The 64,687-nt window shown below is 37.3% G+C and overlaps 1 protein-coding gene across 10 annotated transcripts; it reads left to right on the forward strand.

Annotated features, from left to right (window-relative positions):
- Positions 1-23,151: 23,151 nt before the first annotated feature.
- On the forward strand, positions 23,152-60,620 carry CTXN3 (cortexin 3). 10 transcript variants are annotated; one of them, XM_079143442.1, is made up of 4 exons: positions 23,152-23,237; positions 24,428-24,779; positions 28,479-28,600; positions 32,430-33,629. In XM_079143442.1, exon 4 carries the CDS (start codon positions 32,530-32,532, stop codon positions 32,773-32,775), a length of 246 nt encoding a protein of 81 aa, XP_078999568.1. In that variant the 5' UTR covers positions 23,152-23,237; positions 24,428-24,779; positions 28,479-28,600; positions 32,430-32,529; the 3' UTR covers positions 32,776-33,629. The 10 variants fall into 10 exon arrangements, 8 of the variants coding, with proteins under 8 accessions (XP_078999568.1, XP_078999567.1, XP_078999572.1 ...); XM_079143441.1 differs by lacking the exon at positions 23,152-23,237 and adding an exon at positions 23,261-23,731; XM_079143443.1 differs by lacking the exon at positions 23,152-23,237 and adding an exon at positions 25,421-25,566 and having other exon boundaries at positions 23,761-24,779.
- Positions 60,621-64,687: the final 4,067 nt, after the last annotated feature.

Below are 64,687 nucleotides of genomic sequence, written 5' to 3' on the forward strand. Positions count from 1 at the left end.
ACCTGATCTGAAATTGTACTACAGAGTTACAGTAGCAAAACAGCATGGTGTTGCCATTAAAACAGACACCAGGACCCGGGGAACAGAATGAAAAACAGAGACAAACCCATATGGATACAGTCATCTGATACTTGATGAAGGTGCCATAATACATACATTTTTAAAAAAAATGGTGCTGGAGAAACTGGATATTCATACATAGGCAAATGAAACTAGATTCCTATCTCTCACCTTGCACAAAAGTCAAATCAAAGCAGTTCAAAGATTTAGGAATTAGACCAGAAACGTTGCAACTGCTAGAAGAAAATATGGAGTCAACCTCCAACATAGTGGTGCAGATACTGATTTCCTTAACAAGACCCCTAAAGTTGAAAAAATAAAACCAAGATTCAAGAAGTAGGATGGCATCAAATGAAAAAACTTCTGCATAGCAAAGGAAACAAGAAGGTGAAGAGAGAGCCTAGAGAACAGGAGAGCCTGCCCCCTCCGATAGGGGATTAATATTCAGAATATGTGAAGAACTCAAAAAGCTTAACACCAAAAAAAAAAAAAAAAAGCAGATAACCAAATCAATAAATGGGGAAAAGAACTAAACAGACGTTTAACAAAAGAAGAAAATCAAACATGAAAAAATGAAAAAAATGTTCAACATTCCTGGTAATCAGGGAAATACAAACCAAAGCTACACTAAGATTTTCATCTCATTGCATTTAGAATGGCAGTCATCCTGAATACAAGTAATAGTATGGATATGGGGGAACCGGCATACTCATACATTGTTTGTGGAACTGAAAATTAGTACAACTACTACAAAAAGCAGTACGGAGATTCCTTAAAAGACTAGGAATAGAATTACCACATGACCCCGTTATCCTACTCCTTGGTATTTATCCAAAAGAACTAAAACCAACATACTATAGTAATAGAGTCACATTAATGTTTATAGCAGCACAATTTAGAATAGCAAATTATGGAACCAGCCCAGGTTTCCATCAACAGATGAACATATTAAACATATTTAAAAAATGTGATTTATGTACACAATGGAGTATTACTCAGCCATAAAGAAGTGTGAAATTACAGCATTTGCTGGTAATTGGATGGAAATGGTGAACATCATGCTAAGTGAAATAAACCAGACTCAGAAAATCAAGGGTCAGATGTTTTGGATCATATGTGGAAGCCAGAAATGAAAGGAAAAAATTGTGTGTGGGGGGGTGGATTTCATAAGGATAAGGAAAAATCACTGGAGTACAAGGAGAAGACTGAGGGAGAGGGAGGAGCGTTTGGAAAGGAAAGGAAATGGAGAATAAATTTCATAAAATTATGCTGTATCATGTATAAATATACCATAGTGAATTCCATCATTATATCTACAAATTATCATTTAAAAAAATAAATTGAAGGAAGACCAGTAGAGCTGAAGAAGGGGAACAGGGAGATGGAGAAGGGAAGGGAAAGAGGAGGCACCAGGGAAAGAAATGGAGTGAATTGAATTCTATTGTATGTATGATGGTGTCCAAATGAACCCAACTATTATGTATAAGTATAATGTAGTAATAAAAGCATTAAAAAGGATTATGCTAACATACTAACAACAGATGCAGAATTTATGCTTGTTGAATCCTGAGTGTTTGGATGTCCCAGTAAACTAACGTTGCTCATGTAGGAGATGCTGAGATTCTCCTCTGGGGAATCTGAGGAGCCTAAGGGAAAGGACCCACACTCACGGATACCCATAGCACACTATGAGAAGTTCAAAGTCAACCAGCCTCACACACATGTTCAGAGCTTCCAACCAGGAAAAACCTTCAAGATGCAAGAGAAAAACCAGAACAGACAAGAAAAAAATCAACTTGGCAGAAAAAGAAATGATCACAGAAGAAATCTCCCAAAGCCTAGTGTGAATATTTCAGAGAGTTAAGGGAGATGCCGCATCCCTGAGCTGAGAACAAAAGGTAGCAAAAAAGACAATTAGAAAACAAAAAAATGATGAAATGGATCAAAAAGACAGAAAATAAGTCAGAGAAGTAACTTAGGAAATAGTCCAGAAAATCTAAGATATAATAATTGAAGTCAAAAAGAACAGGAACAGAGAAAATAGAGGATAAGAAATCATCAAGAAAATAATTGCAGACATTTCCCCGAGAGTGAGGGTCATGAATTTCTAGATTGAAAGGGCCCACAGAACACCTAAACAATGAATAAAAATAGTCTGGTGTATAGCACCTCATCATAAAATTTTAAAACCAGGCACAAAGGGAAGATTCTCAAAGCTTCCAGATGGAAGAACAAGTCACGTACAAAGAATTAAAAATCAAATTAACTCTAAGCGAGAGGAATGGAGAGTTCTTTTAAAACTTAGAAAAAAAATATTTCCCATGTAAAATTCAATACGGAGCAAAACTATCAATCAAATGAGAGGATAGAAGGCAGGTATTATTAAACACACAGGATGTTCTTTCCCAGAACACTACTGGAAGATGTGACCCACCAAACTGAGGGACCAAATCAAGGAGGAGAAACACATGGGACACAGGAAAGAGGCAGTTCAACACAGGGGAGAGGCAAAAGAATCCTGGGATAATAGTGAAGAGGGATTCCCAAAGACAGTTCTGCACAGACTGACAGGGAAAATAGTCCACAGCGTATGCCAGAAAATTTGTGGCCAAGGAGAGGGTGTGCTCCTTTCTCTGTTGCCTGCGTTCCCCACGGTGAAGAAGAGGTTTTGTGAAGTCAGTGAAACCATTGCTTTGTTTTTTTTTTTTTTTGGTGCTGGGGATTGAACCCAGGGCCTTGTGCTTGCAAGGCAAGCACTCTACCAACTGAGCTATCTCCCCAGCCCCCATTGCTTTGTTGATGAGATCCACATGATGGTGTATGACTGAGGATGAGTGAGGAGATATTTAAAAAGGGAGATATTTAAAAAGTGAGGCTGTATGAAAGACTGGTGTCTGTCTTTCAATCCAAATCTTGGTAAGATCCTCTGGTTCACAGAGGAAATATTGAAGAAAAGAACTCGACTCTGCCTGAGTAAGAGTAAACCTCCTGCATATACAATCATTCAGACTCTAACTGATATTTCTATTACTGGGGGTCAGGTGTCCTCCTGGCAATGTGTTAGCTACCACTTTTCTTTAAGAGGTCACAATAATTATGCATCATGGAAGTGGGGAGTGCATCAGAAGCACTATATATATGTGTGTGTGTATACATATATATATATATATATAAAAGTATATGTGTATATATATATAAAAGTATATGTGTATATATGTAATATATCTAACATGTGTAAATATGTACATTATACTATGTATATTAATATATATTATGTATATTATAATAAATATATAATAAATAATATACATAATAAATACAATGTATATTATACTACATATATTAATACACATTATGCATATTACATGTATATACAATATAAATTATGTATATTATATACATAATGTGAATTCATATATTAACTGTGGTCAGTTGTTTAGAACATGTATTTAGAACAATACCCAGTATGGAGGATTGTCTCTGAGGATGTCATTGTTGAGATATTACTTTTTTCTTCCTCAGCACATCAGAAGGACATCTGTTGGTCCCACCAGGGACAGTGACTCTTAGTAAGTAGAACATGGCCCTACCCCATCCAGCAGGGGCATATTTTCTTCTCAGTTTTGATGTATTTTGATACATAGTCTCCCTCAAGACAATTTGAGTACTATGGTCAAAGGTAGACTTTACAATTTATTAAAGTTTTCCATTCTTAGTTTTTGTATTGGGATTTGACAGATAAAATAATGATAACTAATGGAAATTATTGAAATGAAAATAATTTCCTTTACTTCTGTTTACAAAAGTTACTAATGAAGTTCAAAGTCATTTTTCGTTTGACTAGAGAAAAATTGTTTTGTTTACTTTCACATGGCTGGGAAAGATCAGAAATATTTCATTTTATCTGAATTAATTGCTTTTGTAGAGAACTTGTATTTCCCCTATGACAAAGTAATTCCTGTTTTATCTTTATGTTCCAAATCCTAATATCAGATTTGATAGATCTATTTCTTAGCTGGTATCTTTTGTGGTTTATCTTTAAGAAAATATTGTTGTGGACAATTCTGCAGTCTCTTTGGTTTGTCTTGAAAACATTATCTCCTAATCCTTTTATTTACTTGGAAATAAACAATTTGAACAAGACTTTTATAATGCTATCAGGCAAGAACGTTTATGAGCATTTGAATTAAAATATATATACCTAACTTTGATTTTAAAGGCATAAGAGTTGTTGATTCAATCTGCTTTATATTCATCCAGCAAAATTCCTGCTTTATATGCATCTCAGTAATTTTAGTATCATTCTGTATTCCTATAGTTTCTGAATATTAACTTTTAAATCATATGTTGTGAATGAAATTAAAAGTAACACAGTTGGTTATGTAATTAGTACTCATAAACTTGAGGTGCACAAAATAAATGCAATGTTCTGTAGTGTTCAGTTCTGAAGTCAGAATATAATGGTTTCTGTTTTCCAGAAGAAAAAGAAGGAGGAGGAAGAGGAGAAGGAAGAGGAAGAGGAGGAGAAGGAGAAGAAGGAGGAGGAGGAGGAGAAACTCAGGTACTTGGGAGGCTGAGGCAGGAGGATTGGGACCAGGAGTTCGGGACCAGGAGTTTGAGACCAGCCTGGGCAACATAACTAGACCCCATCTCAGAACAAAAGCAAACCAAGAAAGCTCACAAAAACTCAGGTATGCAAAGTTGGTAAGGGGATTTCAGGTTTCTGTTTGCCCTTCTGTTGGAAAATTCTAAGTTAGCCATGGAGGGAAAGGAAGTGCTGAGACTGAATATCCCCATCAATTATAAGATAAGACAGTTTGAATTATATATGTATAATATATAATTAATTTATGTATTAGTATACTTTATATTTAAATTATTTGAACCTATGACATATTTCTAAATATGTTTGGAAATTTTCTGTTATCTGTATGTGTATATCACACACACACAGCCGTTCATTCTGTCCATTCTAACATTTTAACCATTATCAAAGACACTCAGGTAAACTATGTTCTTGGAGTACAGGGGTCTGGAAGAAAACTGTGTGAGCCTCCTGTGAATAATATTTTCACTTTCCCTTTGCAGGGCTGTGAAGTCCACAGATGAGTGTTCCAGTATTCCCACTTCTCATTCACACCTGAACATGCACACCCACTCACCCCAGAGGTGTTTCTCATGGCATCGCTCTGGGCCCTTTACCCCTTTCAACACCCCCTCTCCTCAGGCTTGGCATCGGTGGGAATCCACAGCCCACCTCAGCTCATTGAGTATTAATTTGCACAAACATGAGCACATCATTGTGGTTTTCTGTACTTGATTGTGAGTGCCAATGAAGACAGAGGGACAAAAGGACAACAAAACCCTGAGTAACTCCAGCACATTGCAAGCAGGCAGTCAGTCAGCTGCAGTGAAAGTGCCTCCAGGCACTGCCACCTCAGCGTCTAAGCTAAGCCTGGCATGCCCAGTGAGGACAAGCAATCCCTCCACCCGCACCCCACACTCAGCCCCTGAGGCTTCCTTCTCACATTTTACATAAGCAGGAGAAAGAGGACACTATGAACACTACCTTGCCTTTCTGGGACTTTCAAACATCAAAACCAGGGCGAGAGAGAGTCTGCAAGCAATCATGCCTGTGGGGCCAGAGAATTCCCCTTCCCATCTGTGGAATCCAAACCCTTTGGAAATAACACAGCTTTTTGCCAAATGACAGTTTATCTTCTTGATGTGTGTAAATCACTCATACTCCACATGAAAGGAATTTTTTCTATTTCCACCTAAAAAGGCTATAGACTTAGTTGTTACTACTACAAGAATATGTGTGCTGCAATAAAGAATTGTGTACCCAGTCCTTCAGTCCTGTTACCATATTGAGAATAATAGAACAAACTGCTTTACAAGGCTCTGTAAGAATCTGGGTCCTTGTACCCTGGGCAAACATAAGCCACATCTGAATAAGGGATATCCATATTCTGATGTTATGCAGGTCCCAGGGCCCTTGAAGGTGCATAGTGTCTGCAGGTCCCTGGCGCACTGCCTGCCTAGGCTGGTGAGGAAATTAGGAGTGAATGTGGCACATTAAATCTTGAACACTTTTTTTTTTTTTTGATATCCATGAACTTGTTTGTTAATCCCCAAATGTGTCCATTGACAGTAACAAGCTCAAAGGGGAAAAAGTACCCTGAGAAAAAGGCACAAAACAGATTTCTATTTGCTGGCAGATTTCAACATTGCACATTGCCATGTAGAAGACTCAAATTTTCTTCTATGCTCTGCAAATCATTTTGCCTCCTTATCTACAGAGAGGGAGAGAGGGAAGGGAAGGAGAGAGAGAGAAAAAGAGAGAGAGAGAGATGCTTACATGACCTTCCAGTTTTAGTACCTTTAACTGTAAAGTAACTACCAAAATAATTGCTTTCTAAATGAATTTGAAAATAAATGAGACATTGTAAGCAATCAATAATGAATTTTGGCAGAAACTCTCTCTAATCAGAAAAGTCAGTGAATATAATTTAAGATGTGAGGAGCCATCCCCTTTAAATATTATAGATATATTTATAAAATATGGTAATGATATCATTTTTTCTAAAGACATTTCTAAATCCCTCCTTAAAGCCAAAATCTACATAGATAGATGTTTATGCCATGTGGTGGGGAGATGAATTCTTATTACTTGCATCCAGGGAAAACTAAATACATTTATGAATTAGGATTCATTTAAATGTCTATTTTTACTGCTAATCTTTTGTTTATGTAATAAAATATTCTGCCTTCATTAAAATTTTGAATGCTCATAGGAATTTAATAGCAGTGACCTAAGTTCAGTTAATACTCTGAAATATTAATACCTATAATAAAAGCAAATGGCTTTACTAACCTAAAAACCATTTACTCTTCTGACCACAGGAATATGCACTGGACACTGACTTATGAATTTGCTAACTGCTTTTCCCTCATATGGTCATTATCCACTGCTCTTTAAGCTGCAACATATATTTAAGAAACATTTCCTTATGCCCTTATTAGCAACCACATGGAGAAACATACTCACTGAGTGTGGGTGAAATATGAGCTACTTGAAATACAAATGCTTTTTTTTCTTTCTCATTGCAACTAATGACCTAATTAAGGTTGAGCTGTTAACATAAGAAAATTATTAAAAATTAGAAAACTAGAAGTGTATTAGAAGTATAAGTGGGTTGAAATTCACAAATTAAGTAATTATGAACTTAATTAAGCATATGGTTGATGTAATGAAATTCAGACATAGAATTATTTAAATAAACTCCATATGGATTAGAGATTTCCCATTATTTATAATCATTATGTTAATGTCTTTTATAATCATAATTTTAAAATTTTGCCACCTCTACTATTTGCCATGAACATCTTCCATTTATAATCTGCATGTACAGTGATTGTTCTCTAGGTTATATATTAAATATAAACTATATATTCTCTCCACTGTTTAGGCCAGCTTTGGTTGGGGTGGGTGGGATGCTTTGATGGTTGTATTTGAGAGTCCCAATGAAGCTCTAAGGTTGGAAAATATCTCCCTCTTTGCCCTGAAATTTCAGCTGATTATAGATTCATTCCTGAAGTTTCAATTCTCTTTAACATGATCCTGGTTTAAGTACAGTATTCCAGAGAAAGTGGTATGTTGTCATTAACCTCAGTGTACTTATCTCAATTCTTTCCTAAGCGAGTTAAGAGAAGAATCCTGAGGAATAGTGTATAAATCAGTATGTTTTGATGCAGAGAAATATAGAAGGCTTTTTTGGAAGTTAGCACATGAATTGACAATACAAAGGGTCAGCTCTGAGGACAATGTCTAGGGACGACTCTGGAACAAAAAATAAGTTAAATTCAATCCCTACAATACACTAAATATAGATAGACATATTAAGCATTGAATAGTTCTGTTGAATTAACATTTCATATTAGATCATGAAAGATCATGATCATCTCTATCTGTAGCAGGTATATACTTACTCTATTAAGAAAACTAAATCATCAGATCACATATTTTGAGCAGGCAGAACCCCCCACCCCCACCCCACTTTTTTAGAGCAGGGACGACTTTACGGTAGGTGTGCTCCTAAAGGAGCTGTTTGTTTGCAGAGAGGAAATAAAAAAGGAGAGCTCCCTTTCCAAGGTGGTAGAACATGAGCTTATGTTGTGCCAAACAAAAAACTGGAGGAACAAAGCCTCTTGCTCTTGAATGACAATCAAACATACAAAATGTATTCCCCCTTCTATTTGTAAACTAGAGAAATGTTCCAGAACCAAACTTTTTCATTTACTCTTTATGAGTCATCTCACATCTTAGCTTTCCGATAGCTCTTGTCCCTCATGCTTTTGTTAATCACCAGTGCAGAGGGGGAAAAGTTCTACACAATTTTTATGAACTCCTCTAAATTTTCAAAGTTCTTTCCTCAGCTATTGTATTGTAGACTGGCAAAATCATCAGTGAGTTTTCTAACAAATGGATCTAGAAAATGAACTGCTTCTCAAGATGTAAGTTAGACTCAAGATACTATCTGGTGTGGAAGGCTCTTAGATATTGGTACAGAAGATTGAGTGTGTGGGGAGAGTGTTTTTGGTTAAATGCCTATCTGAAATGACTTAAGCATTGCTCTGATAAATGCTGAGAAGTGTTGGATAGTACCCAGAGATTATCCCAACCTGGTGATTCCAAGATTTTTACCACTGGAATGAAAATAATATGGGTTCTATATCTATATCTATATCTATATCTATATCTATATCTATATCTATATATCTATATCTATATCTACCTGTCTCTATCTATCTACCTCTCTCTATATATATCTATATATCTATATATATCTCTATCTATCCATCTACTTATCTGTATATATAAGGTGTTGCTCAAGTTCTGAAGATCTTGAGACTTGTGGATTGACGTTCATTTGTATTAATAGTTTCTTGCTGCTGCATTGTGATTCTGTAAAAACATGCAAAACTGAAAGTGAACTGATTGAGTTTATGTCTTATTTTAGCTTTTTCAGAGATTCACTGTTCATTTGGAAAGAAAATGCCCACAATACTCATGACACTAACAAATAGGAAAGTTTCTGAACTGGCACTGGGCCGGTCTCTCCCCTGGGCACCACAAATTATCAGCAGAGTTCAGTGTGGGTGAAGTTATTCAGCTAGGACTCAGCAGCACCATGCAACTAGGAAGTAATTCTTCATCTCAGGGTGTTTCCTAGGTTCAGAAAGATGTAGTTTTATTTGAATTACTCTGAAAATGCACTTCAACACTAAGGCTAGCATCAAAATGCATAAAAAGCACACGATCTCTTTCTCTCTATTTGGATTCATTTTCTTTCTGTTTGCCATGTGGAATGATAAGGACAAAGCAGTTGGTTCCATTAACAATCATGGCTCATATCCCATCTTTTCCGTTCTGATGCTAATCACAGCAAAGCCCCAGCAGCCTCTTGAAGCACTGCTGAGCAATCTATGTTCAATTGTGACCCGAATTTTAAAAGTAAAAAATAAAGGCAAAATTTCTAAATAGCTTATCAAGAAATGTCTTCACAGATAGTGTAGTCCAATTTCAGCAGCTCTTGAGAACATGACATTTCAGTTGTTTACTTTCCTATTTTTCTTCCTTTCTCCTTCCTTGTATTGACTTGTAAATTCCTGTGATCCTACAATCCTGTGAGCCCAAGGATTCATTTAAATTACTGATATTAGAAGCATCTAATTATCATTCCTTTATATGAGGAAAATGTGCTTGCTATCCTCAAAGAACTAACCCCTGAATTAAAACAAGAATAAAGTAATTATGAGTCCCATTCAGGCCACCTATTTTGATATAGACTGTGAGCTATGGATGGTTTTGCATTATTAAATGGTTGGAGAAAAAAATAAAAAGAAGAAAATTGTATTTCATAAAACATGAAAATCATATGAAACTCAAATTTCAGTATCCAAAAAATCAAGTGTTATTGGAACACAGACATGCTCATTGTTTATGCATGATTTATGGCTGCTTTCATGCTACTTCAGGGATGAGTTGAAATGCCAAGGACACCTGGCCTGCAAAGCCCTTAACAGGAAAAGTTTGCTGCATTAGAACAGTAAGTTTTAAAATGGGGAGACAGTGTTGCCCTGATTAACTGCCTGGGGCAGTTACATTTTCTACAACCAATTATTAGTGCTCAATAATTGGAAGACATCTCATATTTGAGGAGTTCTTTTCCATTAGTGGCATTTAAGCATCACAACTGAGGCAAGCTAAGGTGACTCTGCAATTACAGTGAGTCAGAGGAAATGACTTTTCCCACAGTGAAGCAGGCTTAAGAAGAAAACGGAATCCACTGGAGAGAAAAAAGTTATTTTATATCTAACGTCTTCTCCTAAGTTTCAAAAAATATATCAGCACAAATAGAATAGAATTTTCCACTGTCCCTAGCAGGGGCCTGGCAGGTCTGGGGCTTAAAAGTCTGGGTCCAGGGTTCCTTTCCATGAAAGGGCAGTGGGTGGGAAGGAAACACTTCCCCAAGACCCCTCTACGAGGTGGACTTCCGGGCTCAGTCCCTTCTCTCTGCCTGCTTAGCCTTTTGGGATTCAGTACTGTTTTATCTTTGAGGTTGAGGAGATTTTTCAACTGTTCATTCCAATCATGTTTTCATTTATCAGGTCTAGATCATTATTTAGTGAGGGTACACAATTCAGGATGGGTATTTTCCATGGTCCACTCCATAGTAATGTTCCTGAGTGTCCCATCTGCTGGTTAATGTCTGAAAAGGAGGAACACAGGGGAAAAGGAAGGAAGAGAGAATTTACCTTCTCTAAGAGCCATACTCAACAGTTATAAATGAGTTCCCTGGAACTGAAAAAATAGTTAACAATATACACACACATATAGCACATGGGGAGGGCTAGCACCCTCATGATCATTTAGCATCTGAGGACGTTGACGTTCAGAAAGATTAGTGGATTAGTCAAGTTTACAGAGTTTAGGAACAGTGGAATTGGAATGTAGAACATTTAGTGGAAATCTTGGGCTATTATGTTGCAGTTACTCTATTGTAGAATATAAGAAAAATTACAACTCTACATCTAGAGGCTTTTTAGTTTTTGACTTGGTTTAAATATATTAACTTGGTTGCACCACATCCCTGTAAGGAAATTACTGATACCTACTGTGTGGTCTGTGTTACTCAGTATGAGGTTCCTGGAAGTTCTTGACACCCTGCATCTGACAACTTCAACACTTGAGCTAACGCTTTCTGGAAAGTCCCATATTTTCTTCAAAAGCAGAGTGATGACTTTTTTTGAAGTAAGACAAAGGTAGATGGCTCTGAGAAGAGAGAAGACAAAGTTTTCCCAGGTGGGGTCCTCCAGTCAACTCAGTGCAGACTTGACCAAATGCATGGTGTAAGGAGAAATGCCAGCAAAAGAAACCAGACCCAGATGAGATTCCAGCTGAGTTCTGCAATGTTTACAATCCAATTGGACAGTGTCACATAGGTCCAAATATTTATGGAGGGCCTTCTACATGCCACAGTCTATTTTGGACTTTGGGCTGGTATAAGGGGTTACATATAATTAGAGAGACAGGATGTTACGTTGTGTAAAAAGTTACTCATTGAACAAAATTGTTCCCCTTGTAAAGAATCTAAATTTGGGTGATTCTGCTGAGTCACAGATGGCAATAGTTTAATACTGACTTCTCCATTGTTGGGAAACGGTAGCTTCTAGCTCAGGAATTAAAACAAGGAACTTTCTATCCATATCAAGAAACAGCTAGAGATTAAACTTTTCTCTAGAGATTAAACTTGTCTCTAGAGTTCAGCTGCCTTTGTTTAAATCCTCCATTCACTACTTTCATCTGTGTAATATTGAACAAATTATGTAACTAGGTTTTGCCTCAGTTTCTATAGCTACAAAATTATGAAAACAATATCTAATATATTTGTGAGGATTAAATAAATCATTACATGTAAAATACCTTAAAGGTATTTGTCACAGAAGTGAAAATTCAATAAAAATGACTAACATACAGGATCCAAAATAGAGCTATTTCTTTAGGGTTCCAATTTAATTTGAGCATAGGAAGTAGGTTTTTAAATTATATTTGCACTAGGACTTGCTAGATTTACACAGAAATGAAATATTATAATTTACTTTATCATGGGAAGATGGGCTATGGTCACTGGTGCAATCAGGAGGAAAAAAAAAAAAGTAATGATTATATAATAGCTTTTACTTGTAAAATAGCACGCATGGGTACTTCTATGTACCAGGACCTATTCTAAGCACTTTTATATAAATTTAACTCATTTAATCCTTACAACAACCCTAGGGGATCAGTAAGAACTATTATTATCACAATTTAACATATGCAAGAATGCAGACACAGAAGTTAGATAAGAAAACAATGCGATCATTGGAATTGCTTTATGTTTTATGTTGATGGTGATTGGAAATGCCTGGCCTTCCATTAGATCTCATTCTTTCATATGCTTACAATCTATTCATTTAATTTTTAAGCAAAGTTCCTTCTATGAATTATTCATATTATGATTTTGCTGATTGTGTATTCCATAGAGGGTCATTTTGAGACAGGGCCACACTGGTGGAGGGATGGTAGATGGATGGTTGCTGGAGGTCATTAAGACGGATCAGTGAACTAGCCAGCATAAATGACAATTGCTGACAATAGAAATACTTTTGAAATTATGATCAAAAGTATGAAAAAATACAAAATGTTCAAGATACTTGAACACAAGATACCAGTCAATCAATTTATGGTGAAACTTGAATGGCAAAACCTCACCTAGCAAAATTCCATAAGAAAGTTTCCTCTGGAGGCATTGAAGAAAGCAGCATGATTTATAATTATGCCCCAAAATGACTCTTTATTTAGGTCTTCATAGTGTAGACTCCTGCTTGAAACTCCTTGAATTTATTTTCATTTTACAAGCAGCAACCTTTGAAAGGAAAATAACCAGTGCTATTACCAGCCACTATGGTTGAATTGAACCAATTACTCAAATCATGGTGGATTTGAATTAATTTTCTTTGTGTTTATGAAAACATGCCTGTAGAATTGCATTTTGCTTTCCTATCACTTTTCAGTAAGAAGAAAGCTCAAGTATTTTAGAATGACAGCGTAATTCCCTGTGATTGGTTTACAGGCAACTTTGAACTATTTTGATACTCAAGTGGATTGTGGAAACTATTTCTGGATAGTTGATATTTTCAATTTAAAAGATAAGATTATGTGTGGAACTTGTTACTGTGTTTCATCCACAATGGACCTGATTCTTCTGTCCCCAGACAAGGCTGAGCACACATGCTGGCGCTGAGGAGAAGTTCCTGCATAAGAAAAAGATGCCTCACAGATTGATTGCCACCACACTGCAGAGCCTTTGCCCCTCCAATTTCAACAGCTGACTCTGTGGGTGAAAATTTGAGGAAAATAATAATGTAGAGTTACTCCCATTTCCCTCTCTCTTTGAGAGAAGCAGACTATACTGCAAAATATCTTCCTGAAAAATGTCCAAGAGAACTAAAACATCAGTCTTCTAATTTTCCTCCTAAAGTGACGCGGGAACCATCCTGGCTTGACAAGGTGGAGTGTTCTTGAAGGGTTTGAATTCCCTCCAATTATCCTGAAGGACATGGTAAGTGCTTTGGAAAGCTTATCCCAGCATGGGAGGAGAGAAGCGAAGTTTTCTTGTTGGCATTTGATAGGTATAGAATCATAGAATTTTAGGTCTATTGGGGGCCTTCTAAGTTTAACAGTTGGAGCAAGTGAGACCCCAAAAGCTTTGTCCCATAGCGGGTGTATAAATGTGGATCTCTAGGATCCTTGCACCTCTTTGCCTCCCATAGATCATGACCAAGAAGGCCCAGCAGTATTCAAGTAATTCTCAATCGTCTTAGCAGTGGGTTTCAGTGCTCTGAATGAGATATGCCAAAATTGTATAAGATTTCTTCCAAACTATGGCTAGTGTGCATTCTAGTCTTAATGTAGCCAGACACTCAGAAATCTCATATCTGAAATAAGGGAACTCATATCCTTCAAGTAGTGAGACATTGATTGCCTTCTTTATTGATGCCTCCCACAGTGCAACATTACTGAGATGGAGTGTGGAGCTCTCTTTTCATTCCATGCTAATTAGGCACCGTTCTGAGAAATCATTTTATGATAGAAAACATGAAAATGGAAGATATTTATGGGAATATGTCTTTCTATCAAGTTGTACTGATTTTTGTAGATTATAGGTCAGAACCTATTCCCCCAGCCAATCTCTGACCCAATGTTATGTTCGGCCCAGAAGCATCTAGATACCTCTAATGCAGCACGCTAACCCCAGATGAATGTAATCATCTAAATGTAAGGAGTTGGGAGGAAGAGGTGCCAAGGAGATCCAGCTACCTGCTTGGGCAAGTGATCTTGCCTCATGTTTCATTTCAAGACCCATATTGACCTCAGAACCTTTAAATCCATGCAGGAACACGGAACAGGCTAGTCCTGTTCAAGAACATTGACTTTAGATATGGGGTTTTGTTTGCTCCTTTTTCTTTTGGTTTTTGGAACAGAGAGCTTTTCCTCTCTGCCCTCAGGAAAGCATTAGGCTTATGTTCTCAGAGGCGAATGAAGCAGCAAAAACCATAAACAATGTTCACGCCTTGTGGAGTCTCCAGTAGTTTAAATTAACACACTTATTAGAAACGTTCCTTCCCTTTTAAAATTCCAATTCTACATGCATCCAGTAGAAGGGTTGATGAAGGTCACTGAGGTTATGAGAAAGATTTCAGATGCACTATCCAATCAGATAAAAGCAGTGAAACAATAAAAAATGGCATGAGAGAAGAAGGAAGACAAATGAAAATAATCGCTGATTAACAAACCAGCTATTCTTGAGTCATTGGCACATTAAGTCAGAACTCTGAAAAAGAGGCACATAAAAAATTCTTCTAAGGAGCTTAGACGGAGGAGACCGAATGGTTACCTCACTGTGGAGGGCCAGCTTACTCCCTGCCTCCCACATTTCATCTCACCCAGGCCACATTTTCTTTCTGCCTATCTTCTAGAACAAGACTTTTCTGCAGACCTGAGAAGTTATTCTCGAACCTCAGGTTTGATGCAATCTACCATCTTTCCCAGTTTACACTCACCTTCTTTGCTCATTAAGGCTCTGAATACTGCTGTTCTTCCAGAGGCCCTTATCAAACTTTATTTTGATAACCTGTCATTTTTATTTATTTTTGGCCTTTAGAAAAGTGGGGAAAAATGTTTTAAATGTAATCTTTGTGTTCCTGAGCAAATCACTTGCCCTCTCCAAACCTTGGCTATGTGGTCATAAAATTAGAATAATAGTATCATGTTTCCTGGGATGTTATGGCTCCTGTAGGGTACTGAGTTGATAATTGAACCATTAGGGCTGGAGCCAGGGAGTGGGAGTGCATCTGGAAATGTCCAACTGTGCCCTTGCCCAGTAGGAAAGATGTAGGTTCTGGGGCTGCACCAGAAGGGAAACGTGCTGATAGTTGCATTGTGTTGAACCAGAAGAGGGGAATGATATAATCCAAAAGAGGACACAGTAGGACAGAGACCAGAAAAACCAAGTAAACCCAGACATCAGAAGCCACAGTCAGGCTAGAAATGAAGGGGAGGCTGGGAGGCTTATGCAGGAGGTACAGCCAAGAATAGGTGGAAATGGAGCAAGGAGGAAGTACTGGTGTAGGAGGATGTTCCAGGATGCTGAGATGGTGGGGGGAAGCTATGCTAAAGAAAGGCTGTCTTGTGAGTATTGTCTATGGATAGTTACTGTGTGGAGGGTAAAATTCAGGTTAAATGCAGTGCCAGAGTGTGTCACTGGCCAACAGTATCCCTTGTTTCTTCCTAGGAAAGAATCATACTTTTCTCTATTCAACTCAGGTGGGATCCCTAGATTTGCTTTGTCTGATGCAATCTGATCCTCTTGATAAAGTCTTTAAGAGCCAGTATATGCTTTACATGTTATGGTTTCTGTCCTACCTCTATACCTGATAGAGTCTGGCCTCTCTCTGGGTCTTGGAATGAGGAAAATGATGACATGGGAGCAGAGTCCCCAAATGACCTTTAACGAACGCTTAGCAAGAAATAAACTTTTGTTATTTTCAAGTCACTGAAAAAATTTTTTAAAAAAATCCCTGCATTATCTAGCCTCTCTTGTCTGACATAAGTGAAATTACTAGTTGGAGGCTAGTAATTAATGGTTATGCTTTGTTAGACTTATTTTACTATGACAGGCAAGTATGGCAATGATGTTACCAGAGAAAACAACTGGGGGAAAATCCAATTACAATGTTTATTTAGGACAATTTGTAACAGAGAGTGAAGTCTGTGGGTAAATTTGTTACTTCTCCAAGAATCATAACCAGTCAAGTGAAAAATAAATTAATAGGAGACCCAGGCACTTTGATTCTCATGCATCTTATAGCCTGCCCAGAAGTCAGAACTAATACCTCTCTCTCTCTCTCTCTCTCTCTCTCTCTCTCTCTCTCTACACACACACACACACACACACACACACACACACACACACACACACACACACAACTTTTACTGGGTATAAACATGTAAAAGGTTCCAATTCTTACCATTATGAAAATTAAAAGTCTGAGAAGACCAAAGGTACAAAGTTGAGTTTTGTTATTGTGATTATGGGATTATTATTATTATTATTATTGTTAATACTGTTGTTTTTGTGGTGTTAGGTATTGGAAAGTTATAAAAAACAGCTGTTGTTTATTGGAGTTGCAAAAATATGTTCCATTCCTCTTTGTCATATTTAGTGTCCTGAGCCAGGTAGGTTTTGAATGGATAAGATTTGAAGGGAGAAAGGTAATTTATTATTTCGAATAAACAGATGGCTTGGGGAAGGTTGTGGTTTTGGAGTGATGGACTGCGTATGAGAAAGGTTTTTTAGAACAGATGCAAGGAATCGTAATCAGATAGATAAACAAGTCATGGATTCTGTCTCTAGGGGGAAACCAAAACAGCCCCAGGAGCCAGGAGAACTCATCTCAGGACACAGAGGCTAATTCTCAAAGGCAGGGCCAGGGAAGAGGTGACTGTTTAGTGATGAATGAGCCAGTCTGTCTTCTGACTTGGCCTAGGAGCACCAGCATGTGCAAGCAGCGATAGAGAGATTTTTCTTCATTCCTTCCCCACTTGCAAACACAGCTTTTCTTGTCTTACACATTAGTAATCCATAGTTCACTGAATATCATCCCTGCATTTGATCCAAGCTCCTAACCATATTCATGATATACAACACCAATCACAGGGCTATGGGCAACACTAAACGCTCATTTTTCTCAATTGACCCAACATCTACTTTTGAATTAAGAATAATGTTGAGAACAAAAGCAAGAACCCTCCCTGAAAGTAGTGTTGAAGGGCATTCTCATGAGAATGAAAGGAAACGGAAGTGAGACTTTGCTAATATCTGCTCTCTCAGGTCATTTCATTTTATTTTGAAGTTTCATATTTTCTCAGGTTATTTTAAAAACACTATTCTTGAGCATTTCAAATGAAGTGTTGCCTTTTTCACAGCACTTTGAAATTTTCCCCTACTTGTATTCAGTTCCTATTAATTTATTGTCTAGCATTTTTATCTTTGTGTTAGAAAAATACTCTGAAAATTTTGAAGTATATGTTATTGCATTTGTCTATGTACAATTGCTGCAGAAATAAAGTTGATATAATATATGGTTTGGGGGGTAGGGGTGAAGCAAGGTGGTAGAGTGCTTGCCTAGCTTGTGTGAACCTGAGTTGGATCCCCTAGCACCACCAAGAAAGAGAAGAGAAAAAGTAAGAGAGAAGGAAAGAAAGGAAGGAAGAAAGAAAGGGTATCACCTCGAAATACATAGTTTTTTACATTAAATGTGATCTTTAGTGTTTCAGCCAGACAACCATTCTGAAAGGATTTTGTTTTTCCAAATTTGAAAACAAGAACATCCAGCCTTTTTTTAGATCAGTAATGGAAAAAAAAAAACTCATCAAATATATAATTAATGTGATATTCTTCTAGGATAATAATATATAATCTACTCCATAGCTTTGTTTGAATGTTTCTGAAATTTAATGGGGTATGAATACACACACACACATAAATAAATGAACAAATAAATAATTAAGTTGCAGTTAGCTATATAAATGGATAAGTAAGAAACACATATAAAAACATTTGATGTCTGATTGATGTAGGAAAACCAGGGAAATGGCTTGGATTTTACTGCACCGCATATTATTATAATAAATCAATTTTAAGTGTGTATAAGATATTTGAGGAGGATGGAGAAGGGTTGGCTCTACTTGTAGGCAAAAAGAACCATAATCCAATGGGGACACTCTGGGTGTTCCAGGAAGCCCCTTGTCCTTAAGGAATCATCCATTCATTTGCCAGTAGTGCCTAAGATTCCTGAGTTTAAGGCGAGGTTTTTATTTATTTATTTTTTTAATGACTTTCTCACACTATACAGACAATTTTTGTAAAACAGAATAGCACACAGTTAACCAATAAGCACATAGTTAAATAATCAAATTCCATAGAAGAGTTTATACTGAAATGCAGCAGGCCTGTGCCCGCTTCTCATCTCTCAGGGCTAACCTCAGGGAGAAGCAATTTAAACAGTTGTTCCTTTTAGTTCTTTGGTTTTATTTTATTCTTAATACATATAATATCATCCTTGCTTATTTTACCAAGACTGGCTTTCTCTGGGATGTTGCTGCAATCATAACTGACAATTTAGCTCCATCTTGCCACTCTATTTCCCATGAGCTGCATCAGGATTTCTTCCAACTGGTGGCTCCTGCAACCCTGGAAGCCTTCCACTTCTCCCTAATCTGGTCTCACTTCCCATTCCTGATTTTGGCAGTCCCTGCCTGGCAATTACTCCACTCCAACTGTAGCTGGGCCCTGTTTTCTAAACTCTGCCTCCTCATTCAGCCTTCCTCCATTATTTCCTCTCTTCCGTAAAGAGACCAAGCTTCTCGCTACCTCTTGCTCCATTCAGTTGTCTTCCTCACCTTCCTCACTTTTATTCTAGTCATTGTTTACTACCATTTTAATGGAAGGTAAAAAGGGGAGAGAGGGAGGGGTGAGGGAAGAGAAGATATTACATATTTTGAATGAGAATTTCAGGTAGAGGATCCCAGTGCCGGACATAGGATTTTTCCTAATGATGGGTTCATGGATTGAATCAGTTTTTTGAAGAAGCTTTATTTTTTATTTTATTTTATTTTTAGTTGTAGGTGAACACAATACCTTTATCTTATTTATTTTGTGTGATCCTGAGGATTGAACTCAGTGCCTCATGCATGCTAGGTAAGTGTGCTACCATTAAGCTATACCCCCAGCCCTCAAAGAAGTTTTCATACAAAACGTTAAACTTAAGGCTCTTTCCCACAGAGTTAAAGCGACTCCTAGGGCCAAATAATTGAGGGTAAAAATTCAACTATATTTTTTCAGTGTAGACTTCATATATCCTACATAATTAATCATAGTTAATCTTATTAAAGATACAAATTGTTGGCTTGACTGAATTAAATTATCTGGGCCTAGGCTTCCCCATATATGCATGCTTGAAAGGCTCTCGGGTAGTTTCATATTACATAAAACAGAAATGTAGATGATTTGTAATATTTATACTTACTATACATAAATACATAACATTATTTACTGGCAAAATCATAAATAGTAGGCCTCCACTTTAGAACACAGAGTTGAAAGACAAAGATGTCTTACTATCTGCCTATTTTAATAAGATGTTATATAACTGAAATTCTTGATTGTTCCCATTGAAATATCTGTAAAGTTAAATATTTTTTCAATTAGCAACTGAGTACCTCACTTAGAAGAGGTAGCAGGGAGGCAGCTGAGGTTTGCATTCAATTGACATATATCACAACTTCTGTTTATTACCACCTCCTCAGTCTCCTCTTATCAGAAACTGAGATTGGTTTTTCATGATTTTTTAAAACAAGCATTTTTAAACTGCTTCATATGGTGTTTTTCTCCTCTGGGTGTTTTAAAATTGATTTTTCAGTGGAAAGATGTTTCATCCCAGAATTTTGTCAAGTATTAAAGTCAAATTAACAGGTCTGTTATTCCCAGGTATGTTCTATTTCATTTTCTCAATCATCTTAATGTCCTGGGCTGCTCTGAGCTCACACTGTTCACACAGTACAGATTCTTTCTTAAAAATGCAGCTGTTGAAAAGAAGGAAAGACAGTTCCAAAATAATGGCATAAAAATTTAGAAGGATGATTTGTGTAAAACTCTAATTGGTACTTTATATGACATTTTAAAGGCATTAAGTATTTCAAAGCCATTAAGAAAATTGTTATTATTGTAAAAGTCACTTTAAAAGAATAAAATTACCCACCAGGCTGTTAACTAAAAAATGTTTCCTTTGAGCAGTGAATAATCCATACTGATGGTCTTATACTTTTATAATGTAATTAAAATTAATAACTAAAATTCTCCAAATATTGTCTCTCAATAGAACTATGCCATATATCTTGTGAAGTTGTTCCTTTTTAGGACTGGAGATCAGCAATCTACAATCTTCCCAAGTATTAAATTCTATCAGTGTTTTCTTTCTCTCAAGTGCATTTCCACTGAGTTGCAACATTGTTCCTTCTCGTCACTATTCTAGATTCATCAGCTTCTAATTGAGTATTCAGTGAACACAGATTTATGTGTGCAGAACTGCATTCAAGAAAAGATCACAACTGATTAGAACAAATAAAAAATTAATAATAAAAAAAGAAAAGATCAAACCAATCTGCAACTGGATTTTAACCTGCTTGCTTTTAATAATGCTTAAATGCAGATCCCAATTTGTAAGCTTGGTGAATATTATTAATTTTCCCCAGTGCTTTCTTGCATTTCAAATATTTATTGACCTGTGGAGATAGATGTGGATGAATAAACTTACCCTTCAACCTGGATAAATCAACAGGATATTAGAAATTAAACTATTCTTGATATTTTTAAAAAGCTTTATATTACTTAGTGTGTTGATTTTTTTTTTTTTTTTCAACCAAGGAGACAGAAAAGTAAAAACAACACACCTCTACTTCTTTTGCAGTGGTGAGGTCATGAGCATGAGCTAGGGCCTGCCTGTTTTACCACACTTATTTCATATTTGCTAGTAGTTGATGAACAGTTCTTGGCTTGAGCCTTAGAAGGCAAAAGGAAGGCCGTGAAGACAGACTGGCACCAAGAAGAGGGGTCCTATGGGCCAAAGTACCAGTTCCTGCCACTCATATCTGCCCTTGCATTCTGATTCTTCCTTCAAGGGAGTGGTCAGTCATATCCAATGCTGCCAAAGAACAAGAAAACTTAGCACCAGTGGTTTTCTCTTGCTTCAGGCAAGTAGAAGTCACTGGGAATTTTGTGAAATCCCCAGGTGGTGTAGCTACTGGGAGAGCAGTAAAAGGGGAGGTTAGCAAGTGGAATATGATGGAAGGAGACTAATCTGTCAAGTTCAGCACCCATCTCTGGGAGTGGAGCTCCTCAGGGCCCTTACCAGCAAGCCTCTCAGAGTTGTCCAGTGAGCAACCTGAACAAACTTAAGCAGGGAGCAAGCAGAGTGTTTATTCTTTGCAATACCTAATGCAACGTATATGACATTGAATGAGAACTTAATGAATATATTTTGAATAAGCAAAAGCAAGAATAGACATAGAAGAAGGAAGAAAAGGTTTTTAGAGCCTAGCAATCAAAACTATTTTGAAGATTATGCCAAGGATTTATTTTATTTTATTTTATTTTATTTTATTTTATTTTAAGAATTAGGTAGTCAGAAAGAGACATAGTAATATCAACAACAGCATCAACACTTTTGTTTGGCATAAAGCCTGAAGGCTTAGGAAGCCTTTTTTCCATATTCATTGTCTATGTCTTTGTACAAAAGGGCATCATAGGACATCCAGGAAAGATTTATAAAATAAGAAACCTTAAAGGTGGATTGGGTTTGATCTCTGGCACTGCAAAGAAAGAACCTTAGGGCTGGGGAGATAGCTCAGTCTGTAGAGTGCTTGCCTTGCAAGCACAAAGCCCTGGGTTCGATCCCCAGCACCGCAAAAAAAAAAAAAAAAAAGAACCTTAAATGTGTGACTTAAAGCAGATTTAGGAATTTCCTAAAGCAGATTTCTAACTAACATTGACTCATGATGATGTGTGGTTAAAAAGACTAAATTAACATGCAGTAGTAACCTGACGTCAGGATGAATAAGCAGAAGTGTAGCATATATAACTATTTGTATTCCATGAAATCAGCCTATTTCATTGCAATTTCATGTCAGTCTATAGCATTATGAACTCCAGAATGAAGCTATACCAGAGAGCAAAAATTCTGGAAAGAACTCAGAGAAGAGTTATAAAGATTATTAAAGACCAAAGATGTAAGGCTTACTATGAAATGTTCAAATGGAATTTTATAAATCCTCATTCATTGTTTCAGAATTCATGATGATTCACATAATGTAGCTGCATAGGGGAAAAGATGGGGTTTGGCCCCATCTTATAATTCACATTATAATTATCTTCTAAAAGAAATATCCAAACTTGACTCCAAGTACACAATACCAGATCTTCCTCAACTGTGCTTTGGTTTATTGGATTCAGTTTCTTTGTAGGAAAAGAGGATTCCAATAAAATTTTTAAATGGTGGTTTAAAACTAACATTTTGTAGCAAGAACAGAAAGAAAAGCACCAACCTACTCAGTCTAAGCAAGCAGTGGAGGAGTGAGTTTAAACAGAGGTTGTCACCGGGGGTTATGGAATCTGTGTCCCTGGAGAGTTTTAAAAATAGGCTGAGCACTCATCCCTCTCACTAACATTAGAGATGGTTTCAGCCACCGTTGTAGCTAGAGGACAGTCCCAGGCCCTCTCGGGTTCCCTTCCACCTCTATGAGTCCACAATATCTGAGGAGGCCTCCCTGGCAGAGTGAGTCACAGTCACGCAGGCACATTTCTGAATACATTACTTTCTGACCACACGGAATGATAAGTATATAAGCAAGGGTGGGGTCCTAATATTTCCTTCACCACACTCCACTGGAATTGCCAAGACAGGCTGCTCCCGCTACCAGCACCGTCTCTCATTTGGAGGCACAAGGGAAACCAGTTAGTATTGAACCATGGTGCTCTGTTGGATTTCATTTGTCACATCATGTTATGGTGTGTGTGTGTGTTTGTGTGTGTGTGTGTGTGTGTGTGTGTGCACGTGCATGTGAAACTAGGGTAAGCAAAACTAATGAGGAAGGAAATTCAGTTAAAAAATCAGGAAGACATATGGGGAAAGAGCCTTTTTGTTTTCTTGAGGTTAGACTCTGACGTCAAGCAGTTGATGCTAATGTTAGATTCTAACACTTAGCATTTGATTTTAAAGAGCCTCCTCAGGTCTGAAGCCTATTCAGGACCCGTTGTTCTCAGGTAGGGTTTCTTCCTAGAAGACCAGCTCTGTTCGTCTCCTGGTACTGCTTGGCCATTTCCTCACAGGGACCATGGTGGCAGCATAGCTGACAGGCACGGAGGTAGCTTTAAATATCACCGCACCCCATCATTTGGTGGGTGGGTGTGTTGTTGCTAACTGTGCTTCCACTTCAACAAAGAAAGTGGTGAGTTGCCAAAAAACAAAGATGTTCCATCTTAAGAATTATGCGGAATTCTTTCCAGAGAGGCATTATTTTTTAAGCATTTTATCCTAAAATACTTACCAAATTTATTTAGACATTATATCCAAGGAAAGTAATTTCAGTATCGTGCCATGCAGCTTGAGTCTGTGAATGAGAACAATTTTCTCTCAACAGAAATCTATCTTTATTATTCATCAAGTGGACTCTGGTGGCCTGTGTGGGGTGGGGGACCTGCTAAGGCCACAATTACCCTAGCTAACCAAAGACACATCAGATCTGGCAACCTGCAGCCTAACAAATTTGCAAACAGGTGGTGAAAATATGATTTGGTTCTTTTTGAATTGTTCTTTCCTATTCACTTCCCATAAATGCTGCTTTTCTGAAAGGTCACTTTAGTTTTCTTTAGGAAAAGGAGCCTTCATCTCCCAAATGCTCAGTTGATGCCCTTCCCTAGAAGTCTTTCCATTAATTGAGCTGGCCTGAAGGTCATAAACCACAATCAATATGGAGGCTGGTTGCTGCAAGGTGCTAATTGACATCCCCAAAGAGGAATAGTGTCAACAATCAATAGAGAAGACAGAGCACTGGTAGATTTATGGCTTTGATTTTGAAAAGGTATGGGAATGCCCAGTGATGTTTTCCCCCGTACTTCTTTTGAATGTTAATGCTTTCTTGAAGATGATTTCAGACACACTGCTAGGATACTGCCTCTACTCACTGAAGCAGAATCCTCTGAAGAGTTGCTGAGGCAGAACTGAAATCATGGCTCGCCTCAAAGAAGCAGCTGTATTGGCCGCTAATGATGCCTCACACAGAAAGACGGTGCTCCTTTAACTCGGGGTTTTAATGGGAAGTTTCTAAGCCCGAAACAACAGCTTCGGATCTGGGGTGTGCCATCAGCTGCTCGCAGCTACCATTCTCTTCTGCTTTAACACGGCTTGGTCAGGAAGAATGGAAACTAAAGAGGCTTCTAACTACCTGTAACTGTTCCACCAGGAAATGGATCAAGTGTTTGTTCAGCCAGATTCAGGTACTTGACCATAACTGTATCTTTGATGGGCTAATTAGATGCTTTTCTCTAACTTTACAATTTATGCATGAGCAGTAATCGCATAGCTGCCTTTTGGGTCCAAGTTTTGAATTTAAATCTAGCTGTTAAAGTCTAATTAAACAGTTGCTAGGGGAAGTTAACACAAAGGGGTAAGATGTAATAATGCCTTTGTTTTTAAAGCATGGTTAACTTTATTATGATACTGATACTGGATAAAGAAGTAGGAAAACAGGCTTTTTTTCTTTCCTAAGCTGCAGTAAATTATTCTTGAAAGCTGTTTGCCCATTATAGATCTTCTCTCCCCCTCGTTTACCTAAAACATCCAACCTTCCAAAAGGCAACAAGGATGTTCTGATTTGTTTACAAAGAATCACAACTCAACAACAACTCTTAATGAGACCCCTGACTGTCCCTGGGTTATGAGCAGTGTGTAGCTCTAGCCTTCTGAGGTATCTGCAAGCAGTCTTTTTCACTATGAAACATACAAGGACAGAGACAGAAACCAGGTAGAAATGAAGAGTTCATTATTTGAAGTTAAAAGTTCCAGTTTGCTAATGGTATCTTTAGAAAGCGTGCATTACTACCCGGCCATCCTTATGGTCTTTCTCTAATGTTCTCAGCTGGACTGCAGCGTTGCCCTGCAGTCCTCTTAAAACTCTCCAAGCAGATGTTAAGAAAAAGAAGAAGATAGGGAAGAAGCACAGCTGAGGTTGGGACTCGGGCTGAAGAGGAAGATCCCCTACTGACCCAGAGGTGACAAGCAGCAGTGAGTGAGCAAGGAGAGGGTCCACTCCCAGACCCAAGCAGCCGCGTCTGCAGGCTGACTTTGCAGGGATGAGCAGAGAACAGCTCTCCCAGTGCAGCAGTGGGCGCTGGCAACAGCTCCCAAACTGCCTGTTGACATTTGTAGCTGATCACATTCCATGTTTTAAAAATTATTTTCTGTGGGCTTTCTAGTAGAATGTAAAATAATATTCACCCTTAGCCATTCTGTGAATTTGGAAGCATCGGGGCTATTGTATCAGAATAGTAGAGTTTCACTTGGATAAAAAGAATTAGACATTGCCTTATATTTATATGATCCAAAAATAAGGGGGGGAGGTGAGGGAGAGGGAAGATTTAAAATGTATAAAACTCCTAGAAAGAGCCAGGAAGTCTTTACCTGAAGTTGGACTGGTCACCAGGGCCATGTATTTTTTGAATTTATATGAAACATTTTGTGTCTTTGTGTAACCTGAAATGCAAGTTCATATGCAGCTAATATGCAGGATTTCCTAAGGATCATAGGGGAATAATTTTTGCTTATGTAGATTTGATTACTGAGATGATGAAGTGGTTTCTCTGGAGGTTTATAGTTGTTGGGGCAGCTGTATGGGGTCACCTAAGGTTTGCACACCTGGGTGGATGAGTGGGCTGAAGAGTGAGGTGTACCTAAAGAGAAGGTAGTTCTACAAACAGGAATGCAGCTGAGGCTTCCTTTAGCTCAAAAAGTATGGAGTGATTCTCTTTACCCTCCCTTTCATGGAATGTATTACTGTATGGAAAACCACGTAGCCATTTCAACAGTTAGCTTCAGAACTGTTCCAGAATAACGCAGCACTTTGTGGAAATTTGTCTCTGCCAGTCATGAAAATTCAGTCCTGCCTAGCTAGCCAGTGCCCTTCCTGTTAGTCTACAGATTAGTCTCATTGGTCTGCCAGGTAAATATAAATAAGGTGCACAGGATGTCTTTGTAGGACAAAGTGTCCTGTCAATGGACAAGCCCAGGAGTGTTCTTGCTCAATGGATGGACTGTTTTTTATGCCTACTTTTAAAAACATGTCAAGTCACGTAATTAGGTTTTTGGCCTCGAAATTTTAAGAAATTAGGTATGGCAATTATGTGGTTTAGGAGTACTTAAAATACAGGCAACATTGTTAACCCTATTTGCCATTAACAGCGGAGGGATGACGACTTTCACTTTATTCTAACATGTGAGAGAAAAACTTGGTCCCTCTTGCATCCTTTGCAGGGGGTCGGGGGTGCCACTCTTTTTATAACTGGTTTTTATGATTCTGGGCAGTTTATGAATGTCCATTCCTTTCTGTGCTTGTTTGCATTACAGAAGTTAGAAATAAATCTTGCTTTGCACAATAATGACAGAAAGAAAAAAACACTCATTTGTTAGCACTTAGTTATTAAATACACGCTATGTGCCCAGCAGGGCTGCAGGTGTCCTGCAGTTGTGGTCACTATAGCACATTCCATGAGGGTGAGCCCTTGAGTCAATGACCACAAAAGTAAGGAGAGAGCAAGGTGCCAAATGCACTTAACTGATGCTGTTTCTGTCACTTTAAAAATAAGAGGCATGTCATTGCTTTAAGATATACTTTCTTCATAAAAAGCACTTTGCCTTTATGTGAAATTATGTAAGGAGATGTTAATGAAATAAAATGTCCACAGTATCTGAGCCTGAGCGAGCAAATGTTGACCCAAATAGCTTCCACACACAACTTTAGGATTCAGTGTGTTTTAAACGACTGCCCCTCCTCACCACAAAACAAATTGGGTACAAATGGACTGACCTTTTCAATAGAAGGGTAACTGCCTGTCTCTGGCTGATTTTTAGTTTTCGAATCCCACCCATCAGCATTCTGGCCAAGGAAAATTTAAAGAACCAAATAACTTCTGGCTTTTCAAATCATGAGAGCTGTGACTATTAAAAAGCCATTGTGACCTGAGCTAGCTATGATTCTTTGAAAGAAGATCTATTTCTAACACCAGGTCTGACATCCCAGTTCAACTGAATGACTTTTGCTTTTTCTCTCCCTTACCGTATCAGTTAGCTGGCACCTTGAATTTTGAATTCAATTCTCTGGACTGTAAGGGGCAGAGATTTGATTCAGCCTAGATTCAAAGAGGCAATGACCCCAGAACAGCAAACAGTTCTTCAAGGAGCTTGTTGTTTAGCAAGAGGAAGGTGATGAACCCCATCTACACTTGTCACTGATCAGTGCTGCTGGAGTGAAGTCTCTGGAGGCAGAGCAGGGAGCACCCCTTCTTCTGTGAGGGGGACACAAAAGGTCCCACCAAGGAGAGGGTATTTGGTGATGACCCAGAAGGAGGGGGAGGCAGCAAGCACTCTGAGGCGAGAGCCTGCAGGTGTTGGAAGAACAGCAGGTGTGAGATGGAGCCCTTCTCCTCAGGTGCCCCAGAGTCAATTACATATAAATTGATTCTTATCAATACTTCGGTCTTTTTACTGGACACCAAATGTGATTTAACATTTGTTCCTTTTTAAACTTATGAAAATAGATTAACATCTTAGAGAAATCCATCAGATGTGTTCTTCTCCGTGGTCCAGGGTGTGTCAGAGCATTGGGTGCACTGGGGTCAGTGACTGGGGACACTGGGGCACATGGGTCTTCTAGAGGAGGAGTGGCAAGATCTGGGTTTTGGAAGACAGACCAGGATGCAGTATGTAGGAAGTATAGGCAAAGGAAGAGGAAGGTGCTGAAATTGCTGAAATTAAAGCAAGTGGTTAAGATTGGGAATGGCCACGGCTAAGATGAGCTGCTTACACGGGCTTCCTAAGTAATTCAGGGTGTTTCACATTTTGTCAGTATTGTGGAGTCCACAGAACTTGACCTGTGAAAAGATATGTATTTTATGATTTTTAAATGGTATCTTTCAATTTAGGTTTTCTTGGTCTAGTATTAAAATTGTACTTTATTTCCTGAGCACACACAAATGGACCTGGCAAAGGGAAGACACAGATGCATTGCGTGATGGGCAAAGCCAGTCAGGATTAAAATACTGCCGTGAGTAACTGTGGTCCTTCTTTATGCTTAAAATAACTGCCATTTGTTATTAGTAAGTCTTATGATGGTCATGTCAAAATCTTTTGAAAATGATTTATTTTCATTGCTCAGCTAAAAGAAAGATTGTATTATTTAGCTAAAAACAATTGTGAACATTCTCTAAGAATCATTTTTATCAAAAAGGAACATTTTACTTTAAGACACATTTTAAAATTTATGTCTTTGAATATTTTTATACTGTGATAGCCAAGTAATTAAGTTTATTTCTTTTTCTCAATCTGAATCTGATGCTCTCTTCAATTTGAACATGCAGTCGAACTTTCTAAATTTGTAAATTATCAATTATTTTAAAATCAGGCATGCTCTTCCAGGGATTCAATCCATCCTAAGCAAAATTGTGAAGAAGTGGCATTTGTTTCTGGATCTCTTTATCCCTTTATCTATCTTTAACCATCTCCTGGTCATCTCTCTCTCCCTGTCATCTTTCATCCTTCCCCCAAGCCTCTCTCATTGGGCCACCTGCTCATGGCACCCACATCTGCCCCCATCCCCATCCTTTCTAGAAACTTCTCATTCCCAGCAAGATCTTCCTTTTATCTGTATTTCCCTCCTCTTTCAATCCCCTGCTTACCACATTTCTTTCTCCTTCAGATGGGAACAGTCCTCATTGACAAATCCCTGCTATTAAGTTAATGTGTCACTTTCCTTGGTAAAATATTGCAATTTAATAGGAGGCTTTGATTATTTAACCAAAAGAAGTTATTTTAGTGAGAACTTGGGCACCATGGTATGCTGAGAGAGGAGAGGTTTACAGTTCACAGTGTGCTATAGAGTTTTAAAAATGCTCTATTTGTTCATCAATTTGGTATATCTGGAAGGAGCTGGTGATGAAAAATGTATATATTAGCAGGCTTCTCAAAATGTGGTCAGGTTGCAAGGAAGGCTTAACTATACTTTTGCCTCTTGAAATTAATAAATTAATTTGTGGTGCTGGGATTGAATCCAGGGCATTGCACATGCTGGGTAAGTGTTCTACCACTGAACTTTATCCCCCTACCATCTCTTGCCTTTTAACCAAGAAAAGATGGTAAAGTTGCAAATTAAAACTGATTTTTAAATCATCCAGATATTTGGCATTCCTGTGAAGACAGTGAGTTCCAGAACCTTCTATAGGAAATCTGAAGAGGGAGATGTGGCAAATATTCAAATCAGAACAACTAAGTGATTTGCTGGGGCTTCTGAATGGTTGCCAATCACTGTAGCCCCCAAGCAAGTAGTGTACAGACTCTAGGTCCTGAGCTACGGGTTAAGCCCAGGAAGTATGAGAGTTGATCTAGGAGAAAGGTTTGGCATTTTGTCCTATCTGGAGGAGGAAGCTTGGAAAGACTGCTCCTGAGTGTCAGGGTGGTTCTGATCACATAGAGATCAGGGGCGGGAAAGAGGGACTGAAGGAGGTATTGCAATGTGAGTCAGCCAGCTCATGCCTGGGGTCATTCTCACAGGCCTTAGAGATCTTTGTCCAGCTCTTCCCTATTTTCACTGGACTCCACAGGTCCCCAGATTCTGATAGTATAAATTTAAATAGTTAATGGTCTTTGGTTTCCTGCATTTCCCTTTTTGGATTATGGAGGGTTGGTTTTTTTTTTTTTTTTTTTTTTTTTTTTTTTCCCATAAAATCTTTCTGGAAATTCATACCCTCTGTTCAGAACAGAGAAACAAAAGGACTCTGATTTCCTTTGGACTGGAGGAAAAAATGAACATAGAATGGAATTCTAGTAAACCAACAAGGAGAACAAGGTCAAAGTGAGGTGAACCTCCACAGGACACAGACAGGCAAGAAGGGACATGTCAGGGATGGCGAGGCATGAGCTGCTCCCTCATCAGATGGCTTTCCCTTGTGCCAGTCTTTAGAGGATCTTATAACTGGAGTGAGTGAGTCCAGCATGGGTATTTTTGGTGGCTGCAGATGGCCCTGGTCTGATATGCTGAGGAAGCTGCTTTGGAGGCTCTGGCCACCTTTCCTGCTCCTTTTCTTTCCGGCCCCAGTGGAAATCAATACCCAAGGGTTAGAGGGTGCTTAAAAATATGAGAATCTGAACCAAACCCAATTCATTAACATCCTCCACGTTGTTAAGGAGCTTAAGTATCTCAAGCTGACAACTCCTTTCTCCCAGATAGGGGTTGAGATCCCCTTTGTAAACTGCTGTTTAAAGTGCGATTCTATAGATTTTGAAGAGTTAACTTAATGCACACTGTAATTGTAATTACTAGTACTGTGAGAAGGGCAATGATTATAAGTTAATGGGAGAAATGTTGTGTTGATTCTTTAGGTCATAATTTCTATCTTTATTTGGTTGTTTACTTTCCTTGGGCATAATTTCTTCAGCTGTTAGGTAATTTCCCTCACAAATTCATAATAAATATGTCCATGTGACTTTCTATATGCTAATGTCTAATATGAACACCTTTTCTTACAGATTTTAAGTTTATTTAGTTCAGTACCTTTTAATGGCTTTTATTTATCGTTTTACTTACCTTTAAAATCAAATAGTAAGTCAGATGCATACTTGTAATCCCAGAGACTGGGGAGGCTGAGGCAGGAAGATGGCAAGTTTGAGGCAACTTAGCAAGGCTCTAAGCAATTTAGCAAGACCCTGTCTCAGCATAAAAAGTTTAAAAAGGGCTGGGGATGAGACTCAGTGGTAGTGTGCCCCAAGTTCAATCCCTAGTACCACAAAACAAACAAATAAAAGCAAAAAACAAAACAAAACAAAACAAAAAAAAAACCTGTAATATCCAAATACCTCATTTTTTCCCAGTTTTTCCTTCTTCCCTTTCCTACCAGATGGTTTTAAATGTAGAGATTCACTGCTAAGAAAACTGTCCTTTGAAACATGCAGTCGATCAAGTCCTTTTTCCCAGCTCAGTTCTCTAGGTGCTTCCCAGGGTCAAGTATTAAACTTGGTCTTTGTTTTTGAAGAAGAAAAAAAAAAAAAGGCAGCAGAAACTTGATGGTTTGGGAGTCTGAGATGCCTCCTTCGCCCTTGGTTCAGGCAGCATAAAGCAAAGGAGAAGCATTGTGGGTTCCTTGGTGCTGTCTTAGTACAGCAGAACTTTGTTGTCTTTTTTCTTCTTCTTTGTAACCTTTCAAAGGATTTCTGTGGCCATTCATCTTTATGGTAGCACCATGAGATATGAGGGCATTTCTAAATGTTTACAGCTTAGCAATGTCTCCAAGGTCCCAAACTCATTTATCTGTGAAATCGAGGCTAGAGCCCAGAACCTAGAACTCACAGCTCTGAGAGTGTTTCCATATGAAACACTTCTTCTTGCCTCAGTTTCCTGACACTTGGGGATACAGAAGTCCCTGTTTTTGTGGAGCCTGTAGTAAAGTGGCTAATATACGTTGAGTTTAGCCACAGTCCTGGCACATAGCTGGTGCTCACTCAAAGGAACTGTTATAAGAATGATTTGAGAGTAATACAACAGGGGGAAGCTAGAGGAGGCCTGGTAGCGTGGCAGGGCTTGGGCGTCAAGTTGACAGCACACCCCGAGGTCAACATTACTTTGCACATTTCTCATCTTCTGTATTCTAATTGTCTTCCATGCCCATCCCTCCTGGCCCCAGGTGGCCATTCTGAGGACAATCTAGTAATTTCATGCAAGAGTAAAATATTCTTCCCCATAATTATACATAATTAAGCATATCTGGTGAAAAAGAAAACTGGTTTACAGATTTCTGCTCTCTGAAAAACATGACTATGGATGTATAATATAAGGTTGCTATTTGATAGTTATTCCCTCTCCTTCCTTTTCCTTTTTCCTGAAGACACCCGCAGCCTTGCCAGGGTGCAGCCACCATGATCTCAGCACACCGATGATGGAAGAAAAGGGAACCAGGAGATCCTGTGCTCTTCCTTCCCGGGACAATGGATGGAGGGCAGCCCATCCCCTCATCCCTAGTGCCCCTTGGGAATGTGTCATCAGAATCTAGCATGTCTCTGGAGCAGAAAACAACATTTGTTTTTGTGATTTTGTTGTTTATTTTCTTGGGCATCCTCATCGTCAGGTGCTTCCGGATTCTTCTGGACCCATATCGGAGCATGCCGACCTCGACCTGGGCTGATGGGCTTGAAGGCCTGGAGAAAGGGCAGTTTGACCATGCCCTTGCTTAGCAGGGAAAGAGCAAGATCTTCTCCTGTGAAGAGGAGGCAAAGTGCTTCATGTCTGGGCAAAGATTCCTGTTAGCCAATGTTCTGAACAGATTTTAACATCTTGTTCTAGGACCACCACTCATTATTCCATAAGCATGCAGCTGAGTTAGTAATGTCTTATTTGAAGATATTGAAAATGAAAGTTTGTGTTAATAACTAAAAATAGGAATGTCTAAATATCTGTGTTTTGCTCAATGAATGTATAATATTGAATGTGATTGTGAAACCTAGGGCACTAATACTGACACAGACTGCTATGAAATGAAATCCTATTGAGCTGATCAGAGAGTAGAACTAGAAAGAATCTGTTTGGAACCTGGTGCCAGGGCCAGGAGGAGACTGCCTTGCTCTAATCATGCCTCTGAGTCTGTCTTATTTCATGGGCATCTGGGTCTTGTACAGATTAAGGAAGACTATGCTGAGAGGACCCCAGTTGGGTATTTGTTTCCACCTACAGTAGAGCACAGGGAAGCCATGGGGTGCCCAGAAGAGATGGTTCTGTCCTTGCGGAATATGAGTGAGAATGATATCACCTTATTTTTAAAATAAAACAATTCAGAAGCTATAGAGTTTAAAAAAAAATATTTACCAAAGTACATTCTCTGTATTCATATTAATAACATGTGAAGCTATACATAACTTGAATTTACTTTCTTTACACTTATGATTGAAATAATAGGTTGCAAGTGCTGCTTTAAGGTTTTTTTCCCCTTTAATTAAAAGCTAATTATTTAGAGGAAAAGATTTTTACAGCTGTAAGAGGAATGTGTATTTATGATTGCATATAGCCACCAAATAAAACTTTTCAAGAAACAGCATGGTCTCTTTGCACTTCACCAAGACTAACACATGGGGTGGCACCCTGTGCTGAATGCTGAGGACTTGACATTTTTCTGAGAAAGGAAAAAGAATGAAGAACATGAGAGGCACTGTAATTCAACCCCTCTCCCATTTTGTGAAGGGCTCCCACAAACTGTCCTGCATGGGTAAAACCTGTTCTAAGTACTGTTTAAATGCACCAAAAAAGGAGATTTGACACCTTGAATTTTTGTTGGTAGAAAAAGTTTGTATTTGAATTAAACCCCTTAGGCTACATTTATAATTCATCCTTCAATTTTCTCCTCAGTTAATTATCTTTATTTTTTTTTTTTAATTTAAAAAAACTTTAAAAAGCTTACTATGTCCCCAAAAGCCACCCTTACCTGGTGTGGTGGTGCATACCTGTAATCCCAGTGACTTGGGAGACTGAGGCAGGAGGATCATGAGTTCAAAGCCAGCCTCAGCAATTTAGCAAGGCCCTAAGCCGTAGGCCCTGTCTCTAGATAAAATCTTAAAAAGGAGCTGAGGCTCAGTGGTTAAGCACTCCTGGGTTCACTCCCCACTATAAAATAAAGAAAAAAATGAAAAAAGCCACTTCGATAAAACTCCTTTTCTGTCTCCTTTTTTTCCTTACATCTTTTTTTGGTGTCCTGCTGCCCATGTTCCCCCTGCACTCATATTACTCCTTGATTCTTTTATGTTTTGTTAATAAAATTTTACTTGAAATATAATTTACATACCATAAATTTTAGCCTTTGAAACTATGAATTTAGTTTTTTTTTTTTTTTTCGCATATTCACAGATTTGTGTGACCACCTCTACTATCAATTTCCAGAACTTACTAACAGTCACTTCCCACCTCCCCTTAACCCCTGACAATTGCTAATCTATTTTCTGTCTCCATGGATTTGCCCATTCTGGATATGTCGTATAAATGGAATCAGACAAAATGTCTTTCGTATCTGGCTTCTTAGCATGCTTTCAAGGTTTATCCCTGTTGTAACATGACCAGTACTTCATTCTTTTGTATGGCCAAATATTATTCCTTTTTGTTTGTTTTTTGGATATACCATATTTTGTTTATCCATTGACTGTCACAATCATCCACTGACTGTTATGAATAATGCTACTGAGAACATTTGTGTACAGGTTTCGTGTGGACATGTGTTTTCACTTATCTTGGATATATACCTACGAGTAGATTTGGGAGGATCTTATGGTAACTGTTTTAACATTTTGAAGAATGGTGAGACCATTTTGCAAAACAGTGGTATCATTTTATACTTCCATTAGCAATATATGAGAGTTTGGATTCTTAATTTTCTCGAACTATTCAAATTACTACCTTAGCTGTAGAATTTGTAATTGAACACACCACTCCAAGAATGACTCAGATTAAAGAGCTAACAAGATTATTGATGCCTCCAAAGAGGAATGTGCATTTATGATTGCATATAGCCACCAAATAAAACTTTGCTTCCAGATCTGAAGCAAAAGGCTGCTGATGTGTGCTCACCTTGTGATCCTTTAAGCTACTAATTTTGTACTATGAATCCATGGTTTGAAGTTTTCTTTTTCCTTTAAATATCCCATGAGATATCCCATGTGTGTTCTTGGTAATTTTTTTTCTAATTTTCTTTAGAGTCTATCCAACACCATTTAAGAATTTAAGGAGACTTTTCTTTAAGCCTGGCGTTGCTAGCTCTGGAGAGAGAGGAAAAGGTTAGGGTCAGTTCTTGCTCTGGATACCTTCCTACCTTGTTGGAGAGAGAATAAATGGAAGAAGACATGTGACTGAATCACTGTTCAAATAATGAATAAGAATCTCTGGCTTCCATACCATCAGAATCATCTGGGGAGCTTCATATGTATACTAATTTTTATTATAACTATTGTACATGATTATGGTCAGATCATTATCAAACAAGATGGAACTATAAAATACCAATGGTCAAAATCCTTACACTTTAGGTCACCCTAACTCTTCAGTTGCTCTAAAGAGCTTGGTGAAAATGAACATTTCCACAGCCTTCCATGCCCAGAGTTTGATTCTGTAGAGTCGGACTAGTGAACAAATATTCCATGAAGTAACACTGGGGAGATGGGCTTGGTCACAACAGTGAAGCAAATGTTTCAGAAGACATGGCTTGGTGTGATGGGGCATGTCTAAGTGCTTGGTATAAAGCTTTAAGCAATATGTTATTATTATGAAATAAATTAGTTCTTAACCTAAGAAGATGGAGGTGTTTTAGATGCATGCAAATGAAGGGAGGAGGGAGAATAAAGAAATGGCGGTGTGGGTGTTGACTCTGGGCTGAGAGGGCAGCCTTCCGGGAGTAGGTAGTTGGAGAGAGAGCTGGCATTCATGGGCCAAGGGCCAAGGTGGGGCTGGACATCAGAGGGTCCCAAGTCAAAGTGTGGGAGTCACCGCAGATTTCTGAGAAGGAAAATGACATGTAGACTGGTGTGTCAGCTCCAGCTTCTGACCCTTTTCTCTGGGCAACACCAGGTTCCACTTCTATAATGGGGTCAGACAGAAATAGCCACCTGCCCTCTATGAGGCCTTTAAGCTCAGGCCTTGCCAGTAAGTGCTAGGGGGCCTTCCAAAGCCTGGTCTTCTTTCTTTCTTCCCTTTATTGCCCACTCTATTTTTGTTTTTCCTTCTCAGATTACTGCTTCATGTCCAGCCTCCCATATCTTCTCTCCCACTCCTCCCCTGTCAAGACCAAGAATACCATAACAAGTGATAAAAAGCTTTGGGCTATTCAGAGTAAATTGATCCCCCCTGTGGGAAGTGCCAACTCTCTGTTATAATTACTCTCAGCTCCTTGGGGTGAACATCATATTCTCAAAAGGTCGCATAAGCCCTCTTTTTCCTGGCTTTCTGGCTACAGAAGTTACAGTGCAGCATTTTGCCTACCTTATAAGATATTTATAACGAGGGCAGCTGGCCTTTATCGTGTATATCTGCATTTCAGGATGGAAGAAAAAAAAAAAAAAACAACTTTCTCAAGGTCAGTCTCTAGAACAGATATGCCTTTTGGTTCAGAAAAAATATGGCAACCTCCTTATTTGTCTGAGCTCTGAATCACAACCCCATGATTATGTCCTCCAAGAGACCCCAAATTTTAGATCAACATCTTTCCCTCCAAGAGACCTCTTAACATATCTTAAACACTGAATAAAGAAAGTTTAACTTGGAGTGCGAAGGAGATTAACTTGACTCCTGCAGTTACATTAATAAACATTCCAAGACGGAGAATTCTTTTGCTATTTTTAAGGGTTAAGACTGAGGCAAAATGAACAACAATTTTAGGAGACAGAAGTTAGATAGCACAGATGTCTATGTACGTAGGAAAAATATATATTCAATTTCTTTTTTATTGGCTTCATTGTGCAGTGTAATATTCTAACCTGAGGATTTTTTATTTTAAGTATTTTGATAAATTTGGTGTGATTAAAAATTTTACTTGTTCACCATAAAGCATTAAAAATAATCTTGTAGTTTCAAGATATCAAATTTTATAGTTGACATATGTTAAAATAAATCTGAAATTAATTATTTATAATAAATATTCCAAAACCAAAAAAATTGAATGAAATCTGAGATTTAGTATATGTGAGATGTATCTTTTTTTAAAAAATTACTTAAGATGTATGTCATTTTTACTGATGTATCACAAAATTGTAGAGTTGAGACAAGAGCCCAAATCATTATCTGTGCATGCACAATCCAGGATCTAACTGGACCATGCTAGAGATTATTTATGCTTGTTTGGGAATGCAAAAGAAGAGCCTCTAAGCTTTGTTAGTACCTCCTGTTTCTGAAAAGGATAAATGAATTGTTTGCAGACAGATGTCTTCTCTAAAGATGGAGTCTTCCCTATCTGAAGTTTTCTCTGGTTTGATGAGCAGGGCCCAAGACTTCAGTAAGCTTGGGGCCCTTTCCAAAGTCTTTTTTTATAGACTAGGGTGCCCTGCTGGATTTAGTATAGAGTAGAAATTTTGTGTCCAGTTTCTTGCTCTAAATGAATACATATGTCTTGTTCTAAAGTGCCGCAAGATTCTCCTGAATCCCTCCACACCACAGCCTTTCCCAGTATCCTGATTGATGCTTCTATACTTTGCTTTAGAGTAAGAGGTATGCCCTTGAATCCATCTTTCAAGAGATCTCCACAGGTCATATGACATGAGCACAGTCACTTCTCTGTTCACTGTTGTAGTTGAATCATCTTACCTGTGTGCAGTGTAGGTGAATTCAAACAGAATGACCAGTTAATGAAGTCATGAGTGAAAATAGTTATTTGTTAATTTAATGAGAGTTACAATAATCTTAGTCTCTTTTGGTGGTGGTGGTGGCACATGCAGGGACATGTGCTATTTCTGAAAAACCCTCATGGATCATGTCCTTTGTTTTGGAATATTCAGAAGCTTCAGTTTAAGTGTGTGGGAAGCCAGAAGTATTTCCGGTTAGATTGTAGAGGATTCCTTAGCAAAGTTTCTTTTTCTCAAAATACAGGATAATCAATTTAGGATAAGACTTCAAAGTTTCTTTATTTCCAAACAGAATTTTGAACTGGCTTTCTTAGCTTCCAGCACAACAAGGGAGATTACAATTTCTTCATACAGGCTGTGGATACTACCTTGTCCATAGTTCATCAAAGAGGTGCCTGGGACACAGACACAGTTTCAAAAGACACATAGTAAGATGAAGTATCTCAAGTCTGAAAGTGCATTCTATTCTTTTCTGTCCTGCCTTTTTTCCTAAATACAGTAGTCCCATCTTTTTTTATTTTTTATTTTTATGGACTGCATTTTGATTCATTGTACATAAATGGGGTACAACTTTTCATTCCAATGGGTGTACACAATGCAGATTCACACCATTCATGTAATACATGTACATAGGGTGATAATGTCTGTTTCAGTCTACTATCTTTCAGTAGTACCATCTTAGTTGTGGTTTTGCTTTCTGCAATTTCAGTTACCTGTGATCAAATGCAGTCTGAAAATATTATATGGAAAATTCCAGAAATGAATAGAGAAACCACATTCACATAATTTTATTACAGTATGTTGTTATAATTATTCAATTTTATTAATAGTTACTGTTGTTAACTTCTTACTGTGCTGAATTTATAAATTAAACTTCTTCACATGTATATATGTATAGGAAAAAAACAGTGTACATAGGATTCAGTATTATCCACGTTTGTTGGTCTTCTCTGGGGGTCTTGACATATCCTCTGTTCTTTGTTTCTTCCTTTCCCTCTATTTTCTGATAATTGTTGTGCTGGTAGATGGCTAATCTACTATTAAATTCATGCTCTTCTTGTATATGAATATTTTTCTTAATGTCAACAACACATGGCTGCCTGGCTTCTCCTTAAGGTATCTAACTTCTTGAGGTGTCTATCTCATTTCCTTATTTGTCAGAAATTTGTCTTTCTTCAATTATCACCAATTGGATCAAACATTGTCATCTGGAGTGACAAAGATTTCTATGCTCTTTAACATGACAACTCTCAAGATGTAATTCTTATTGAAAGCCAGTTGTCGGTGGGTCTCTCCTGTTTCTGCATGTCTTTCTAGCAAAGGCCCTGACAATATTTTGTTCTTTTGGAAGAGGTTTGTTTAGAGGTAATATCTCCCTTCTCCTAGGAAAATGGTTCAGCAGGTTTGCTTGCAGCCTAATATAATAGACTAGGATATCCTAAGCCCAAAATTCCTCTCCTGTAAAGCAACCCACAGGGCATGCAAGTGTCATCTGGCCCTTTTTCAGTTTTCCTGTGGGAATTCAGGGCTTAAGGAGAGCCCCAAGAATATGCAGAATCTATGGTTTCTGTGAGTAACAAACTATCTTTTGTCTCTGACCCAGCATCCATGTGTCTTATGTCAGCATCCATGAAACTGTAGCAGACTGACATGTGAGCTTGCAATTCTTGACAGTTACCATGCCTCCCTCCAGACAAATGCTTCCAGTTCCTTCTACCATCCTTCACATTGTCATGTTTGAGCTATCTTTTATTCTCATCAAAAATTCTGGTTACTCATCTGAATGACTATGACCTTGGTATCTAGAAAGGAAAATAAAAGTCCATATGTAGTCTGACTAACATGAATGGAAAATGATCACTTCCTTTGTTCTAAAAGTCACATGTTGTAAGTCTGCCCAGGATGACATGATCTTTCTGGCATTCATATTACTGTTGACTCACATAGAACTTCACAGTCAGTCTAAGCCCTTAAGCATTTTCACCCATGCCAGAGTTATGTCAAATATTCCCATCTTATTCCTGTGCATTTTTTTTCTTTTGCACAAGTCCAGGAATTTAAAATTCCCCTTTTAAAACTTCATTATATGCCACTTACTCTATTATATCAGGCTCTTTATAATCTGATTTCCCCATTATCATATTCATTGTGCTCCCATCTTTATGTCATCTCTAAGTTGACTCGGCAAGCCATCTATATATTTATTCATGTTAATGATTAAATTTTGAACATATCAGAGAGAGAGAGAGAGAGAGAGAGAGAAAGAGAGAGAGAGAGAGAGAGAGAGGGAGAGGGAGAGAGGAGAGAGAGAATGTTCTGGGCTTTGACAGAGAGATTTCAATGCATTTAAGGAGTCAGTTGGAAGCAGTAATTATAGGCAGACACTCCCCAGGGTAACTCCATGGAGATACTCCATGGAGATGCTCCATGGAGACGCTCACAGAGGGGAGACTTATGAAGCATGAGGACTCCTTTAAGCCATGCAGTAAAGCATCAAAAGACGAGGAAACCACCAAAGTGATGTTTGTGTAGCTTCCAGAGCTTGTCCAAAACATTATGGATTCAAATTGGCAAGTGGGAGACAACACAGATGGCAATGAAGGACTGTGCCCACAATAACTTGCCTTTACCCCATCTCTTTGCCCCACACTATAATTCTGCTTATACACAGAAATAATCATACAGTAGCTGCCTGAGGAAAACTTCTGGTGACAGAGATTATCAGTCATAGTTTAATCAGTGTGATGTAGCAGTGACAGAGCACATGCCTGGGACTCCTGGGCAGTCTGGTTCATTATGGTTTATTACAGGTTCCACCTGGAGCTTTTAAAAGGCAGGCTTTTAAAAATCACTTAATTTCTCTGGGCTTCAATTTTATCATTTGTAAATTGAGAAGTTTGGATTAACTCCAAATTTCCTTTTATTTTCTAACACAATGTTTATAGGTAGAAATATAGGAACCATTTACTGAATACCAATGTAACAGAGTCTTCAAGAAATTAGATAACATGCCTGAGGTCACATGGCCGCCATGAGGCAAAGTGAGAATTTGAATTCAATTTGCCACAAATGCTTCCCTATCTTATAGTACGAGGAATCAAACCAATAGAGAACATTATAGGAATAAGGAAAACTCTAGAAGTAACAGTAGGATTTTCAATACCAAATTGAATCAATATTCTGTTGAAGTTTTTGTCATTGTTATTTTTGTCATTTTTAAGACTCTACCTGGAAAAGAGGTTTTGTAGCTAAAAAGTGGCCTTTGAAAGAGACATGAGGTTGGTTTGATACACTCTTTTGTTTGGTTGTTTTGGATGAATCCGTAGTCTGTTTGTATTCGGCCTGCAACCCTCACTGTTCTGTGACCTTGGAAAAATATTAAACATTTTAGTCATTTCCTCACCTGCAAAAATGGGTGTGATATGAATAGCATCTCTTCCATACAGAACTACATGAGAAGATGAGACTAGTGCCTAACAAACTTTCAATAAATATTGATTGACTCAATAAATATTACAATGCAGGAGGTATCTGCTACCTTTAGCGAATACCTAACTAAAACTCTTAAGTGATTTAAATATATGCCCAAACCACAAAACTTCCATTGAACATTAAATTCATAAATAAGGGTAAATTTTATAAAACTGTACTTTTGTGCTTATTCTCTTTATTTTTCCAAGTTCACAATTTAATAAGGAAAATGTCCAGTTGAAGTGAAGATGACTATGAGCTCTGTACCTAACATAAAAGCTTTGTCTTTGGAACTAGCACAGACCTCTAGGCATTGAGAGACAGTGTTTCTCTGTTTCATTCCCAGAAGTACTCTTTCATCATACTTTTTTTTTTCTTTATATGAGCCAACTTTCAAAATGTTTGGGAGCAGAAAAGATTTGCTCTCAGGTTTCTCATCATTGCTTTGCTGATGACCTTGGTAAAGTCAATTAAATTACTTTATGTTCTCCCCAAAATGAAAATAACAAATGGCACTTCTCAGCACATAAACTGATGATCTTTTAATGCTCAAAATCCTGCAAAAATATTGAATACATAATATGAATATTTGAACATAATGAATTCATTTGTGTTCCCAGGAACGTTAATCACAGTTTTCTTGATAAAGCAAACCACATTGCACATGTGACAAATGCTACTTCGTAGTCCCTGAGTAACATATTCAGAACTGAAACCCTGCAGAATACATTGTGGATATTCTCTAGCTGAACAATTTCTGCCCCTTGCCAGTCTTCCTCCCCCTCTAAGATAAGTCGAGGCTATTGCAGTTATTTTTAGTTTTAAATCAGTTTTAAGTAGGGAAAACGTTAATCTTGTGATTACCCTCCTCAAAGAGTTCCAAGCCTGAGCTTTCCTGGAGGTCATGCTGTTCTGAGTGATCTGTAACTGAAGTTTCAAAGAATCCCCAGCCAGTGAGTTCAGGAATGAAACTATGTGTTTATTTAAATCCCTCACCATGGAGGGCAAAATATGAGAATGATATGTCCTCTCACTTTTGCAAAGGAATCTTTGGCAATAAATCTTGTTGACTCTTTGGAATTGGATAGCTCTTTTCAGTATACTGGACAGATTTCCAGTATATCAGGTTATTGGTCACAACTTTTGGTGAGTGTTGATACAGGAAACACCTCTGGGGAAGTGTCCACAACTGGGATATCAGTGGAAGGTCCAGTGGACTAGCCCTATAAGCAATTGCTCTCCTCCTCCAGATACCCTCCTGTGTCAGTCAGGTTTTGTTGCTTTGAGAAATACCTGAAATAACCAACTTACAAGGAGAAAAGGCTTATTTTGGCTCCTGGTTTCAGAGGTACATGGTCAGCGGGCCCTTTTACTTTGGGCCGGTGGCAGCACAGTATAGCAGGGCAGAAGCACATGGCAGAGGAGGCCTGTTCACCTTATGGTGGCCAGAAAGCAAAAAGAAAGACAGGAAAGGACCAGACCTGACATCCCCTTCAAAGGCATGCCCACAATGACCTACCCTCCTCTAACTAGACCCCACCTCTTAATGTTTCCAACACCATCCAATGGCATCACAGGATGACAACCATGCTTTTATCATGGGGACATTTAAGGTCTAGACCAAGACAGTTCTTAAGGGATAATTCCCTTAAGAAATATCTGCTTTTTTCTTGGGTAGTTTCACATTACCGAATCATTCCCAACTGTTGTTTAACTTTCTGGGTAATTTAAGTTTTAAGAAGAGAAATTTTCTAAATATTGCAAGAACACATTTTTGCTAATTAATTAGTTCATCAGCACACATTACTGGGTGACTAATGGGTATCAGGCACCATAGTAGGACTTGTTAGGGTTACAGAGATAAAAAGCAGAATACCTCCCCTCAAGGAGTCTTCATTCTGCCTGATGGTAGAAAAGTTTCAGCTCCACACTGTTGACTACTAACCTTTTGGAGAAGCTAACATTGTTGGTGAAGCTTGGTCCAAGATACCTTTAAGTTTGATTTTTATTTTGATTTACCTTCCGGAAACAAAACTGTTCTCCATTAGTGTTTCAGTTAAGATTATTTAAAGACATTTCACAGAATTCCGTAAGATATAATACATGAGTAAATGTTATTGAAATGTGTAAATGATTTGAATGAGGCCTTCAGATCCTAGAACTACACAAAATTTCATTTCTTGAAATGTCTTTAAGATGAATTTCACAAAAAAGCTTGGATTTAGGCCACATTAAAAGCAACAATCTCTAGGAAAACAAATTAAAGGAGTTAAATGATGAATGGGAAGAGTTATCCTGGTAATTCAGACCCCTTCCTCTTCCAAGAACCAGTGTAAGTCTATATAAATGGGGAGGTATAATATTCAGATCAACTGATGTATGAACAGTCTCCAGGCTGACTGAAGCTTATGATCAAGTTGAGGATAGAAACTATTTGTAATCATTGTTAATCACTTTATATTTTCTAGTCAACACACTGACTTACATGTAGTAAATATTAAATAATTTTTTGTGGCATGGCATAGGAGTGAATTGAATTATGTCAATGTATAGATACCTACTTATCCCCAGGATCACTAAACCCTGGCTGTGATAGACATCCATGGTCTGACTCATAATGTCAAAAGCATGGAAGTATTATTACTGCCCTTTCTTTCTACTCATACCTTCTCATTTTAAAAATCATCAGTAGACCCTCTGCTAGGGTGTGTATGTGTGTGCGTGTGTGTGTGTGTGTGCGTGTGCACGTGCACACATAGGGATTTTCCTCAGGACTACTTTTTATTTGGGGTTAAGTTTTACTTTTCCTCTGAGTCCTATATAAACAACTTACTTAAAAATAGAAATATATCGATGGTTTTGTCTCTTTTAAATTAATCCCATATATGAGACACATAACATTCCTACTTTTAAAAATCCACTCCCTCCTCTCCCCTCTAGTTTAAAATGGGAATTTAGTATAATAAACATTTACTTAATAAAATACCAAAATAGAAGAATTAGGGTGATGGATTATTTTAAATTTAAACATCCACTAACAAAAACTAACCAACTCTTTTTCAATTTAACTTGACTGGCTCTCTGGCTGGAAGCCTTTCTGCACTCAGCTAACTGGTACTGCTCATGTTTTAAAGAGGTACATGGATTTCTAAACTTAATTTTAAAATCTCCAATAGCTTAGTCTCTGCTATAATTTATCAATTTCTTCTTGTTAAAGAAAAAAATTAAAAAAATTAAAGAGGAGAGGAGAAATTATTTTTAAAAGACAATAACAAACCCTGAAATACATGTGTAAACTTTTATTCAAGGAGATTAGAATGTACTACATCGTGGCTGATATTTTTGAATATTTTCATGCATCTGTTTTCTCATATTGATTAAATGATCCAGGCTCCAAATCATTACATCTTTTTCTTCTATTCAGTCACGAATTTGACACACATTCATAGAGATTTTCCTATGAGGGAGGAATTTTACTAGACATATACTATATCAGAGAGCTTCTTTACCTTCAACCTGTTTAAATCTAAGAAGAATCACAAACACCTAGCAGGTTACAGACTGAACATTGCAAGCAAACAGACTGACTGATGGGTTGCTGGGGTTAAACATCATGGAGAAGGTGCCATTTATCTTAAATCTTGATGAACAGGTAGGGATTTCAATATGCAAATTCAGAAAAAAAAAAAGAAAAAGAAAAAAAATGATTCAATGGAAAAAGCACAAAACCAGCAAATGGCAGAACTAGGTTCTATTCTCTAACAGAAATTCACTTCATGAGCTCCAGGACCTCAGGACCTCTTCATTTACAAACTGAGGAGTCAGGACCTCCTTAGAGGTCCCTTCCCGCTCTGTGATTCTACGATTGACTGGCATGCCAAGCAGGGAGATGGCCGGGGGAAAAACATGAAACTATTGTGCATGGTTATAGAATGAGCAGTAGCTAATCCCAAAAAACAAAGGCCCATGAATGGTAGGAGTCTACATCATGTACAACCATAGAAACAAAATGATGTACCCCATTTGTGTACAATGAATCAAAATGCAGTCTGTAAAAATTAAAAAAAAAAAAATTTTTTAAAAAGGCTGAATGTTCTCTCTGATATGTGGATGCTGACACACAATAAGGAAGCAGGGAAGGAAGGATAGGAGTTCATTGGATTAGACAAAGGGGAATGAAGGGAAGGGAGGCAGGTGGGAGTGAGAGACAGTAGAATGAATTGGACATAACTTTCCTATGCTCATATGTGAATACACGACCAGTGAAATTCCACATAATGTGCATCTGCAAGAATGGGATCCTAATTAGAATCAGTTATACTCAGTGTATGTATAATACGTCAAAATACATTCTACTGTTTTGTATATCCAAAAAGAACAAATAAAAAATATTACAAATGAAAAAAGTAGCTGGTATGTAGGTTTGTGTTGAAAGAAAGAACAGTAGCGTTTTAGCTTGATTTTCAAACCGAGGAGGCTATTTTGAAAGACCTAGTACTAAAACATTATTCAATTTTAGTCCAGAAGAATAAAACCCTTGTGTGTACTCCACCATCATCTGACATTCAGAAAATGATATGGAATGACCAGATACATGCATGAGGTTTTGTTTCTCTTTCCCTTGTATTTCCACTTGCTCTAATGAATTCCTTCGGAAAAGTCTGGTGACTTCTTGCTCTTCTCAGAGAGACACCACTCTCAATGGTGAGTAAAATGTAGGTAAAAACATTAAGACACAATGTTATCAATCTTGGCATCTTAATGGAGGAGTCCAGGTCCTTCAGCAACATCAGGAACATTTCCTTCTACCCTGTTTGTTCTTTACATTACTTGTTTTTGTTAACAGGTTGGTGGTTTTGGAAATTCATGAAAGAAGGTATTTTATTTCAATTATATATTTTTAGTGAAGGACATCTTTCTCTGAGCCAGACTTGATCAAGTTGGTCATTGGGAGATGTCATGTGACACACTCAACACACACACACACACACACACACACACACACACACACACACACAAACACAGAAAAAGTAAGATTTCTTCCAGCTAAACAGAGCTTCATCTTGCTTTGCATTTTGTTGCATACTAAATTATTAGGAGCAATATGTGAAGGAGCAAAGAGCTGGGGATGTTATTAGATGGACAGAGAGAGGAATTTTTTTTTTTTTTTTTTGAGTAATGAGTGTTTGACTTGAAGCTTTCATTCATAGGATTGATTTAGAGGCAGAATGCAAATGAATGAGGGATAATGGAGTAGGGAGAATTTATAGGTAGGGAAATCTCCTAGGATGCATTGTAAGAAGCTTCAACTAGATAATGACAGTGAGACTATAATGGAAGAGATTTAAGAAATGTTGAGAAGAAAGGTGAGAATGATCTAGATCAAGCTTGTCCAATAAAAATATAATACAATACATATATGTAATTTAAATTTTCTTGTGGTCCCATAAAAATAAGACAAAAAAAAATAGAAGAAAATAACAACATATTTTATTTAACTCAGTATTTCAAAATCATTATCATTTCCACTTTTAATCAACTGTTATAGTTTGAATCTGGAATGTCCCCCTAAGGTTCATGTGCTGAAGGCTTAGTCCCTGCTGGTGGTGCCACTGGGAGATGGTAGAACCTTTAGGAGGTGGGGCCTAGTTAGAAGATTTATTTTATCCCTGAACCCTTCTCTCTCTTTCTTTCTCTCTCTCTCTCTCTCTCCTCCATCCACCATGAGGTGAGCAGCTTTGCTCTGTGATACCCTTAAACCATAATGTCTCACCACAGGCCCAGAAACAATGGATCTAGCCAAAGATGAACTGAAACTACTGAAACTATGAGCCAAAATAAATCTTTCCTTAAGTTGTTTTCTCAGGTATCTTGTCACAGTGACAAAAGCTGACTAACACATTAATATAAAAGACATTCATGAACTAGTTCATATTCTTGTTTATTTTATTGTTCAAAACTTGATTGCACTTTGCACTGACAGATCTCCATGCAGACCACCCACATTTCAAATGCTCACTAGCTGCATGTGCTTAGTGGTTACCATATTGCTCAACACAACTTTAGAATGAAATAAATCATACATGCATTGAAGCCTGGAGGAAGGGAGAAAGAGTCTGAAGGATTTGGTATAGAGGAAGAAGCAGAGTGAGTCCTTTATTAAAATTGGAAATGTCAGAGGATGCATGTAATGGGGGGAAAGAGTTGGGGTAGAATATTAGCAAGCAATTACTCTATAATTTTGACTTAAAGGGGCCAGTAAACACTTATTGAGAAATACATATAGAGGTGGGTTAAAATTCAGCATGGGAGACAGAACTCAGAATGGAGGTACATCTCTGGGAACTCATTCTAAGGGAGTTAAAGTTCAGTGGTGGTATTCAGTGTGGTTACAAGTGTAAGGAGAAGGGAAAGCCTTGAGCAACCTCACAACTGAAGAGTGCAGGAAGAAAGCAGTCTGGAAAACCAGGAAGGGTCACTGTCAGAGGCTAGGAGCAGAACCAGGTCTGGCAATGCTTGAAGGAGGGAAATTGAGCTGGGGTCTACCCAGAACTCAGTAGGCACAAAAGGTTGAAGGGAAATGGAAGCACAAGAAGAAATGGTGTTTCAAATTTGAGTTCCATTCTGCCATTGACTGATAAATAACATTTTGAATCTTCATTTTCTAATTTTAAAAATAAAAGAAAAACAGATGATTTGCTTAGTTTCCTATATGTCAGGCACTTTGTTAAGTACTTTAGAAACATTCTTTCAAGGGGTTACAGAGATGTATTATTAGACTATGATAGAGCTAAGGGACTGATTTATAACTTATCTTAGAAACCTCACATCTTATTGAGGCTCCCAAGAGGTGGACAGATGCATATAGAACATGGAAAATAGATGATGTGTTACTTTCTACCTTACCTGTGTTTTTGCTCTGAAACCCAATTTGGCACCCTAATTTTAAAAAATACTGGAATGTAAGAACCTTTATATTCTCCCTGGTGAGATGATCATAACTTTTTTCCATCCAGATATTTAGAGGGGGCACACCAGAGACATACCCAGGTATACTGTTTTTTTCTTGTGCACAGTGACTTGTCTCTTTTAAAAATGAGCCAATAAATGACCCGTTTTCTAACCAATCAGATTTGCTGTGAGGGGTAAAGAGAAGTGATAAGGGAAGGGTAGAGAAATTAAATACTATATAATAATTTCCTTGAGACCTTTAGAAAGTTTTGTTGTTCCTATTTCACAAATGAGGAAATTGAGGTCCGGAGAGGTTAAATGACCTCACAGAATAGCAGAATTCAAATTCAAAAGGAGGCCTCCTGCCTGCTTCCTAAGCCTCTTAATAAACAATGAATTCATCATCTTATAACTAGCATTTTATGCTTCTGCAAGTATTTCATTAGAAGGTGGGATTTTCACCAATGAATCTGGAGTTTAAAGATTATTATTTTGATTACATTCACTATCTTCATTATTGTTTACTTTATTTCTACAATGAAAATTAATTTAGTTGGATTGCACTGACCTGTGAGAACACACAGGCAGAGGTCTCAAGAGAAATAACATTCTAAGTGCACACAGTTATTTGGAAGTAATGTTCTTACCCTTCTTCTTGGCCTGGTTTTGATTTTAATTCATTTATTTCAGATTTCAAATATATATACTCCAAACACAAAGCTTGCCAAAAACCTAAAATGTAATATCTTAGATTTTACATACATACATACATACATACACACAATATACAATGTGCATATACATATCACACTTCATAAATTTAGCAAATTATGAATATATTTCACATATAATTATATATAATATTATAATTACTATATTATGTGCATAATGATGCATATATATATATATATTTATATCTCTCCATGATAAACATCATTTCTGCCAGTTTAACATGATAATTTCTTAGGCTGTTGCTAATATTAACCCCAGAACATCCAGTTATTATATATGTGGGTGTTGCTCCTACAATCAGCTTTAGCTTATCAACCTGATCTACACTCTCTTGGATTAGGGATCTAAAAAATGTCAAGGATTGGGAAAGATATTACATTTTAGGCTTTTGGCACAGGCTAGTCTTGATGATTCTTGCCTTGTGTTTGGAATAAACCCTCTGTACATTAGTTCTGACCTTGCCTCCCCATTCATCTCCAACAGATAATCTAGAAACTGTGTTGAAAATGACTTTGATTTTTCCAAATCAACACGAAGTCGTTTTTTGTGCAAATTGCCAATTTAGAAATCTAAACTCTGTATTTTCATTTAACTATAGCAAAATAGTCATCATTCAGAGTGCTATTTCATATCAGGTATTGGATATGCTGTTCATGAATTAATTCATTTAGTTATCACAGTAATCTGTGAGATACTATAATTATCCCTATTTCACAGGTAATAAATATAGGCAGAGTTTTATATTACTTGCTCAAGATTACATGACTAGCATTTTGGAGAGCTGGGATTCAAAGACAGTGTGGCATTAGCTACTAAGCTATATTATATTTCAAATAGAGGACGTGGGCGTATGGAAAGCTTGGAAGTATTCTAAAAAACTTAGGCCCTGATTTTCAGAAGCAATTATAATTTCTTACTCAAAATGACAACCTAAGTGCAAACTTTGTCATTTCAATCTATCATTACTCATTTATTTAGTATCCATGGTACAGTATAGCAAAAGAAGATGTGGTCATGCATAATGATAATTTAGAGTGCTTGCCCTTGAGTCATTTAGTTAGCAGACAAAAGTGACACAGAGCAGTCAGGGAGCAATGGAAGTGCATAGTTAAATGCTAAGTTGTATGATGTATTAAATTGTATGGTAGAGGGGCGTAAGAAAAAAGGAGAATGCATAGCACCCGCACAGTCATGAAGACTCGGAAAGGATCTTAAATGTCAGGGAGAAATTGGACGAGGAGAGAGGAAAGGAAATGCCCGGCAAGATGAGCCAGATGAAGGTGATTCAGAGCTCAGAGAGGGGAACGAGCATGGTATGATCATCTCTATTCTTCAATCCCTGTCACCTGCCTCCTCCATCTTGCTCTCTCTCCCTTCTCCTCTCCCTCTGTACACACACATTCATACAGATGTGTGTGCTTGCACACATATTTTTGGCTATACCCGTGTACACATAGATTTATACACAGCTTTGCATCAAAATAATGTTTGTCTTGTACCAATATTGACATATTTCTCATAAACTCAAAAACATAATCGGTAGCTGGGAGTTGATAATTTGTAACTTTTAAATTTTCAGTGACTAACCTTGAGAGAGAAATGATATATTGACTATCCTTTGACTGTATCCAGCAAAACCATCATCCTTTTGGAAATCGAGACCAGGTCAATACTTAAACCAGGAAGATTTGTTTTTTTTTATTAAAAAGAAAAAGAACTCTGTATATAGCACAATTGATTGTTTTTTGATTGACATCATACTTTATTCCTACTCATACACATTTTGGCTTATCATTGCTGTAGGCAATAGAAAGGAAATTGCTCTGTAATATTACTCCTCTGTATTTGACAATAAAATCCAAGAAAAAAAAAGTATTCCTCCAGTACAGTGAGTTAGATCATGGGGATGAAAATTCCAGTTTTATGTGTTGAAAGTACAGTTGTGAATCATGGGTGCTGTTACCATAAAAGCTAGGTTTCTAAAACCAGGATAAAGAATTCTTATATAAAATTTTCAGTCCTTTACAGCTTTGATTATTTGGAAAAAAGTTACCAAAATTCTTCCCATTTTCTTTTTTCATATTTCAAGTCATGGTAAATTGGATTTGATTTGTGATAGGATTTTTACAACTGAAAAAGTGGTATTACTTTAATGTAATCCTTATTTAAATGAAAACTACTGGAATTTGCAGATTGAATTAAAAGCTATCTTTTTTCATGACAATAGAACATAATATTTTTGTTGCATTATTGTACCTTTAAATATCCTCCAGGAGCAATTTGTGAATAAATAGTAATATTTGTATTTTGCGGATGCACTCAAACTAGGCCAATTATATTTTGGGCACCATCATATGTGAGAGTTAACTAATACAGTAAAACCAGGTGAGAAAACTTATTCTTTCCTCCTTTCTTTTACAAAACTCATCACAAACTTATAGGTATTTTAACAAGCATCAGTAGTAATATTGTTCCTGATTTCATGAATAGAAAGTATGTAACTCATCTGTTTTCTGATATTATGATGAAATACCTGAGGCTAGATGCTATTTAAAGAAAAAAGGTTTATTTAGGTCACAGTTTAGAGATTCAAAGGCAGGGTGTCAGCATCAGCTCTACTCTGGTGAGGAGGACCTCATGGTAGATGGCATCATTATAACAGGAGTGTGTGAGAAGGAGAGATTGCAGGGCAAGAGAGACTAAGATCCCATAGAACTAAGTTAATCCTTTATGAGGGTTAACACCTTCAAAGACCTATGATTTCACTCTAGGACCCACCTCTTAAAGATCCTACCACCTCTTAATATTGCCACAATGGAGACCAAGATTTCAACTCATGAACATTAGGGGCACACACTTAAGTCATATGCAAATGAAAGCAAATGTATCTGTATATGAATCTTTGCATCTGGGTGACTGTAATCACATATACCCCAGATTCCTAGAGTCATTAGTATTAATCATTTAGTCCTTTAGTATTTAAGCAAAAAGCTTCTTGATTCCTCAGATATTTTTTGGAAACCTAGCATTTTACTAATCGCTGCCCTGATTCCCGTTGGACTTGGTTGGTGGGTAAGATTCACCACATTCTTCCTAATCGCTTCTGGCTTCTAACTCTGGCTCTATCAGATTCTCAAGTTCTCTTCAGCCTTTCATTTTTTACCTGTCAGGCCATTTTTCTGCACTATTTCACTCTGTTTCACATGTCCAAACTCCTTACTACCACAGCAGTTTCCTGAAGGATTTGGGGGCCAACAGGAGAGTTATGTAAAATAGGTAGTGTATTTGGTGTCATCTAACATTCATTGGTAGACAGGCTTGATCCTGAAGGTCACTTGAGTCTTCCCATGTAGCCTGTTATCATTGGTTACACCCCTGACTTTGGCATTAGTCTATTGCCATGTTGCTGGAGCACCCCAACTTCCTTCAGTTGTGTCCCCTCTCTCTTCAGTTTGCTGATCCCTAAATCAAAATTCCTTTCCCTACCCTCTTTTGTTTTGGTAGAATGTTTTATCTATATTTTTAGAAAAGGAATATTACCTGAATGGCTTCACGTGGCTATCCTGAAGATCTTTTCTCTATCACTAAAATACAATATGGATGTGATTTCTGTGGTCAACTCATAATTTAAAAATGTTTTTATGAAGGATGATATTACAGAAGAAATGATACATCTGGGACTTGCTTCTGAATAATCTGGAGAAGAGGACTGTATATAGGCAGAAGTGAAGCAATATTGATGATGAATGTTGAAGTTGGGCAATGGGTACGTGGGGTCTGCTGTTTTCTACTTTTCTTTTGTATAGACTCAAAATACTCTATAATAACAAGACAAATTTTTCTTCCTGATGTATATAATGCACAATTAATGTATAATAATACATATCATTACATAACTAATGATTATGATAATCATGTAGATATAGTAATAATAAACCAATTCAAAAGATGAGCAGACTAAGTACGGAGGGTAAAAAGTATATATTTAATGAAAAGATAAACTTAAGGGCACATTGGAGATACTTTAAGAAGCAGAGATGCAGTGGTAACAACTATCAGTTGTATCAGTTATTTTCTGATATGCTTCACTTTCCCCTTACAAATCTCAAGCGAGGATATCTGTGGGGTCCACCCCAACCAGAAATATCACTGTAGGAGTTGAAAAGGTAGTTCAGAAAAGGTAATTCTGGGACATAGTTCAGCCTGGATATATTCAAACATTACAAAGCCTCCTCAACAAGAATGAAAGAAAAGAAATATTATGATAATAAAGATCTTAGCAAAAGATTACTTCAGTTGGAGAAGAAAACAGTAAAATCCTGGGAATTTAACTGCAGACTAAGAAATAAATATAGGTCTTATCTGCAGGAGATGGAAAACTGGCACCGGGACACCATCCACCTCCCTTAGAAGGAATTGGAATGAGTGAGGGTAGCAATGAAATAGGCACATGAGGATTCATTCCACCTTGTTACAGAACCAGGCACAAAATATCTGGGTCAGATCTTGTTTTGGATGATTGAATAGAGGGGGCAATATTCAAATTATCACTTCTAAGTTGGAATGAGCAAGCAGGACCTAGAATCTTGGACTATAAATTCTATAGTTATGATCCTCCCCTGGGATGGGTTTGGGCACTAAAAGATTTCCTTGGGCAAAATGCTGTAAATGGAACTGATATGGCATAATTTCCAGGATGTATTGTTAAGTGAGAAAAGAAGAGTACAAAAGAGTGTCTATCATCTCACATCTTTGATGTAATAAAGAAAAGGATATCGGGAAACACGTACAGGTTTAGGTTTATGCAAAAGAAATACAGGAAGGATAACCTGGGGCCTGATGAGATTGGCTTTCTCCAAAGGGGTAAGGCAGGGGCAGCAATGACATTTTCTTGAACATATCTTATTTTTTAAAAATGTACGTCTAACTTTTAGAACTATGGTAATATTTCACATGCCAACAAAATAAACTATGAAAATTCGGCAGAATGTCGGGGGGGCACTCAAAATGGAATGTAAATGGTAACCAAGGAACTTACCTATATTACAAATGAATAATGTGCCCATACTCAACTGGTGGGAAATAAGGACCAACCTATGTAACTGAAAAATAGTGCTTTGACTAGGTGCTGTAAGGCTAGGCTAAAGGCAAGATGAACTCTGTACAAACATCACACCAGAGTTAGTAAATTTGCTTTGGAAAGAAATAAGCATTCACAATTCCAACACTGCCTTCAAGTGTATTCTAGGTTTAAGCAAATAAGTAAATATATTTCGAATAACGTGACACAGTTTTCTCAGGGAAAAGAGTTATAAATGAAGAAAGTACGAAGGATGGAATGAACACCAAACATTGCAGTATTGAATTGAAGTCAGAGATGTAGATGTGATGCATGCAGATAAGTGTATACAGAGAGAGGCCTGTTTGTACAGATGCATATGCACACATACATTTATTTTAGCTTCATTTGCTGAGTGTACAGATGCAATAGCACTTTAATAAAAATGAGGACACATAATACCTTCACATATATTTCTAAATTCAATTTTTCAATGAAAAAAGGCCAAGAATCTTTGGAGAAATAGCTGATTCCTGGGGTGGGGAAAAGAAAGTACAAGAGGAACCTGGAGAATATCTTGTGAGGCCAGAAAATGAGGATGTGTTAAAAAACTGATGGTAACATGTTATAATGCTCAGGAGCCAGATTGAAAAAACATTTCTGGTGCCCAAATATGGAATCATTTGAAGGAAAAAATGAAAAATAATTAATTATAATCTACAGAATATACTAAATATTCATGAGTCTATTTCATGAATAAGTAAATGAATGAAGAATAACTGTTTTTAACAGTAAATTCCAATTAATAAATAGATAAAGAATGATGGGAATAAAATAATCAAAATTTGGGAACATCACAGTAATATTTGATTTGGGCAGAAATCAGCAATGGATATTTAAATCTGTAAAGGACAGTATGATAAGAAACAGGATATTTGTATAGTTCCAAATATCTCCCTGCAAAATGCCTTTTAATTATGAAGGGGGACTAGTAGCTCTATAGCTGCTGTGTTCAAGATTGGTGTCACCCATAACATGACACATTGGCACCATGTATCCCCTGTATTCTGCCTGACAAGGGTGCAATGTCTTATCTTTGACAAAAATGCATCACTGAATTAAATTATGTGGAAACATCAGAAAAACCCAAATAAAGAGACATTCTACAAACAACTAGCCAATACTCTTCAAAAGAGATAAGGTTATTAAAGATAAATCCTGAGGAACCATCCCAGATTAAAGGAGACAAGGGAAGCACGGCTACTGAATGCAGTATGGGGTCCTGGGTTGCATTCCGGGCCAGAAATTGAACACTGGGGAGAACCAACAAAATTCGAGAAAGATATGTAAATTATTTAGTAACATATTAATTTGGGGAAGTCTAGTGATGGGAATACAGTAGTATTTTTATAACTTTTTTGTATGCATGATATTAAATTTTTTAAATGTTAAAACTTTAAATAATTCATCAAAGAACAGTTATAACAAGATTATGTGATTTTAAGAATGTGGTCAAAATGTGAAGTATGTGCCCTAGAGAAACTTCCACATATATGCACAACAAATGTTTGTAAGATTGTTCTAATCAGCATTGCTTCCAATAGTAACTTTTGTTTTCATGGTGGTGGGGATCCAATGCAGGACCTTGAACATACTAGGCAACATCCTCACTATATCCGTAGACCAATGGTAAAAATTTGAAACAATATAAATATTCAAAAAATTGGAAAAAAAATAAAAGGTTTGCAGGTCAGGAAGTGGCCTAGAGAAGAGGAATTGTCTGAAGAACAAGCTAATGGGTGGAACATATCACATAGCCAATCCTAACCATTCCAACTTTTAAGCCTCCAAATTATACTACCTGTGGTCAGAAAACTTAGGCTATGTTGAGCATTGCACATCTATGTTGAATTTGTTCATTTTATATAGATACAGATTTATAAATAGAAATATTGAGATATAAACATCAAAATCTCTTTCCTGTCCTATCAATTGAATTCCAATCCAATATGCACAGAATCTGGCATAAATTAGTCATTTGTAAACCACTTCTTTTCATAGTTATTACATAATAGACTGATAAGTGTATATTATTACATAACTGAATAAGAAGTGATGGTATAGCAGAAGTCTTTGCATGTTTGAACATTGGAACTCTTATATGTCAGCAGATTGTTGATACTATGGTCTTATATGAAATGAAGTAAAATAAAACAAATGGGCAGAACTGTTACCAGGGCCAGAAATCCAGGCTCAGTCCAGGGGCGGTACATAAAGGAGTCTTGGTGTAAAGTAAATGGGGAACAAGAGGGAAAGAGAGGGATCTCCTAATTAAATTTTCAAAGACACGTCTAAACGGAGGTGTAGTTTTGGTTTGTGTTAAACTGTAAGGATGCATTTCTGTTACAATCTAGTAAGTCTACAAAAATCAAGGTATTTCTAGACAGTCCAGATTCAAAATTTGAGTCATATGAGTTAGAATAATGTGATCCATCTAGTTTGGTAATGAACTTTAGCCAATTGGGTAAACATGGTACATGGAATATGTTCATTATTGGTGAATAATAATTAAAAGGCTAGGCAGAGATAGTGGGGTACAGAATAATATATTGGTACATTTCATGTTATAACAAAATATCATAAGTTGGGTACTTTTAAAAGAAAAGTGGCATATTTAGCTTACAATTTGGTGTATTGCAAGTCCAAGATCAGATGGTCCCATCTATTTGACTTCTGGTGACTCTTCACTGAGTCACAATATGGTGGAGAAAGCTGAAAGGGAAATAACTGTGTGAAGAAGAGAACAAGTACAAGGGTGACTTCCTTTTGAACAATCCACTAGCAAGAAAACTAACTCATTCTTCAAGACCAGCATTTAATTCCTTCCAAGGGCAGTGCCTTCAATGACATAATATCCTCACGATAGGTTCCACCACTTAATGGTTCCACTACTTCAAAACCACTCCACTGAAGACCAAACCTCCATCATGAACTCTAGGGGACAAACTACATCCAAACTATGGCAAATCTTTGTTATCTGATAGATTGTGCTCTGCTCCTTACCTACTATAGAATGTTAATGATTAATTCTGATGTTTGGTTTCAGCATAATAAAGACTCCCTCATAGTGTTTTTATGCTGATTAAATGAGAAAATGTATGTCAAGATCATGATTTAATAAATGGCAGGCTTTGTTTATATCATGATCATGGTGCTGATGATGTTCGGGACCCATCTAGGTATAATAGTGTTTTGTGCAGTGTTGTGTCACAAATCTGCTATAACAAAGAAGAATTTTTTAATATATTCTTTTTTAAAAATTTGTTTTAATTTGTTATACATGACAGTAGAATGCATTTTTGACACATCATATATAAATGGAATATGACTTCTTATTCTTCTGGTTGAACATGTTGTAGAGTTATACTGGTCTTGTAATCATATATGCACATAGGGAAATAATAAACAAAGAAGAATTTTTAAAAAGTTGAAAGAAGAGTTATGACAATTTGTCAATATTCTAAGGATTAAGGGAAAGCTGTTTATTTTGATAGGCCTTGGAAATTTCTGGATTCCATTCAGACAGGAGATTCTTGGCTGAATCCAGAAAAATTAATTCTGGTCTTGGTACCTATGAGTATAAATGGAAGTAATTTTTTTTTATAGCTCAAAAAATGAAGATAATTTAGCTACAGCAGGGTTTATCAATAGTAGCACTATTGGTATTTGGGTCAGATTGTTCCAAACCATGGTACCCCTTAAAGTGGGTAGGTGAGAAAGTCAAATGGGAGGATGAACTCACTAGTGATTGAAGGACACAAAAGATAAATGTTTCTGGCTCACATTTCAAGGACATGGACTGAAGTTCAAAAACATAACATTATTTTCTATAATCAGAACACATATTTTGGCTTTGATCCTCCATTTGTTCATGTACATAAACATAATCATAATTTATTCTAGTAAACTTGATAAAAATATGGTAATTTCTCAGACAATCCTAGTTTATATTCCAAGTACATTTTGGGTAAAACTTCCTCTTTGGCTTTTATTCCTTTCCTTTTTCCCGAGTTTAGTCCAAAATTGGAGGAACGTGATAAACAGATAAGGAAATTTACTTAGAAGCCATTTGCTTCTCGGTTTTGATGTAATTTGATCTTGTCTGGTGTTCTTTGGGCTTTAGCTAATCTTGTTTGATTTTTGTTTTCAGAAACATCTTACATTTTACCACCTGCCAAAATGCATAATTTCATAGACTTTGGAATCAACCTCTACCCAGGGTTTATTCACTTACTAGCTTGTGATGTTGCCATACCCTCTGGTTGTCACTGCGTATTCCTGTGACCGAGCTCTAGACTTCTTTTGGTCTTCTTTCCCTTTTCTAAGATCTATGCCATCCTAAAATTTAGAATTGAATGATTCTAAGAAGATCTCACCATGTTTCTACACCACCCTCTCTTTACCATCTCAGCTCTATTAACCTGAAACTTTCTTCTCTGGACAAACATTGACTCGGTTGCCAACTCCCCCAGTTCAGACTGGACCAGCGAGCAACCCATCCACACTACACTACTCTCTTTTATTATGATGGTGCCAGGGACTTCTCTATGCAGGTAGCTCACTTACTGAATTGCTTAGGATGCAAGCAGTGTATTCCTTTTTTCTTATCAGAAAACAAAATTGAAATAAGAATTCCATTTTGTATCCTTCCCTGTCTCCAGGTGTGGGGTGAGTGTGGGGCAGGTCAGGGTGAGCACACGAAGAGAAGAAAAAAGTCTGTATGTCCTGCTTTTCTTCCAAATTTGCTCCCTTTTCCTTCAAAGTGCAGATGGTTTTTCTGGTCCAAGTTCAGGGAAAGACAGGGGATGTCTCCAGATTGCTTATTCTCTTGGATCTTTGTGATGGTACATTATAGGATATGTTGATGGTTTTCAACTTAGAAGCCAAAAATTTTGAGTCATTGTTCTCCAACTCCATCAGAGAACTGGTGCTGGGTGAATTGCCATTCCACACCTTGAGATGGACCATGGAATGGGCACAGGACGAAGCAAAGAGCAAACTGATACTTCAAATTATCCCTCTGACAAGTCAACATTGTTCAAGTCTAATGTGGCTTCTGAAGGAAATCCTTTCTTTCACTTATACTCTACTAATGATGACTCGTGGGTGCCCTAAAAAGGATTCGAGGGCACCATATGCTGCTCTCATGATGCACCCCAAGTTCTCAAAGGGTCAGAATTCTAACATCATTCCTGCCATATGCCTCTCCCTTTGCTGCCTCACCGGGTTGAACATGTCTGCTCCTTTTCTTCATTCTTTGGGATCTTTTCTACAGAGCACAAAGTCACTTTCCATGTCCTCATGACATCCTTCCAAAGCATCTTTCTTTTTCACTAGGGAGGACTTAAGTCTTTCTGTTTTGAGTTATTTAGTAAATGTTTCATGATGTGTGTTGTATTTTCCCCTATAAGAAATAAGTCATTTGAATGCAATCATCATGGCATACATACTCTTTATGTTCTGTCAAGTGTCCCGCATGGCACTGGAACATAACAGATATTGAATATTGGCTCATTGGTACACTACATTAGTATAAAGAAAAATATAAAAGTCCAAGCACTATTGTAAGTTATTTTCTAAGTTGCAACAACAGTTTAATTTTGTTATGCTAGAGACATAAAAGGATTCCGAGAAACAAAAAACAAATAAACTTAATTTTCCAAATTTTTACCATATGATTTACAATGAGATGATGATCATAGATTTGACAAATTATCAGAAGTGCCAAGTAAACAGTCTGGTTTGCTTCTGTATATTTGCCATTACTGCTTCCCAGCATGTTTTGCTGTTTTCAGAATCAGTTGTCCTTACCATTTAAAGTTCTCTTTATAAGGATGACTATAATGGATACAGAGATAACAGGAACACATTTGTATATTTAAATAATATACCAGCCATAATAGCAATTTCCCAGAATATTTTTCTTGTAGTTGAAGACAAATCTACTCCAGCACTGAAAGAGCGACATAACAGTATTATTTTCTATTATTTTTATACAACGAAGTCCTTGATTTTGTCAGTATTCTATCCATCTATTAGTTCATCGAACAATTATTAACACAATTATTAAACACTTCCTACTTTCTAGGTATTGAAGTTACAATGGCTCTCACCATCAGAGAACTTGAATTTCTAATCCTATTGGATATTATAGTTATCTGCGTAAGAAAATACCCTAATTGAAGTAAGAATTTTTTTGGGTGTCTTATGGGACTTCCTAAATAACTCCATTTTTGTAAATAGTTTCAAAATACTTTTTATGAATATGTTTGAAAGTTAAAAGAGGAATACAGAATTTTCTACATAAAGGGACATTCTTTACTTGGATTTTAAATGTATACTTGCCTTTTCACTTCTGGCAAAGAAGGTATTTATAATTTGTGACAGAAGAAGTCACTTGATGATTTGTGCTTTCTGAAGGTAACTGCCCCATAGAAGACTCCACAAGAGGAGAGACTTGCTTAAAACCCCCCTGGATTGCTGGTGCCTGAGTCAAGAGCTGCATTTTAATATTAGCACTTGGAAGATAAACACTCACAGCCTCCAACGGAGGTGATCCTCACTGAATATCATATGACTGCAAGTGGGAGGACAGAGAAACTACTCAGCTGTTGACAAGTAGAGGCAAGTAAATATCTATGCCAGAAATGTACACACTTGCCATTATAACATCACCCCTACTCAGCCACCCCAGTAGATAAATAGACATTTTAGATTCCTCCCAGGAATAAACCATTTGCAGGATATTCTTTACTTCAAATACCTTTTAGTAGGATATTAAAGAGGGGACTCTGTACAGATAAATATACTGGATGCCTAATTCTTCTCTGGATAGTTTAACAGAGCCCCACCCAATGTTCTTTGTGGTCAGAGACTGTCATTTGACTAGGCTAAGGTTTTACCAGCAGCTCTGTTCTTGTCAGCATGCTCTGCTCTGCTAATGTCAGGTACACAGTGTTGCTTTGCTGAACTGGGATAATATTACTCAGTGTTAGGAATAACTTGATATTCTACATTCATTCTGACAAATGAAATATAGTCCCAGAGGAAAGAATGGGCCTTTTGCGGTTCCATCTTCCAGGCGGTTCTTGAAGGCATGGTGTACGGAAATCCAATTACCTCTGTTCCCTTCGCTAGAAATGGCACATAAATTGCCATTCATACTTCCAGAGTTCAAACGTGATGCAACAATTAAAATGCATTTCTGTTTAGAAAGTGGGAGAGCCTCGTAGTTCAGCATTTTTTCACTTCAAAGCCGAACAATGTATTTTCAAAAGTGTTCTCATTAGAGGAGATTTTTATAAAGTTGCTTTGATTTGTTGCCTTTGATTCTTGGAATACTCAGTTGGGTCTTGGTCAGGAGAGCTCAGTGTGTTTAGTAAAGCCCATATGATCATTTTTTTTTAGTGTAGATAAAAAGTGCTAGTTAATTAAATCACATCTAGGAATTGAACCCACTTCAATTATTTTTGAGAATTGATATAACAAATGCTCCTTTAAAAATCATATCAGATGTGTCCTTACTGTCTAAATCATGTGAAACATAACCAAATGAATGAGGGCAGTATATCACTGGCAGGAGGCTGAAAAAAAGAGGGATTTTCTTAAACTTATAATTACTCACTAGGTGGTTTGGTGAGAAGTGTTAAATATCAAGCTATAGAAGTCTTGGTATGTCTTAGAATCCTAAGCATCTTTCTTTCTCTGCAGCCCTACAAGAACAAAGGAAAAGTTCCTAATTCACATGGGATGAGCTCTGCATTTCTCAGGTATTTTAATGGAACCACTGGCGATGTTTTCCAACCAGGTCCTCCCTTTTGCCAGGTATCTTAGAATAGAAGAAAATCACAGTGCTAGCTAAGGAGAAGGAGAAACCTTCGAACAGTCATTTCCCATTGTAAGTTGCCATGAGATTCTCTGCTTCTATAAAAAACACCACCTAACACATCATGAAAGGGAGGGAAGTCACCAAGAATGTTAGATGATCACCTCAGGAAGTAAGATGAGGAAAAGCCTTTTGAGAATTCTACTAATGCGTCTCTCAAGACCAAAAGGACAATGACCTATAACATATAGTTTAGGCTTGCCCTTCTGACTCTACTTGCCTTTTAGCAAGTCAACAGAATTCAGAAATCAGTCAATCCAAATGATGCCAAGAGGTCTTACATAAAGTCCAGGCACAGTTGTCAGAGTTACACTGGGGACCAGCTGATACCACAGGTGGATCTTTGTTGTGTCTAGAACTGACTCAACACTAGAGGAAAACCATAAAGGAATCAAGCTAAGAAGATAATTGCAGGTTGAGCCTGCCTGGAGAGACACTGGCAGGACTATTAGACTTCCATGTTGTCTTAAAACAAGTTTCTGGATCTCCTCTATCATCAATTCCCTTCCTGAAACTTTCAGAGCAGCCCACAGTCAAGGACAAGACGCCGTGTAACAACAAGATTTAATTAGGGACCCAGGAGGTGGCAAAGATTTAGTGTTATGCAATCAAATTAAATATTCTTCTGCAGCTTTTTGTTTTCTTAACAACTTAGCAAAGTTACTCAGAAATAAATCTAATGGTGAATAAACCCAAGCGATTAAATCAACAGTGGCAAACTCTGTGACCTTTTCAGAGGGCACATAGTTTTCCATTTTTTGACTGATCCATTCAAGACAAACTAACTTCAAAAATAACATGCAAATTATTTGATCCAGTGTGCAAAATTCAGGTTTTTGTCAGAGAGAATCAAATCATGCCATTATGTCAAAGGATTAAGTGAATACTGTTTCAGTGAGTCCATTGCGTTTAAAAATCCCCAATGTCCACTGTGGAAAGCTGAGAAAGCACTGGATTCTCATTCTGGCTTCACTCACTCATTCACTTACTCCACAAGTATTTGCTTTAAACTTCCATGTGCTAGGGTCTTGCTAGGCACTACTGACACTGTGTTGATCAGAACTGGACAGATACTATCCTCCAAAGTTTATTAATCGTTGAGGTGAAGACCTAAGTTCCCAAACAATTCTTCTACCACAAGTGATCTTAAGTAAGAGGAGGACTCTAACTCTCACCTATGGATAGTTTCCTTGAAGAATCAGATTTAAGCAGCAATCTGAAGAACGCCCAGGAAAGTTTACTATGTGAAGAGGAGGGGAGCATGCTAGGTGGAGGGAACAGTGTACATGAAAGTCATGGGACAGCAGAGAACAGTATGTGGAGACACTTAAAGAAATAAACAAAGGTCATTGGGCTTATGAACAGGAATACTGTAAAGGCAATAAGTAAACCCAGGATCCAGATCTTGGTTTCTAAATATCATTTTTCACCCAAAAGAAACAAGCAAAATCCACCAGGAGATTTTGTTGTATCAGAAAGTAAAATAGTGCTGAAATAATACAGGAACTTGGAACTCGTCAAAATAACACCAAAGCAAATCCAGCTCAGAGGCTTTCCTTTTGGCAGAATTTTTGAACATTTGAGTATCAAAAGAAATTATAATAATAGATTATAAAGCAATGAGTAAAACAGGAAGTCATGAGTCTATAGTGGTATAGTTACTATATATGAAAAAATTCAAAGCTTGGTGGCAAACAAGTTTTTTCACATAGCCTTAAATTATCTTCCTTCAAAATAGTTATTAATTAAAAAGCAAAAGAGAATACTTTGCCATGGAGAACGCTAGCCAGCATCACCTGAAGTGATCACCATTAACATCATTCATACTAGTGCAAATTGAAATAGTATGCTAATTTATAGCAATCAGTACAAAAAACTCAATATTTTTATGATTACTACCAAAGAACATAACTGTCATGAAGAAAAATCAGAAGAATTCAAATGAAGGCATATTGTAATATTCAAGTTTCAAGGTCAGAAAAGTGAAGGAAAGGAGAAACGATTCCAGGTCAAAGGAGATTAAACAGACATTATGACTATTTAGGACTACAGAAATGATGATAAAAGAAATTATTTGGAGACTTTATAAAAAATGAGTGAGATCAGAGATGAACTGCTGTTAAATTTCTGAACATGATGGCTATATTATACATATGTAGGGAAATGCCCTTGTTTATGAGAAATTTACTGAGGGCCGGGGAGATAGCTCAGTTGGTAGAGTGCTTGCCTTTCAAGCACAAAAGCACAAAGCCCTGGGTTCAATCCCCAGCACCGAAAAACAACAACAACAAAAAACAAACAAACAAACAAACAAACAAAAAGAAATAAAAAGAAATTCACTGAAGTATTTTGGGGTAATCATTTTGGAATGTCAGGGATATGTATACTCAAATGACTCAAGGGAAAAGAGTTCTGTGTGCTATAATTTCAAGTTTTCTACAGGTTTCAGATTATTTCAAAATAAAAAATGAATCAATTCATTTTAAAAAGAAAAAAAGACCATTATGGCTAGAAAACTTGGATCTCAATTTTCCCCTCTGTATAATAAGGAGGGTGATTGAAATCCAGGCTTCTCAGCTCCAGTTATATTTTAGTGTGATAATTCACCCTTAGGAGTGATA

The sequence above is a fragment of the Sciurus vulgaris genome (assembly GCF_902686455.1).
Source record: "Sciurus vulgaris genome assembly, chromosome: 6".
NCBI classification, from domain to species: domain Eukaryota; kingdom Metazoa; phylum Chordata; class Mammalia; order Rodentia; family Sciuridae; genus Sciurus; species Sciurus vulgaris.

Coding starts and splice junctions, on each gene's coding strand:
- CTXN3 (XM_079143442.1), top strand. CDS start 32,530: ATGGATGGAGGGCAGCCCATCCCCTCATCCCTAGTGCCCCTTGGGAAT.